Source organism: Aedes aegypti, chromosome 2, assembly GCF_002204515.2.
Source record: "Aedes aegypti strain LVP_AGWG chromosome 2, AaegL5.0 Primary Assembly, whole genome shotgun sequence".
In the NCBI taxonomy this organism is placed as follows: Eukaryota; Metazoa; Arthropoda; class Insecta; order Diptera; family Culicidae; genus Aedes; species Aedes aegypti.
The window spans coordinates 198,001,752-198,073,840 of record NC_035108.1 but is presented as its reverse complement, the minus strand read 5'-3'; the positions used below and the strand labels follow the sequence as shown (position 1 = coordinate 198,073,840).

The 72,089-nt window shown below is 36.8% G+C and overlaps 1 protein-coding gene across 1 annotated transcript; it reads right to left on the bottom strand.

Moving 5' to 3' along the window:
- Window positions 1-38,987: 38,987 nt before the first annotated feature.
- On the bottom strand, window positions 38,988-40,490 carry LOC5578872 (activating signal cointegrator 1 complex subunit 2 homolog). The gene is made up of 2 exons (XM_021843669.1): window positions 40,384-40,490; window positions 38,988-40,329 (listed from the first exon to the last, which is right to left on the bottom strand). Exons 1-2 carry the CDS (start codon window positions 40,388-40,390, stop codon window positions 39,311-39,313), a joined length of 1,026 nt encoding a protein of 341 aa, XP_021699361.1. The 5' UTR covers window positions 40,391-40,490; the 3' UTR covers window positions 38,988-39,310.
- Between the last annotated feature and the right edge of the window lie 31,599 nt (window positions 40,491-72,089).

Sequence of the window (72,089 nt, the reverse complement as noted above, 5' to 3'; positions counted from 1 at the left end):
AAGTGTTCCAAGGTAAACAAATTCTTCAACAACTTCAAACACATCCCCATCAAACACTACCTCAGCACTTACACCACCATGCCTGACTCTATCTCTACCTGCAATCATGTACTTCGTCTTGGTAGAATTGATGGTCAGGCCTATCCTCGCTGTCTCCCTCTTCAGAGGCACGAAGGCCTCTTCCACTGACCTGCGATCGATTCCAATCAGGTCTATATCGTCCGCAAAGCCAAGGAGCATGTGCGACCTTGTGATAATAGTGCCATTTCTTTGCACGCCAGATCTCCTAATAGCACCCTCAAGTGCAATGTTGAACAGTAAATTCGAAAGTGCGTCTCCCTGCTTCAATACGTCTAACGTCACGAACGAGGTTGACACCTCGTCTGCGATCCGAACACTTGTTTTCGAACCATCCAGCGTAGCTCGTATCAGCCTAATTAGTTTCGCCGGAAAACCATTTTCAGACATTATCTGCCAAAGCTCATTTCTTTTCACTGAGTCGTACGCTGCCTTGAAATCAATAAACAGATGGTGAGTCTGCAAGTTATACTCCCGGAATTTGTCCAGGATCATTCGCAAGCTACGGCCCTCACGAAAACTAGCTTGGTATTCGCCGACGAAGAACTCCTCGAGCGGTCTCAGTCTGTTGAACAGGATGCGCGACAGGATTTTGTACGCCAAATTCAGCAGGGTAATTCCTCTGTAATTGGCGCACTCCAGTCTGTGCCCTTTCTTGTAGATAGGGCGGATGAGGCCATCCAACCAGCCGAATGCAATACCGAATGATTGTTTACATTCTGATTTCGTTCGAGTGGCATTCGGGTTTGAGTGCTAATGATGAGCGTTCAGTGCGTTCCCTTTTTTCGATAAAAGACGGTGTTTTCGATGTATACTTCCAAAATTAAAATTTATATTAAACCGTTCAAAAGTTTTGCCACAAATATTTTCTTTTAAAAATGTGTTGTTCCTTTGAGTTACGCTGTGAGAAGATTTTTTTTTCTGCGTTAGGGCCTTAACCATTTTAAACGAAAAATAATCTGCTCTCGTATATACTGGGACAGAGCTTGATCTGCAGGCGAAATATTCTTTGAGTGTTTCCTGTATTAATAACTGCGAACTTTCTTTGCCAATTTACTGTTTTCAAATATGTATATCGCAACAAGCTCATTATACTCTATCTTCTGGGATGTGTCACGAGTTTTATTTAGTTATGCTTTCTAATGCCAGCTTGTTCAGAACCTACCAAAATGTGTTGCTGCTCGGTGGTGTTGATCTTGGTAAAAGCTTCGAAAATGCTGATATTCATTCTAAGTCAATGCCAAACGTCCATTATGCCAAATGACCATTATGCCAAACGACTTTATGCCAAACGGCTTTATGCCAAACGACCTTATGCCAAACGACTTTATTCCAAACAGGGTACAATCTAAATCAATAACTAATTACTGAGGCGTTCGATTGGAAAACGGTCTTCGGCAAAGTTGTAGCTGATGAATGTATCTCACAGTATCAATGTAGTTCTAATCCCCTTGAACACATGGGCAAACACTATGACCGATTGAATATATTGGTTGCTTTTCTCATAGTAATTCCCATATAAACTTTAAAGGGCTTGTGCAGTCTAAGTCTTGGAGGACACTCAGAATTTGATCTAGAATCGAATTAACGGTGTGGAGTAAAAATGATTTTTTGAACCACTCTAACCAACATAATGTCGAAAATAAAATACGAGGCTATTGAAAAACATTAAAATAGCTTCATATAAGCTTTTTGTTTATATTCCTAGCATTTTTAAGAATAAAAAAAATGTGTTGATAGAAACGGAATAATTTGTTGACGAAATCGGAACGTGACCAAATCTGAGCGTGACAAAATCGGAACGTGATAAAAACGGAACATACAGTCATCCCTCCATGAGTCGATGTTCCATTACTTGATATCGACTCATGGAACCATACTAAAAACATAAAATTATTGTTACTATGATGATCCCTTCAAACAGCTTTCCAAAGAATAGCTGTTCTATGACTCGATATTTCCATGAGTCGATGGTCCCTTCAATATTGACTCATGGAGGTTTGACTGTACCTGTAATGATATTCGATGTAAAGCAAGTAGTGCATTGCGATTTCAGTGAAACCAAGACAAGGCTTTCTGACTTGAAAATTCAACTAAACTGGCACAACGAAAGTTGCGGATGCATTCAAATGAACGTAACTAAAACAATATTTGAGAGACAGCATTTTGAAAGATGTTGCAGGTGCTGTTTGGGTTGTTATGGTTTGTAGCTGAGTTAGCCTTGAGTTTTAAATTTGATTTGTAATGTTTAAGGAAAAGATATGGAGATTTGGGGCTTTTTGAGAATGTTTTAAATTTTCCAAATAGGGTTTCTGGCTTTCAAAATTTCAGTTAAATAAAAATAATTATAATAGAATAAACTTTAGAAGTTCTTGACTAACTGATCTACAATTTTTTTCACACACCTATCAATTTTCCATGCGTGTTCAGAAAAAAAAAACACTACCATTAAAATATGTTCCAGGAACGCTAACCTTACCTTCTCAACGAACTGGATCCCCGGCATTGCATAATCTCTTCAAAATTCCCCCCGTAATGTATGCGTTGCTAATGGTTAAATCATTCCCAATCAACCATTCGACCGGCGCAGCGCATATAAACCATAATCGTGTGCACTCGTAGCGTCTATTCCCATTACTTAGCCCGGTAGGTTAATCATTTTCACTTTCGTTTGCAGCCAAATAACATCCAGCCTAGGGGTCTGAGTGCCTGCCTTAAGTTCGGCCTGCACTCGATGTCAATGAAAGAGTCACAAAATAAGCCGCGTGGTTTACCGATTCTTTCGTAACGAGAACCTCGTCGTACCGCATGAAATGTGCACGCTGGGCTCTCGCAGCCTCCAAGTGTCTTTGTGGGAGCTCCTCTAATGTATCCGTAGTCAGGTTGTAGTTCCATCCCGCTAGGTCTGCTGCACTTTTGGCGAATAGAGTACCGTAATACGGGGGCGAATATATCACTGGGGCGAATTTAACTAGTTCGGAAGAAAATTATGATGCCTTTCAAGGATACCAATAATCTGGAATGCCAGGCCTTACATATAATCACTATATAATTATACACATAGACAGAAATTAGCGAAGTACTGGTTTTGTCGAAATTAATTTGACCATATATGGAATCTGATCAGGTTTCCCCCAGTTCACGGTAACTACATCGAACGCTTATGCTGCAAGAAGGAATATTCGATGCTGCCCACAAGGAATGCAATGCACTGCGCGGGCTATTGAATGGTGGAAAATCGAAGCGAAAATCAATATCAACACGACACCGAAGTTCATTTGGGTTAAGTTTGTCACGATATGAACATAAGCCATAAGCATGCCGACTGACGATGATGGTATCCGAGGTGAAGGAATAAGGGGCTCTTCCTCCATGAGTTCTTCCTTACTGTTTAAAGACTGGTTGCATATAAGCAGGTCGGTGGCAGGCTCTCCTCCATAAACTGCAATATCAGTTCATTCATGAATTGAGGAACACCATCAACATATTGCTGTTGATTTTAAACATAGCTTAAATTTTGCGAAACACTTCAGTGTTTAGAATATGCTGTTCTCTCGACTCCAGTAAGAAAGATATAGGTTGAGTTGATTTTTCTTTTCAGGCCTAATGAACTCACATTTTCAAAGATATTGCTCATCCAGCTTCTGTTGAGAAATTATGCAATATAGGCTTCTCCAACTGCGATAGTTCGGCATAGCTGGATGGTGAGTCTATTATTGCAGTCGGTATCGTTAGAATGCAATGTTTAAATTTGTCGATGTTATTTTCTCGAAAGGTCTTTAATCGATACAGATGGAAGCACGTTTTGCGAGGGCTCGATGTTATGATTTCGTTTGACTGAAATTTGCGTTTCTTGCTCATGGTGGTGGCCTTTTGCTTTTCAATTGAGAAGCTGGTATGATTGAGACATACTGTTGGCCGTAGAAGTAAGTATGGTTAGTGTTTTTAGTCGTATATAATGCATTGGATTTCTTAGTGTATGGATTCTACCCCACAACCAGGGTACCAAGTCAATTTTTCAAAAATTTGGAAGATTTTGAAAATTTGTCTGAAAAAGGCTGAATCTTCAATGTCGTATATGGAGAACCTTAAAAATTATTTACAAAACCTTATAAATTCATTACAAATTTTATCTGGATCTTCCAGATTTTTGTAAACCGGGGCCTCAAAAATTTGGAATATTCCAGACAAATCTGAATGGTTGGCAACGCAGCCCATAACCCATAATGCTATTTTACTGAATTTTGTTAATTCAATCAAAGCAATAAAACAATACTTACCAGTGCTAAAAAACAGTACCGTAAAACGGGGTAACTTTGACAGTTTTTCGAAGAAAACTCGAATATATATGCATGCTGTTTCAAAGAATTACAATTTATATTTTTCAAACAAGTACAGTCACCCACAGTTATGGATCAACTAAGGGCCATTTTTCAGAATAAACTACGATTAAAAAACATGATGAAGCTGTACAGAACAAAATTACCTCCCTGGCACTGCGGAATATAGTTGTTTCTGAGAATACACCTCAAAATACCCGGCTATTTACGAAAAAGTGTCGATTTCAATAGAAATTGCAAACGATGTCCACCCCACAGATGTGGATCAGTGGGAGAAGAGGATCCGTATTATGGATCAAATCGACTCATATTATGGAACAAAATACTATAACAGCAATTTATCTGCGAGATAAACGAATGGTGTGCTAGTGAAAGCATACGTTTTGGCGTTTGTTTCGGAATCATCTTATCTTAGATTCATAACTGTGGTATGAGTTTCAATGCCCCACAGTTATGAATCAACGCATCTAGGAATACGCTTGACATTTTATTTCCTACGGACGGAAAAAATATGAATAAGCATATTACAATTGATTGTGATGCTGTACAGATTTATGGTTCACGTAGGTAAAATGTGTTCTGCGTAATTGCAACTCTATTTGATGAGATCTTCCCGTTTTAATCCAAATCTGATCCATATCTGTGTGCTATCCATAAATGTGGGGTGACTGTACTGGCATCCTAGCTATCGATTGCAGTTGAAAGATTGCCAAAATCTTTATTTTAAAAGGATATATAATTATTCATATAATCGAAAGTCGGTTTTCTGTTTTGATGTTACTTTGATAGTGGAGTATAAATCGAACAAAATTGAATGAATTACTTTACATTTATAAGGCATTGCATACCTCTAGGCGTTTAACGTCATTATGGAAATTTCTGACTGATGGTTCCAGACAAAAATGTCAATGATAAGTGACCAACTATTCAAAACTACCGTTTTGACTCATATTCCGAACACTTAAGGCCAACAGTGACTTCAAATGCATCTGATTGGCATAAATTGGATGATATTTGTGTAAATTTTAATTCCTTCGCAAAGTCTAACTGTTAGCTGTTGGGTGTACCGATAATAATGTTGATTTAATTAGTTTTAGTATTGTTTTAACGTGAAAGTATGGAACAACATTTTGATTCAAATGCCGAACACTTTGTTCATTCTGTCTCATATTCCGAACACCTTGATTCAAATTCCGAACAGCACGAATAAATCATATTCAAATGAATAATTTCGCAAATAAACTTATCTGAGCTTGTTCTACTGATCTCAAACTAAAGAATCATCACTACTTCAGCAGTATGAATTAATTTTGAGACGTTAAAATTGAATTGCAATTGACTGCCATTTCCTTGTTATTTTGTGACATATTTCAGCGAAACATTTCAACCAAATCACCATACAAAAACCAAGTTTTCGGAATATGAGTCTGTTCGGAATTTTAGACAAAACGGCACCGTAATTTCGGGTGAAATTGATCACTTTTCAAGGTTTTTCTTGTCTGTTTTCTATAATGTTGACAATGCCAAACAACTGAATGCAGGAAAACAAGTATGAAGGTGAGCCTCATTGACTCAAGTACCGACATTTTCTAACAAATGTAATTTTAGTGCTAAAAATATGTCTAAAATAAAAAAAAATCGGGAGATCTCATTTCGGGGTGAAATTCATCACTTATCAATGCCATTATTGTTAGTTTTCAAAACAACTTTACATAATAAATTTGAGCTCCCTGAATCCGAATACGCTTGCCAAATTCTTAACAATACAATATTTATAGAAATATGCATGTTTAAATTTCAAGAATAACGCAGAAAACGCCTAAATGTATGCAATTTCCTAAGGAATTTCTTGATATATTACAGAAATTCAATTATTTCAACCAAATCAACGAATTGGTACGAGTTTTGGTTATTAAATCTAGTTTGGGGTATATCTTTAGTATCCTCACAAACTTTCAGGATTATACCGTGTCCAAATCCTTGTCTAGAACTAGAAGTTTATTGATGTTTGTCAACACTGCAACGTACAAGATTTTGAAATTTTACATTATTTTCATATAAATAAACATTTTTGAACGCAAAAAACTTCACAACACACAATTTGGACATACTTACGACAAACAACGTTCAATCACTGCAGGTTACATTGATATTTGTGCTCCATTAGGAAGAAATAAAATCGTGTGACACAGTGATCAATTTCACCCTACTCATCCATTTCACCCGAATTTACGGTACATCAAATAGTGATCGTAGACCAGATTGTTCGTAAGCGTTTCGAAAATTCCAAAATCGTATCAATTTTTAATATTATACTAGTGGTCCCAGCAAACTTCGTCTTGCCATCAAGTAGGCTGTTGAATACGCTATGGATCGTTTCATACAAAACGACAGTTCCGTCCAATATCTTTTTTCTGGCTTTCCCAGTGAATATCCTGGGATTTTTATACACACAAACACGTCGGAACCCTTGACAAACAAAACGGAGATATAATCATTCAAATCCGTTAACCCGTTCGCAAGCCATTTCGTGACATACAAACACCATTCCATTTTTATTTATATAGATAAAGCCTCAAATGTTCTCGATTCAAATGAAAACAGCTCTGACATGAAGTGTCATACTAATATATATTTTGTTTTGCATTCGTTTTAACCGTTAACCGATAACCGATTGACAGAAATTATGCTATTTCGTTTAGTATGTATCAAAGTTACCCGCATTATCAAATATACCCCGTTTTACGGGTACTTATTAGAGATGGTCGGTTCTAGAGGTCGGGTTTGAAAATTTAAATTTTTCTGGTTCGGGTTTAAAGGCTACAGAGTTATCGAAACGGGTCGGGTTCGGCTTGAAAAAAGTCGGGTTTGGCGAGAGCTGTGAACAGAGTAACAACGTGAATTTATCAACGATTAATTTATGATTGATGAAATGTCGGCAACGCAGTCTTTTCTGTTAAAAACGAGTTTTATTATTTAACCCGACGTTTCGACGCTGGTATGGCGTCTTCTTCAGGTCCAACTAAGAATTCTACAGATATAGCGCGCAAATTGTTTCGAAAAATAGCTTGAAATGTCCTAAAGTTCATTTCAATTGAGTCATGTACCAAAAATTATTACACTTGACAGTTAAAGTTAGCCATAACCCTAGACACAAAACGAACGTATCTTTTTCCCCTGAAGAAGACGTCATACCAGCGTCGAAACGTCGGGTTAAATAATAAAACTCGTTTTTAACAGAAAAGACTGCGTTGCCGATATTTCATCAATCATTGAAAAATTTCGGGTTTCGGGTTTGAACAGCGAAAATTTTTTGGGTTTTGATCGAGTCTGGGTTTGTTTTTCAATCATTATCTCGGGTTCGGGTCGGGTCGTTGTTTGAAGAAATAAAATAAGTAGTTCGGGTTTGAAAAACGTGAAAACCGACCATCTCTAGTACTTATGTCTCTATTTTTCAATATATAACTAAATTTAATTCATATTTTTTGACAACATTTTCAAACAAAGTGTGGTAATTCTCTTATGCGTAGCAAAGTATGTACTACTTGAATGTTGCGCAGGGTGTCGACTCAATTTTGAAAATAAAATTCCTTGACTTTCCCTGACCTACCAGTCGTTTTCCAGAAAAATCAGTGGGGGTTGTGTACAAGACACGACCGCATGACGTTAACTACGCCAAGTGATTTTCTGCATTTGAATTTAAGTCGATTGACATAGTTGCAGCCTTCGCAGGGTGTCGCAACATAATAGATTTCCAATTGACACCCAGTATATTGCCGTAAGACGTAGTTAACGTCAAAATTTAAAATCTATCATTACGTGGGGAGAGAAGGGGAACCAAAGCTGGCAAATTTTGTGTTACGTAATATGTGAATCATTCCTCAACAATAGAAAATATATTGCATCCCAGCGTCCTCGGAAACATCTTCAAATTGCCGTATTGTCAATTATTCGTAATAAATCAATTGTTGTATGCTGCTATGAGATGAATTAAGAGATTATAGCAAGTATGTGATAAACACATTAGGGAATATTACACAAATAACTCTTTAAAACACATTTGTTGGCTCTGAAAAGTGCCGATTGAATTGTTGAATTTGCGTAACACGGACACATTTTGACGGCGCACTGGTTGCAATCCTCCTCGCCCGGTGAGATTTTCGGTGCTGATGACGATGTGCGCTTCAACAAGCGGCTTTGGTCGATTTTCTTCAGCCATCTCGTACAAACTTGCCGCCGCTTGGTGATCAACAGTTTGCCTCTGGCAGGCTTGGGAACTGTGACCACTATTCACCACAGTTCATCGATTCTGCCAGTCAACCAAAACACAAAGCAGCAGCAGCATCAATACCATCAGGCGTTGCGCTGCCAACAGTTCACACACTGCTTGACTGTTTTTGTCTCTCCACTATGATCGTTTTCGGGCAGCCATCTCGAGGTGAATGATTGAAAAAAATGTTAAATCATTCAATCGCTAATATTTCGCTTGTGTTTTCAACTAATTTAAATCTATTATCGCTAATAGCAAGAGCACAAGCATTTCGTTGCGATACATATAAAGAAGTTCAATTTCATGCTGCCTTTATCGAGCAACAATTCAAAACCCCGAAAACCGGAAAAATCGTGTCACCACTGTGCTCGAGTCATTTCGCACTCGGGTTTGAAAAAACGTTGAGAAGAAGAAGATTACAGTTTTGAGGAGCCGTGACATTTTTTTGTTTTGAACGGTCATGGTTTGCTATGGATTTTGATGGTCGTGTAGAAAAATGTGAATGTCGAGGTGGTAAATGTTTACTACAGTACATTTCCCATCCCTGGCCTCTGGTAGCGAGGAGCTGAGCAGGTTTGGAGGAGCTCTTACCAGCTCGAAAGCGAAAACAGAATGAAACCGAATTCAACGAAGAAGGGATGCTTTATACCCTTAGAATAGCAGGTGATGCTCCTCCTTTCAAATTCTTCGTTTTCTTATCTGGGAAATAGGCTATATGAAACTGATGTCTAGGTAAGGGATGTACAAAATTAGCATTATGCTGTTATTGCATCCCGACGGCACTGCAGCAGCGTCCTCGGAAACATCCTCAAATTGCCGTATTGTCATTTATTCGTAATAAATCAATTATTGTATGCTGCTATGAGATGAATTAAGAAATTAATTAAGAAGTATGTGGTAAACACATTAGGGAATATTACACAATTAACTCTTTAAAACACATTTGTTGGCTCCGAAAAGGGCCGATTGAATTGTTGAATTTGCGTAACACGGACACATTTTGGCGGCTTTGGTCGATTTTCTTCAGCCATCTCGAACAAATTAAGGAATATTACACAATCAACTCTTTAAAACACATTTGTTGGCTCTGGAAAGGGCCGATTGAATTGTTGAATTTGCGTAACACAGACACATTTTGACGGCGCACTGGTAGAAATCCTCCTCGCCCGATGAGGTTTGCGGTGGCGATGACGATGGGCGCTTCAACAAGCGGCTTCAGTCGTGGCGGCGTGTTGTTGTTCCATTCGCGTTCCATTGAAAACTGAGCTGAGAATGCGAAAGGCACTCGAGACTTGCTCGCCGACCATGTTCACAGTCTGACGGCAAAATGAAGAATGAGCGAAGAAGCAGGAATCGGTCTGCTTTTATAGTGCGAAGCGGAACGCAAAAGAAGCGTGGAAAACTGCTTGCACGTGATTGGTTGCGTAAGAAAGGGGTCGACATTTTCCAAATTTTCAATAGTTTATTGTCGATATTCAATAGTTTTCTCCATTCGAGGAAATTGCTGTATACATTTCCGACCGACTGGTGGGAAAATTTTTAAAATTTATCGATAAATGACTGAGTTATTAGCGTTCAAAATCTTTCATAATTTCGTGACGGTCGCAAAATTTTAGATTTTCAATTGACACCCAGTATATTGCCGTAAGACGTAGTTAACGTCAAAAAAATCCAGACCGCTGAGATGGTTAATTTGAACCGAAATACGTACAATTTGTACAAGAAGATACATATTCGACGATTTGTATGATGTTTATGCTACAGGTCGTATGAATGAACTGAGCAAAAGCTTTAACTTTACTGAGATATATGTACCTGTCAGATAACATTCCCGAGCGTTTATTCAAGTTGTTATGATAAAACTGAGCAATTGAAATCCTATTTACTTTTCCAACTTGGAAATTAGTAAGAACAAAGATGTTCCAAGCTAACGAACTACCTCTGATCTTATTTCACAAATTTCAGACATAAACGACAATTTTTGACTTCTTCATGATTATAACTTTTGTATACAAGATCCAACACTATTACGATCATCCACCTTCCTATTCATGCCAAAAATAGGATATTTCTTTTCCAGTTTAAATTCTAGACATTGCCAAAGAACTTTCTTGGAGAATTGCTTCTAAGAATTCCTCACAAATTTCTCAGAAATTCCTTTTGAAATTCTTAAGATATTTTTCCAGATATTTCTTCAATACTTCTCGATGAATTATTCTTCCCCTACTCGTTTGATGTTGTAATATTGGTATTTTTTTCCCTGACCTCAAGTGAAATTCCCTGATTTTCCCTGACTTTCCAGGTCAAAAATTGAATTCCCTGGCATTCCCTGACTTTCCAGGTTTTTACAGGTAGTCGACACCCTGTGCGATGGAAAAAGGTGTTGGTTCGAAAATGCGACTGTTATGTCTCTATGGGCAGCATGCTAGAAACAAAAAAATAAAAACAGACTACATAGTGATCAGCAGAAGTTATTTTGTCAATTTTAATGAGTGAATAATTAATGAATCAATCAGCCATCACCACCGAATATGACAATGTACACAAAATGTGTATGGCAAATCAATGCAAATGCAATTCTAAAGATATTTGATTTTGATTATTGGGGATTTGTATATTCAAATTAGTTTTTTTTTACTGTGTACTAGATCTTAACCTTCGGGCTGTGGCCTTGTTGTACTTTGTACAACAGTTGTGATATATATGCTATCATTTTGCAACAAAGATATCTATCGACACCAAACCAAAATGTATTCCTCAAGAATCTTCTTAAGAACCATACTGCCGTTATACGCATAATTGTCCCATGTTACTTTTCGTCGTTTTTAACATTTTGTAGTCAAATAGTCTATTTTAACCATTATTATTAGAAAACAATTTAAACAAATATACTTTGTTCGAAGATTCTATGAAAAGCATACCAAGTCAATTTGTCCCACTGTTGGATTTCTACGCATAACTGTCCCACTACTGAATTTCTACGCATATTTGTCCCACTATGTATTTCTCTGCACAAATTTCGAATTTGTTATCGTGTGTATGTGTGTGTGTATGTGTGTGTGTGTGTGTGTTACAAAAAATGTCACTCAATTATCTCAGCCGTTTGTCAACCGATTTAAACACTTTTAGCTCTAAAAGAAAGCTACAACATTCCCATAGAACGCTATTGAATTTCATACCGATCGGACATTTCGTTACAGAGTTATGATTCAAACAGTATCGTGAAGTACAAGAAAAAGCATATTCTAATATTTTCAACTGTCTGCATTTTGATCGATATCTCAGCCATTTTTGAACCGATTTAAGTTCTTTTATCGGCTAATGAAAGCTCTGACATTCAATCATAAGCCTTCAAATTTTCATTGAAATCGGATTACTAGTTTAAGAGATATCATTGGAAGAATTTTCTAAAGTACCGTAAAACGGGGTATCTTTGATAATGCGGGTAACTTTGATAGTGCGTAACCCACCACATACTAAACGAAATATCATAATTTCTGTTAATCAGTTAAGCGAAACGAATGCAAAACTAAAGAACATTGGTATGACACTTCATGTAAGAGCGGTTTTCATTTGAATCGAGAACATTTGAGGCTTTTTATACGAATATTAAAAATTTACACAATTTTCGCATTTTCGAAACGCTTACAAACAATCTGTTCTACGATCACTATTTGATGTAGTTTTGAATAGTTGGCCACTTATTTTTGATAGCCTAGTTATCATAGAGCTTGAATACGGTCTCAAATCTCTTAGCGAAAATCATTTTCACAAACTGGGACCATTTTTGTAATCTAAGTCAGAAATTTCCATATAACGTTAAACGCCTAGAGGTATGCAATGCCCTACAAATGCACATTATTCATTCAATTTTGTTCGATTCATACTCCATTATCAAAGTTACCCCAGAACAGAAAACCTACTTTCGATCATATGAAAAATTATATATCCATTCAGAAAAAATCTTTTGGCAATCTATCGACTGCAATCGATAGCTAGGATGCCAGTACTTGTTTTAAAAATATAAATTATAATTCTTTGAAACAGCATGCATAAATATTCAAGTTTTCTTCGAAAAAACTATCAAAGTTACCCCGTTTTACGGTACTGGAAAAAAAATTTCTCTGAAATATTCATTTTTTTACATTTTGATCAATTTCTCAGCTATTTTTAATCCAATATAAGCTCTTTTTTCATCGATTGAAAGCTCGGATATCATTCACAACCATATTGCAATCGAATTATAAATTACAGAGATAAAAATCATTATTTTCAAAAATCTCTAAAATTCCCCTTTTTTTTAATTTAAATTTGCACGTAAATCTTAAAAAAAAAGCGCTGGCAAAATCATTTTAGGACATCAATTTTTCATTTTTCGATATTATTTTACAGGATGGCAACATGGGTTTATAGACCCTCTTAAACTATGATAATAAGCGTATGAAAACTAATAAAGTTCGATATCCGCCTTTTGACGTGCAGCTTCCTGGAATTTTTCGCAAACCATTAAACTATTAGGGCAGATAGAACATAGTCACAACATCCTAAAGTTTAGTTATACACCGGGGATTCGCTGGTTGGAACACGACTGCCTTCCATCAAGCGAATCCGACCCGTTAGTAGGAAAGACTGACAGCTGGTGAAAATGCTCCACACGAACGCATCTGGACAGCAAATCGCCACAAAACGCACATATACATACGCATTTGTTCTATATATGGAGACTTCAAAGCGACGATACTCAGACGTCAAAGTCAGTTTGACATTTTCTGTTGACATTTGAGTGCTTTTACCATGACCCCACAGTTATGGATCAAATAGTGTGGAGTCCAACATATAAAATTCAATAAAACGACATGGAAAACGTAAAATTGTAATTTAAAAGCACGAATCGAATCGTTTTAAATTGGAACTTCGGTTAGTAAACTGTTTTGAGTGTAATATTTACATAGTATTGCATAAAAATTAAAAATTGTTCCGGTTTCTGAAAACCATATTATGGATCAATTTTCATATTATGGATCAAATTGTGACATATTACGGATCAGTGCGCAAAATCAAAAGATTTTCAACTCATTACATCTGTATTGCATGGTATGGCGAAAGTTAACAATGTGACATATATTACTGCAAAAAATAGCAGTGTTAGAGCTGGAAACAAGGGTAAAATGCCCTTTTTATTGTGATACTGCATTGTAGTAATTGAGACATGCACTGTTTCCGCTCCACACCAAGTTTTCCATCCATTTTTGTCTGCTAAAATATGAAATGTACAAACTTTGAAGTTTTATTAGTTTTATCCTTAGTGCTATTGTCTGAAAATGTCGAATCCAATGCATAATATAGCAGTAATCTAAATTCTTTGGAAGTGATCCATAACCGTGGTAAACAATCATTTCCTGGTCCATATTATGGATCACTAGTTAGAAAAGCTAATATTCGGTGTTTTGAATAAAAATTCATGTAAAATGTTTTCCAAATATGAATTCATACTACATCGAAGCGAACGAGCATAAAACATCCTATAACATTTGAATTTTACCACCTGTGGGAGCTTATGAATGCTGACGGCACTTCTTACAGAAAACAACCATATAATGATAGCTGTGTGGTACCAACTAAACATTTGTCAAAAACACCGTTATTTAGCGGTTGAATGTTGTGCTTAACATTACAAATGGTAGAAGACAAATAGTATAACATGGGAAAAATATGTTTTACGTCAACGTTTATGTTTTGAGTGAGTTATCCGATGTTGAACGCCAAAGTGATCCGTCACTGTGGGTGATCCGTAACTGTGTGGGCATGGTAGTTGGAATATTTTCCAACCAGCGAACATCCAACCATCGAGTCATTCCATGTAGCGGAACCCCAACGAGCGAATCCCCACTGTACTGTTACAAGGTTCCAAATGAATGATGAATAATAATTATCTCATACCTGTATGGAAATGTAAGAAGGGTTCAGTCTCACCATCGGTGGATTAAGTCAGGTTTTTTATTTTATAATTTGTAAGATCAAGTTAAAATACATAAAAAATCAATAAAAGGTCAATCCGACATTATTTTCGTTGGAATTTCTTCGAAAAACGGTCTTTTAATTTCAGGAACTACTTCACGAAGCGTTGCAAGAAGCTTGTTTTTTCGCTCGGGGTCAATTCCAGATTAGTACTGTTGAATTAATGACATTTATTGTACGTTTACTTTCTCAGCCTACTGTGACATTATTCCTCATCTCAGCCTACTACATCTCTCCCCTTCTTCAAATAGTAATATGATTTGAAATAACATTTTTTCCATAACAACAGAAACGAACCTAAATTAAAACTTTCATAGAATCTTCCTTCGTAGCTAATATATCATATTTTTAGTGGAATCATGACAAGAATCTCTAAAATTTCATCTTAGGCCAAATTTCAAGTCCCATCGAATATTCTGATTTCCTTCTTGTTGTTTTGCTTCAATGATGTGATCGGCAACACTATGATTGGTGACGGTATTTCCAGTATTGGTTTTGATCCATTGGTCCTTCTGTTGCAATCCCCTCTTCATAGCTCGGTAATCCCCTTTTCATAGCTCGGAAATCTAAATGTGGTTGGAAATACATACGCAGTAAATTGATCATCATTTGTGGAATTCAAATATATTATACTTAGACATTCTCAATACTTATTCTGCCAGGAGAGCCTTCGCTCGAAATCAAAATCAATACTGGCAATCAACTTTTGCTGATTTTTTGATAACAGAAAGCAATATACCAATTCAGTTGCATCCACAGTATCTGAATATCCAACTTCATATCTTCCCTATTTTTCGAATATTTTCAATATACGGTCGAGGATGCTTCTGGTTTAACGTATACACGGAAAAAAATCCGTTGCCGGAATCATGAACAAAAAGTCATGGAATCATAAAATTTTATGTTTCATGATATCATGACTACAAGTCATGAAACCATGGCTATTAATCAAGAATTTGTGTGCTCAGGGCGTTACATAAATCCAACTGTCACTTTTTTCATTTAAGCCAACACGTATTTTGCGATCGGTAGTGTTTTTTTAAGTGAAATTATGAATAAGTTTTGTTTACGGAAGAAGTTAATTTGAATACCATGCTCGTCGGAGCTTTGCCATCTTATCGATGACAATACCGATAACCCAATTAAACTGCCGGTGCTATTAGATGTGCGAACATGTACTTGTCAGCGGATTATTCCATACCGGGCAATGATTGACGAAGGTTTTTCTTGACAAATTCGTCGGCGATTTTCAATGTTCGGATGTGATGCATTCTCCACATCTTACAATAGAGTAGCTCACACATAACTTCGGCAGCCGGTTGATCTTTACCACTCTACACGCCTGCAGAGTCGTTTAGGATTTTTCCATCGCCAATACAATCCAGCAGCATTTTGCAACCCAGGGACGATGTGTCAATTCATTGATGTTTGAACTGACATTTTGCGTGCAAACATAACCACCGGATGTTCGCGTTCCTGCCCAAGATGTGGCACTTGTTGACTCTTCTCACAGTTTATTCCGAAACTACTGGCACAAAATACATCTTCATGTTATTTGTTTACCTATGACAAATATACTGGGATCATAATTGACATTTGTATGTTTTCATGAAATTAGTTCATGATTTCATGATCCTGCTTCATGATTTCATGACTCAAATTTCCACTTTTCATCGCCAAAACTGGAATCATAAATGACAGGTATCTAAATCCATGAATAGTGTTCATGTTTTCATGAATTTTATTCATGGTTCCAGCATACATAGTTTATGATTTGATGATTTGAATTTACACTTTGGAAACGTAACGTACAGCTGGCGTTACGGTAAAAAGATTCATGATTTCATGACTTTTGGTCATGGTGTATTTTCATAACAAGAAAATACACCTTCCTCCCAAAATCATGACCTTTTCTGCTTGTTTTGAGTGCCACATTTTTACCCGTGTACTGTTTTACAGTTAATTCTGTCTGAAAAAAGTCACTGGTCTCCATATCCATTATTTTAGCATTCTTCGTGGCCTTGGCTACTGCAGTCTTGAAGTCTTCGAATGTTATTATGCGTTCTTGTCGCATGGACGCCTCAACTGCTGCGTGAAAACTGTCGGCTGACATGAACGTAAAACCTGGTTCAAAAAACTTCAACTCGACTTCTTCAAGCGCAATGTCTAGGTTGTTCAAAAGCAGCACGACATGCTGGAACAAATTCCAGTGCTTATTTTGTGCGGAACAATTATCGAGCCACAAAATTAGCTTTTTAAGATGCCCGTAGTAAACGAACACGCGGTGAAAGCAGCTTAGGATATCGTTACTACTGCGGCCACTGATATATTCCGGCCACAGGCAAGCAATAACCGAAAAATTACGGGTATATGCTCCAACCGGAGCAAACGTCTCGTTGTACGCCAACACTCTCTGGGAAAAAACAACCGTTTTTAATCCATCGAGACGTGGTAATTGTATGACCTGCAAATGATGAAATATATTGAAAATTTTTAAATTAAGTACCGTAAATTCGGGTGAAATTGATCAGTAGGGTGAAATTGATCACCACGTCATGCGATTTTAAATCTTACTAATAGTGCACAAAAATCGATGCAATCTATCGGAAATGAACGTTGTTTGTCTTAGATATTGTCAAAATGTGTGTAGTGAAGGGTTTTGCGTCAAATAATGCTTATTTCTATGAAAATAATGTAAAATTCCAGAATCATGTTTTGTGTGATATTGATAGACAACCATAAACTTCTAGTTCTAGACGAAGATTTGAACATGGTGTCAGCCTGAAAGTTTGTGAGGATGCTTAACATATATCCCCAAACCCAATTTTACCATCAAAATTCGTACCAATTTGCTAATTTTGTTAAAATAATTGAATTTCGGCTGCATGTTAGAAAATTCCTTTGGAAATTGCCTACATTTAGGCGTTTTTCGTGATATTATTGAAATTTAATTGACGATTATTTTCATGAATATTGTCTTGTTAAGAATTTGGCAGGCATATTCGTATTCAGGAGGCTCAAATTAAGTATGTAGAGTTTACTTCAAAACTAACAATAATCGCATTGACAAGTGATCAATTTCACCCCGAAATAGAAACTACCGATTCATTATATTAGTGATTATTTTAAGCACTAAAATCACGTTTGTTAGAAAATTTCGGTACATGAGCCAATGAGGTTCATCGTTGTACTTGTTTTCCTGCATTTAGTTGTATGGCATTGATAACATTTCAGAAATCAGACCAGAAAAACCGTGAAAAATGATCAATTTCACCCGAAATTACGGTATAAAAATATATTACCTTTTGCAGGTCAACAGATAAAACCAGTTGATCATCGATAACTTTCTCCCCATCCGCCTCGTATTCTATTCGTGCCTGTTTGGTGTGCTCCTGTGCTCTGTGAGCTTTTATAGCTTCACGGGAATCTGTATTTCTCAAATACTTTCCACGCTTAGTGCTATAGGTTCCAAGCTCCTCACATCCGATAATGCATCGATAGATATTGTTTCTGAAAATAACAAATATTATTGGAAAAAGATCCTTCAAATCTGCTGGAAATTGTTATGTACAGATTACCCACAATGTTTGCTGAAGTCAATCGTGTTCAGGAAAAAGGTTCGGCATACCGTAATTTCGGGTGAAATTGATCACTTTTCACCGTTTTTCATGTCTGTTTTTTTATGATGTTGCCAATTCCATACAACTTAATGCAGGAAAACAAGTACGACGGTGAGCCTCCTTGGCTTATATACTCAAATTTTCATACAGTTGTGATTTTAGTGCTAAAAATCGTGTCTAAAATAAAAAATCAAGAAACTCCGTTTCGGGGTGAAATTGATCACCTGTCAAAACAATTATTGTTAGTTTTGAAAACAACTTCACTTATTGAATTTGGGCCTCCTGAATCCAAATATGGTTACCAAATGCTTAACAATGCAACATATATGGAAATAATAAACAATCAATTTTCAACAATACCGTAGAAAACGCCTAAATGTAGGCAATTTCCAAAGGAATCTTCTGATATCTATGAAAAAATCAATTATTACAACAAAATTAACAAATTGGTACGAATTTTGATGATAGAATTCGTTTTGGGGATATATTTCAAGCATCCTTACATATTTTCAGTTTGACACCATGTCCAAATCCTTGTTTGAAACTTTAAGTTTATTGGTGTTTGCCAATACCACACAGAACAAGATTATGCAATTTTCTATTATTTTCATAGAAATAAACATTCCTTAATACAAAAAACTTCACAACATGCAATTTGACAATAGTTAAGACAAACAACGTTCATTTAAGTAGGTTGAATTGATTTTTGTGCTCTATGAGAGGGAAATAAAATCGTGTGACACAGTGATCAATTTCACCCTACTGATCAATTTCACCCGAATTTACGGTACTATAAACGGAACATCGTTAGCATCAGGGAGCGTGCAAATATATGGTCGATTCTTCGTCAAGTCATTTGAAGTATTACGAGTTTTGCGTCGGTGTTTCACAGTGGTCAAGTTAACATATTGTTGAATAAAATTGCGTTGTTCATTTGCATCCATGCAGTCTTTGCGACAACCACAATTTTTCATAATTGCGGCATGCGCCAACCGTCGCTTTTTCACCGAATCTTCATTCCTGATTTGTTTCATCGTTTTCCTTTTGAGTTTTTCCGTGTCAGTGGGCTCAAAGAAGCTTCCGTCGAAATCATCAATTATTGGAGTGGATTCCAGTGAAATGGACAGATCGGAAGGTAATTTGGACGAGTAGAAAACACTTTTTTCACCAAAGATGCTGTTTTCCACCGGAATGTTGAAATCATCAATTTCTCTAGACGATTCTGGAATATCATCGTTGAAACCTTCGTTTTGTACCGCATGGTTTGACGCGCGAAAACCAATTTCATCTTCCGAACCGCTAAAGTCACCGTCACTTTCATAAGCTTTTATCAAATCTAAGGAATTCATTACGGTGCACGATTTCGCGGGTAACAATGAAAATGTAAAATAACGTAAAAGCAAGATCAAACAGATTTTTGGTATGAAATGAAACGAAATGAAAAACAACCAATAGAATAATTTGTAATAGCCTACTTTTGCACTATTTTAACCATGACAACGAGCGAATTATTATTTGTCACTAGTGGAAAATCCGCAACCAGACTCATGAAAAGGTTACCGTAAAACGGGGTAACTTTGATAATGCGGGTAACTTTGATATTTCGAGATCCACAACATACTGAACGAAATAACAAAGTTTCAGTTAATCAGTTAAGCAAAACGAATGCAAAAGATAAGACTATTAATATGACACTTCATGTTAAAGCTATTTTCGTTGGAATCAAGTACATTTAGGGATTTATATGCAAATATTGAAAATTTATGAGATTTTAGCATGTTTGAAACGCTCACAAACAATCGGTTCTACGATCGCTATTTGATGTAGTTTTTAATAGTTGGTCATTTATCGTTGACAGCCTAGTTATCAAAGAACTTGAGTACGGTCTCAAATCTCTTAGCGAAAAGCATTTTCACAAACTGGGACCATTTTTGTAATCTAAGTCAAAAATTTCCATATAGCGTTATACGCCTAGAGGTATGCAACGCCCTATAAATGTTCCGTAATGCATTCAATTTTGTTCGATTTATACTCCATTATCAAAGTTACCCCAAAACAGAAAACCGACTTTCGATTATTTGAAAAATGATATATCCATTCAGAATAGATCTTTTGGCAATCTACCAACTGTAAACGATAGTTAGGATACCAGTACTTGATTTAAAAATATGAAATATAATTCTTTGAAACAGCATGCATAAATATTCAAGTTTTCTTCGAAAAAACTATCAAAGTTACCCCTTTTTACGGTACTCAGATATGTTAGGGTTACCACACCACCGACAACAGAAACCAGACCATGCAATATAAGTGCTGTACAAAATGCACAGACATTACCCTTGGCTTCAGACCCCTTTCTCTTCAGTGAATTTGGCAAACTTCAAATAAGTGAATTCGTTCTATCCTTATTCGCAACTTAACCCCTTGTCCCATACGATTCACCCACAATTTTGCATTCAAGCGCCTTTCTAACCACAATCATATACATACCCTGATACGGCTCCACTTTGGGGCGGTCCATTAATTACGTAAGACAATTTTCGGGGTTTTTCAAAACCACACCCCCCTCCCCCCATGGTATTTGTGTATGAAAAAAAAAAAAAAATTTATGGCGCGTAAGAAATCTCGTTAAAACCAATTCATGACTCGAAAGAACACACATTTACTCATATTATTGTGAAGAAATTTTTCAAATTTAAACTAACCTCTATCAGTCCGGAGCATAAATGTAGTATAATCTTTAATCGCGTTTTTCTCGGATTCATATTTTGAAACATGGGACAATTATGCGTATAACGGCAGATAGAGTATCTTCGTACCTGCCACACGAAATACGCATGCAAAAATGGTCATTGGCATAGTAAGCTCTCAGTTAATAACTGTGAAAGTGCTCATAAGAACACTAAGCTGAGAAGCAGGCTCTGTCCCAGTGGGGACGTAACGCCAGAAAGAAGAAGAAGAAGAAACTTTCTAACTTACACATCCACTTTTTCTATCACTAACTCTTACATTTTCTCATTATCACACATACAGAAAACTTTGCTTTCCATCCCATACTATAAAATCGTATTTCTTCACTTCCCCACAAGTGGCTCTGTTTGGTACATGTCACTTGAGCCTTCATTAGATGCCTTAACATAGTCCTGAGGTTATACTTCCTCTTCATTCGGTACAATATATACGTAAGAACGGTCATCTACAGCAGTATGCTTAGCACATAATTGGTCACTACTTTCAATGGGACTGTTATGCGTAGAAATTGACCAAAAGCCTCGTATTTCTAGGCATAACAGTTCCACTTTGAATTTCGTAGCTAAATTTACTTTATTTCCATAATCCAAACTCTTGACTCTAATGAACACACTATTCTTTATACTATTGTAATGATTTTAATTTAATTTACCACACACCTGGTCAATACGAGGCCTAAATATGTTAAAATCTTTAAACGCGTTTTTCTCGATTGCATATTTTGGAACATGGGACAATTATGCATATAACGGCAGCATACTCGACGTTTTTTATTTACAGTATGATCCTTTATAATGCGGTAAAATCAACAAATGTACATGAAAGTCGCATAATAATGAACGCACTATATTCGGTTCGAGTAAACCACAGTTTTAAATAGGTATATCTCAAAATCCAAATAATATAGAAACGTGGGGTCTTTAGTTGTTGTTCTGGAGGTAGAGCGCTATCTGATGGCACCGCATTTAATTCGGAATTTGTCCGCTAGGTGGCATGGAAGATTTACTTTTGTTTTGCAAATATTTCAGGATCCTGATCATTCAGAAGGATGGCGTCTTCGGCAAAGTTGTTTAGTAAGTTAAGGACTTTCATTGTTCGAGCTAGTTGATTCAAAATGTTACCACAAGACAGCGCTAGTGTGCATGAATTTTTGGTTGCAGATATCTCAGGAGCCTGACCACTTAAAAAGATAGTGTCTTCGGCAAAGTAGTTCAGTAGCTCAAGGACTATCATTATTTGAGGCAAGAAATAGGATCAATTTTTTGTTTTGCGGATACTGCAAGATCTTGACTTTTTAGGCAGGCACCTTCAGCAAAGTTGTTCAGAAGCTCAGGAACTATCATTATTTTACAAAATCTCGAATTTTGAGGATTAAACAAAGAAATAATTTGAAATACTGAACAACTCTGCCGAAGACACCATCTTTCTAAGTGATCAGGCTCCTGAGATATTTGCGAAACAAATGTTTTATACTCACTAGCGGTGGCAAAATTTTGTATCAACTAGCTCTAACAATGAAAGTCTGCGCCGCCTAGTGGCAAAATCCCGAATTTCTTGGCTTAAATAATGATAGCCCTTGAGCTACTGAACAACTTTGCCGAAGACGTCATCTTTCTAAGTAGTCAGACTCCTGGGGTATTCGCAAAACCAAGGATGTTGTACAAAGTACAACGCACGACTACTCGCGTTACAAAAATTCGCGCGACGGCCGAAAGGTTAATAAAAGTTTAATAAGCCATTTTACGAGACGTTCCGGAACAGCTGATCGTCGCAACGGCGTCAATTGACAGGAGATCTGGGATTTTGTTTTGATAAAATCCAGGTGATTTTTAACAAGGCATCATTTTACCATACGGCGACATGGAGAAAATGACAAAAAAGAGATCCAAACATGTTTGCTACTTGAACATTACACCTAGTTATAGTATCAGCTACCAGCTAATATGGGTACCGTAAAACGGGGTAACTTTGATAGTTTTTTCAAAGACAACTTGAATATTTTTGCATGCTGTTTCAAAGAATTATAATTTATATTTTTAAAACAAGTACTGGCATCCTAGCTATCGATTGCAGTTGATAGATTGCCAAAAGATTTATTTTGAATGGATGTATAATTTTTCATATAATCGAAAGTTGGTTTTCTGTTTTGGGGTAACTTTGAATCGAACAAAATTGAACGAATAACAAACATTTGTAGGGCATTGCATACCTCAAGGCGTTTAACGTTATATGGAAATTTCTGACTTAGATTACAAAAATGTTCCCAGTTTGTGAAAATGCTTTTCGCTAGGAGATTTGAGACCGTATTCAAGTTCTATGATAACTAGGCTATCAAAGATAAGTGGCCAACTATTCAAAACTACATCCAATAGTGATCGTAGACCAGATTGTTTGTAAGCGTTTCGAAAATGCTAAAATTGTATAAATTTTTAATATTCGTAAAAAAGCCTCAAATGTTCTTGATTCACATGAAAACCGCTCTTGCATGAAGTGTCATACTAATACTCATAGTATAGCATCATCGGGAGGTTTTAAGCGTGTTATATGCAATTATTATTGTTATGTGTATTTTTCTAACATGGCCCTTGTTAAAATAATATGAATGTGTACAAAAAATCTTGGATATCAGTAAGGAAATAGTAGAAAACAATATAAAACCGTAACTTTTTTGCTGCTTTGCACCAGTAATAGTGGGCCGTTCCTATAATAGTGAGTCTCAATGGGAAATCAATGTAAACCTCTATTGTATGAACACAAGTTAGCAAATAACACTATTACTGGAACATGTTCCAGTAATGGAGGAAATGATTTTTTAGAAGATTCAATGATTTTATCGTTCTAAGATTATTTTTTATGTAAAATAGAATAGAATAGCTATCAAATGGCGTATTCCGATATGAAAAACGACCTTCCGTTATGTTTTGATGATTTTTTTATTCCTCAGCCCGTTACTATTGCCTCTATCACTGGTACAGAAGCCCTATAGTCGTTCTTCTCGAAATGTTGCGATCGGGAAAGACGGCAAGCAGCAACGAACGTTCACCGTGAGTTTAGTCGAATACTCGCCGCAAGTGGAATCGGACCGGCTCGAAATGAGTGGTAAAGTTAATAAGCATGGGAGCTTGAAAAGAAAAATTGCTGAGGTCTTCAAAAAAGTAAGGGATAATAATGATATGGTATGATTCGGCTATGGATACGGAACGAAAGTGCATGTACGAACAGTCAGTTTTCAATCCGGGAAATTTCAAACGGCACATTAATGTCTGCCATCCGGAAGTGACCAAGCGTTTAGATAGTGTGATCAGTGAGAGTGATGAAAAAACGGCGAAACGTGCAAACATGTGCAAAGTGCAAGCGGAGACGACCAGAAGCGTCACATTATATCACCATATCAGAGCAACACGAACATTGAGTTTTCTTCGGAAGATTTCTCCTCTACCAGCACACCTCTATGTTGTCATATTTATTACCGGGATGTTAAGGATGATTATGGAAACGATAGCTATCGTTATAATCGAAAATCCAGAAAAATGTCCCAAGAAAATGTAACGATAACTTCCGGACTTCTGGAAGAATGATCCGGTGATGTGGTTCGCTTAGGCCGAAGCAAAATTTGCTCTGGTCAACGTGGTAAGCGACCATACGACATTTTTCCACATAATCGCGAAAATCGACCAATGACGGGGTTGGTGGTCTGATGGCTACCGCTTCTGCTTCATATGCAGAAGGTCATGGGTTCAATCCCAGGCCCGTCCCTTTCCTCGTACTTTGTAGTTGTATATCTCTCACTTGCTTCTATCTTCCATTCTAAATCTAATCTGCACACAGATATGGATCAGAGTTGGATTTAACGGAGAATATCTCATAAAATAAAGTTGCAATTACGCAGAACACATTTTACCGATGTGAACCATATATCTATACAGCATCGCAATCAATTATAATGGACGTTTACGCATTTTCCCTGTTCCTAGGAAATAAAATGTCTACCATATTCCTAGAAGCGTTGATTCATATCTGTGGGGTATTGAAAACCATACCACAGTTATGAATCAAAGATAAGGCGATTCCAAAAGAAACGCCAAAAAGTATACTTTCACTCCATTCATTTACCTCGCAGATAAGTTGCTGTTATAGTGTATTGATCCATGATATGAGTCGGTTTGATCCATAATAAGGAACCACCTCTCCCACTGATCCACATCTGTGGGATGGACAACGGTTGAAATTTCTATCGAAATCGACACTTTTTCGTAAATGAACGCAAATGTTGTGGTGTATTTCTTAAAACAACTATATTCCGCAGTGCCAGGGAGGTAATCCGGTTTTGTACAGCGTCAACATGATTTTTAATCACATTTTGTTGTGAAAAATGACCCTTAGTTGATCCATAACTGTGGGGTGATTGTATACAATGCTTGCTATGATGAGTTTTCACGTTTTGCTCAACAGTTTTCAAGATGACGTCCAAGAGCAGGATGTCAAAATTTGTCTCGCCCAGCAAGAGGATCTGACGTTCTTGAACGAAATTTATGTGAAGGATTCAAGCAGGCTTTCGGTACACGATTTTTATACTGCATCAGGAAAAGGGAAGGAGGTCGAAATTTAAAAAACCACCGAATCATCGAAATTCTCGAAGCAATACCTCGTCCGGCATGCAATATGCACGTGTTGTCGAAAAAGTGACATTTTCATCACTACGGGAACCATCAATCAAGAGATCTACGTCTAGGAGTGCCTCAAAAAGCGACTGCTACCAATCCTGAAGCAACATAATAGACTTGTGCTGTTCCGACCAGACTTGGCGAGCTGCCACCATGGAAAAAGGCATTCTAGTGGTACGATACGAAAAACGTGGTTTGGTATCATGCCAGCAGCAAGCCACCGGGGTACTTCATCCAAGCAGCGTACCAGTGGACGCAGCATTCTTCATGCTGCCAGCCACAAACACGCATATCAGCCATACTGGCAACACTTAACTCACCTGAATTTATCCCGCATACACTCATTCAGAAATCATACCTTAAACATACAAATTTTAGTATTGGAATGCTAAATTATTAATCAATCACTTACCTCTCGATCTTTCCAGATCGTCAACACATTGTTATTGTTTACCCTTTGCATTACATCTTTCTTTGACAGTTCCAGAAGATTCTGCAGTACCGTAAAACGGGGTAACTTTGATAATGCGGGTAACTTTGATAGTGCGAGACCCACAATATAATAAACGAAATAACAAAGTTTCTGTTAATCAGCTAAGCAAAACGAATGCAAAAGTAAAGAGTATTAGTATGACACTTTATGTCAAAGCTGTTTTCGTTGGAATCAAGTAAATTTGAGGATTTTTATGCAAATATTAAAAATTTGTGAGATTTTAGCATTTTATAAACACTCACAAACAATCTGTTCTACGATCACTATTTGATGAAGTCATAAAGAGTTCGTCACTTATGCTTGACAGCCTAGTAGTAGTAGAACATGAATTCGGTCTCAAATCTCTTAGCGAAAACTATTTTTACAAACTGGGGCTATTTTTGTAATCTAAGTAAGAAATTTCCATACATCGTTAAACGCCTAGAGGTATGCAACGCCCCACAAATGTTCCGTAATTCATTCAATTTTATTCAATTTGTACTCCATTATCAAAGTTACCCCAAAACAGAAAACCAACTTTCGGTTATATAAAAAAATATTAATCCATTCAGAATAAATCTTTTGGCAATCTATCAACTGCAATTGATAGCTAGGATGCCAGTACTTGTTTGAAAAATATAAACTATAATTCTTTGAAACATCATGCATAAATATTCAAGTTTTCTTCGAAAAAACTATCAAAGTTACCCCGTTTTACGGTAGCCTTTATTGTATAACAGTTAGGCCACAATACATTATTGTATGCAACAATAGGATACTAGAATGTTCCATACAAGCTCTATAGGGAAGAGCGGAGTGTAAATATGACACCATTACTTTGTATCAATCAGTTGGAAATAAACCGTGAATTCGAACACATCTCTTTGTAAAATTATTCCCTACCGGATCGTATCCGCGGGAACAGTACACAAAGACCACAACTCTCCCAACACATGGAAAACTCCCTTGGTCACATGGAAATTAAAAAAAAAAAAACAAATAAATCCATGGAAAACGAGCATCAGTTTAAATCAAACTAACGTTCGGCGGCGAATAAGGTCGATGAGACTACTGTGCAAAATTTTATGGAAGGGGTTACCCTGAAGGCACGATAGGGTGGATTTGGCAAACCAAAATAATAAACGAACATTTTTTGCTGTAAATATATGAATTAAGCTATCAAAAGAAAATAAGAAGGTTTTAGTATTATGAGTTTTGACTGAAAGATAACATTTTTTGTTCGACCAATTTTTGCTCGTTCTAGTCTTCACGTGACAGATGACTTGATGAAGATGCTGTTCTTGCAGCGGATGTTGCCGGACGTGAAGGCTGTTCTGTCAATCAGTGACGGAACTATCAACTATGACATCGTAGTACTTACTGAAACTTGAGTACGCCTAGATATTTCTAATTACGAATTCCTCCAGCTACACCGTATTTCGATGTAATCGCATCTCGGCTATTAGCAACCTTCAACGTGGTGGAGGAGTGTTAATTGCAGTTGATGCGGAATTGAATTGCAGATCGGTTGAACTAGAAAACTGCGAATCCCTCGAACAAGCTGTCGTTCAGATCAAGCTTCAAAAGATTTCAGTTTACGTTTGTGGGATATATCTACGACCAAACTCACAGCCCGAGTTTTATTACTCACATTCCATGGCAGTGCAACTATTATGTGAACGAACTGCGAGTGCCTACATGGTAATCGTCATGGGAGACTTCAATCTTCCCCTCAAGATTGATTATCACCATAAGCCGTTGCACATTGGGGAATTCCGAACCCAAAGGTGGAAAAAATTGATAAATTTTACAATAGAAAGATAAAAAATAAGTTTTATAGCTCATTTGAAAGGAAATTTTCTCAGGAATCGATTGGTGATGGTTTCATGAATGTGGGGCCATTCTGGGATAAGCTATGGTGCCCGTTTTGCCCCAATTCCTTGAAAATTTTAGATTTTCATATTGTTTTGAGTAAAACTATTTTATTGTGGAGATTATTTCCGATGAAATCCATCATTTCTAGTCCAATCAACAATGTTTCACAGAGAACGTTATAAAAAGATGGAAATTTAGGGGATTATGGGGCCAAATGTGCAATGAAATATTTTTGAAGAGGAATTTTTGTTTTAAATACTTTCAACGTGTTTTTTTATTGAAATAAATTCTAAAATAGTCAAATAATCATGAATATAGTTTGCAGAAATGAGTTGTAGTAAAATTTGTAGAATATGTATGATAATTATGTATGCTCTATGCAACATATTGTGAATAATTTCCCTTCTTATATCACAAATTCCAAACATTTCCAAACGATGTACGATAGTTTGGGTAAACGATATTGATCTAAATAATCGATTGCCGTTAGCCTCATTGATAGGAGATAGTGGGAGCATATAGTTTTTGGCTATTTTTGCCCCAATTCCCCTTAACACGATTTCTTTCGTAATAATTTCAACTCTTTTTCGTAAATCAAATTTATTGTGAATTGTTTATTCTGTATCTGATACAATATTTGAATCCTTAAACATAGGAGATTTTAGGGATCTTTTACACATAAACAAAAAAATAACCAAATAAAAAAATCAAAAATGAATCCATCAAGAAATCATCAGCCGTTTTTTTTATGATTACAACAAATTACTCAGGATCAGGTTAGTTATTCAATCATTACTGTAGCAATTTCGTGAGAGTCAAATTGCATTTTACAAGAAATTATTCGGGAAATAATTTTGTCTTTTTATGGATATTTGGTATTCAATATTCCAATTGCCATCATACACTACAGAAAAAGTTATCATAAAAGTAATAATGCAGTTGTTAATAATGATCAATTCTAGATTTTTCCAAAATCGATCATTCATTTCATTAGTATAATTTATAGTTACTATGTTTGTTATGTTGCCTCTACATTAGCTGTTAACAGATTGCTTGTTGGTTGACATAAATGTTCCTCATGGTGAATTTTACTTTGTTAATATTGTAAACAGTAATTATGGTTACATCTGTTTGACTGAATTTCAAGCATGTTCAAGAGCCTTCTAAAATGCATAACATGAAGAAATTGAAATTAATTTACTCATTACGCGTGGTAAAGATGGACAAATTATGGGTGAAAATATGAAAAAAATCCACAAGCTCGGCTGGGATTTGAACCCAGGACTCTTGTATGCTAGACGAGTGCTTTACGGGCTCGGTAGCGTAGTTGATAAAGCACTCGTCTAGTATACAAGAGTCCTGGGTTCAAATTCCAGCCGAGCACGTGGATTTTTTTTTCATAATTTCACCCATGATTTGTCCATCTCTACTACGCGTAATGAGTTTATTAATTTAATAACCATGCGGATTGGATTACCGAACAGCTCAGTATAAGCGTCAATTTATTTTGAATTAAGCATTATTAACTACTACATCTTCAATCAAAATGTGCCATATTGAAATATATGGAAGACTTTGTTTGCTTATGGTTACTTAATGAATCCCTTTTTGAGTGTTTTTATATGTTTTTTTTTATTTGTTTGTACATGATCCCCATAATCTCCTATGTTTTAGGATTTAAATACTGTATCAACTACTGAATAAACAATTTAGTACATAATAAATTTAATTCGGAGATATCTGTTCAATTAATTATGAAAGAAATAGTTTTTAGGGGAATTGGGGCAAAAATAGCCAAAAAACTATATGCTCCCACTATCTCCTATCAATGAGGCTAACGGCAATCGATTATTTAGATCAATATCGTTTACCCAAACTATCGTACATCGTTTGGAAATGTTTGGAATTTGTGATATAAGAAGGGAAATTATTCACAATATGTTGCATAGAGCATACATAATTATCATACATATTCTACAAATTTTACTACAACTCATTTCTGCAAACTATATTCATGATTATTTGACTATTTTAGAATTTATTTCAATAAAAAAACACGTTGAAAGTATTTAAAACAAAAATTCCTCTTCAAAAATATTTCATTGCACATTTGGCCCCATAATCCCCTAAATTTCCATCTTTTTATAACGTTCTCTGTGAAACATTGTTGATTGGACTAGAAATGATGGATTTCATCGGAAATAATCTCCACAATAAAATAGTTTTACTCAAAACAATATGAAAATCTAAAATTTTCAAGGAATTGGGGCAAAACGGGCACCATAGCTTATCCCAGAATGGCCCCACATTCATGAAACCATCACCAATCGATTCCTGAGAAAATTTCCTTTCAAATGAGCTATAAAACTTATTTTTTATCTTTCTATTGTAAAATTTATCAATTTTTTCCACCTTTGGGTTCGGAATTCCCCAATGTGGCGTTGGTTCTTCGTATCGACTTAAACGATGCACAGTGGGACGGATTGGGGTTTTAGGAGGAAAGATGGAACTCACGCCTTCAATTGTGATTTTACGTAAAAATGATGTTCTACAAAGTTGTTTCTATTATAAAAACAATTTTTTTGGTCGGAACGAAAATTAGGGTGGCCCTTTGTAAAAAAAGATAACCATCAAAACTTTTTTATTTTAAGGAATATTGAAATAGTTTGTTCTACAAAGTTGAAGATCGGAAAATTTTAAGCTGCTTTGACAAAAAAAGTTTTTCCCTAGCTCAAAAATTGACCGTTTTAGAGCATTTTTCGCTATTGATGTAGGGTGGCCCATCAAAAATTGATTGTTGTGTTTTATTTTTATTATTTCAAGTTTCTCAGCAAAACTGTCTTCCCATCACTTTTCGAGCTAATTGAAACGCAAACATAAAATATATAGCTAATAAAAACAAATAATTACAAGAGTGTTTTCGTAATGAAAACTTAATTTACTTCCTTGGACATAAAGTATCATCGATACTAATAGCTACGATACACAAATGAGCAATTCTCGCTGAAACCAGGCCGCCATCGGCACCCATCGTTAGAATTCCAATTTTATGTCTCTGATCGCTAGCTTTCGATAAAACTTAAGGGTGGTCCTTTTTGTTTTCTCAAATTGGTGGACCCCTCGTACGCCAGCTAGCTAAACAGTTTGCAAAAAAGCCCATTTTTTGATAAATCTTGGGTATTTCTTCACGTGATATGTCTCATATTTCCCTTGGAACACATACTAAACTTAATGGAATCGTATAGAGAAAGGATATAGCTTTCATTTGAAGTTAAAAAAAATCCGGCGGCCATTTTGAATTTAGCCGCCATCTTGAATTTTGTTAGAAAAATCGTTTTTTCACCATTAGCGCACCGCTCGTTTTGAATTCTGAGATCACCATCAGAAAGCTGAGGAAAAATTGCGTAAGATAGGCTACAGAAACTAGGTGTGCAATGGTATTTACCCTATGAAATGAACGATTTTCTAAAACATGTTCCACGATTTTGACGTATATGGCGAGTGCAATCAATGCAAACATCATTTTTGGTACATCAAAGATACAAATTTTCAATAGTTGGTGTATTTTTCGAGTCAGATGAAGAATAGGAGTATTATTTTGAGTGAAAAAATCTGGCGGCCATCTTGGATTTTGACGCCATCTTGGTTTTAAGTAGTAGAATGAGTTTTTACCTTGATAACACTCAACATGTTGAATTTTAATGCCACCGTTACACTTACTATTCTTCTTGTTCTTCTTTTTCCTGATGTTACGTCCCTACTGGAATATAGCCAGCCCCTAAGCTTCAAAAATAAATTAACAAGTAGAATTTTTTAACACTTATTTGCCACCTGAATGATTGTTCTGCATATCTGCGAGTTGAAAAATAGCATTAATTCTTTCATTTATTTGGTCTAAAACCATTGATAGAAATGAACAATCTGTTGAACAGCTAAAATAAGATAAGAAATAAAGAATCTGTTTGTTTTTTAACGGAGATCTTTAATTAATTAAACATGAAGAGCGCTGAGCTGGTAAAAATCATTCTACTGCTAAAAACTAAGATGGCGTCGAAATCCAAGATGGCCACCAGATTTTCCAAACTCAAAATGATTCACCTGAGTTTCGGCATTACGTCCACATTAGAACAAAGCCTGCTTCTCACCTTTCAATTTCGCTATTTTTCACATGCATGTTGGGTGTTAGTAAAAACAATACTTTATGATTCAGAAAATCAAGGATTTTTTTTGCTTAAAAATTTAAGATTTCCATTCTAAATTAATGCACTTTTGGAAATGTTTTACGTTAAAACTACAGATATTACCACAAAACTTACTAATATCCCAACGCACAATTTATAAACTTCATTCGATGACAAAAAAAGCATATGGTAAAAAAAAAATTTGTTTATTTCAATCAATGTTTTTGGACGGTTTTTATTCATTAAATTCATTTATTCATAATAACTGAATTCAAAGATATGTCGAAGAAATATTCTGTTATTAAAAATCGTATTATAAAAGAAAATTCCTATTTAATAACCTGTATTTATAACTAATAAAGCTGAGTATCAGGCTCGGTTCCACTAGGGACGTAACGTCAGGAAAATGAAGAATAATAATAAGAAGAGTATACGTAACCTTGTTTTTATTGGTAACCTCTAGATTCGACATGCTGAGTGCTATCAAGGTGAAAAATTCATTCTACTAGTCAAAATCAAGATGGCGTCAAAATCCAAGATGGCCGCCAGATTTTATCACTCTAAATAATACTCCTATTCTTCATCTGACTCGAAAAATACACCAACTATTGAAAACTTGTATCTTTGTTGTACAAAAAATGATGTTTGCATTGATTGCACTCGCCATATACGTCAAAATCGTGGAACATGTTTTAGAAAATCGTTCATTTCATAGGGTAAATACCATTGCACACCTAGTTTATGTAGCCTATCTTACGCAATTTTTCCTCAGCTTTCTGATGGTGATCTCAGAATTCAAAACGAGCGGTGCGCTAATGGTGAAAAAACGATTTTTCTAACAAAATTCAAGATGGCGGCCAAATTCAAAATGGCCGCCGGATTTTTTTTAACTTCAAATGAAAGCTATATCCTTTCTCTATACGATGCCATTAAGTTTGGTATGTGTTCCAAGGGAAATATGAGACATATCACGTGAAGAAATACCCAAGATTTATCAAAAAATGGGCTTTTTTGCAAACTGTTTAGCTAGCTGGCGTACGAGGGGTCCACCAATTTGAGAAAACAAAAAGGACCACCCTTAAGTTTTATCGAAAGCTAGCGATCAGTGACATAAAATTGGAATTCTAACGATGCGTGCCGATGGCGGCCTGGTTTCAGCGAGAATTGCTCAAATGCAAAATGACAAAAATGGCAAAGAAAGCTCTCAGTTAAAAACTGTGGAAGTGCTCTTAACAACAATAACCTGAGAAGTATGATCTGTTCCAGCGGGGACGCAATACCCAATACCAAAAAAAAAAAGAATATTGATACAATTTTTTTCTGATGAAAAGTTAAAGACTTCTTAATAACAAAAAAAAACATTTTCTATATGTTGGTTTAGCTGGGAAAACAAGAAAAAAAATGTGTCGACATGACGATATCTTGAAAATGTGAATAAAAATCGTATTATTCTTTGGTGGATCTGTTTGCTAACGATATGACTGGTTCATATGTTAATAACCGTTAATAACAGATTTCTAAAAGAACTCTCAAATTAACTATCTCTTAATTATAGCCTTAATTAGTCAAACATCTAAACATGATCAAATAATGCATTTAGTTATTCTCCTTAATCTAGGCTTGCAAGTCAGCGTCATAATCAGGAAGCATACTTTAGTAATATACCGTTTCAGATACGATATATCTCCTACGGTGGACAAATTACTTGTAAACGGATTTGCAGCAATTAAGCATTCGTAACTTCCTATCAGAATGTTTCCCAAAAAGCCTGACAAATCCCAAAACAGAAGTATTTGGATGTTTGGGAGCAGCCATGCCGGGAAATTCAACCGTGTGGTAAATTTAGAATTTATTTTCAAAAGACTTTTCTCCTTATTTTTATTGCTGAACTCTTTTGACGTTTGTTTTATATGAAAAATGTTTATAACTATCACCTACAAAATTGTACAGAAGGTGACGGACCTGGTGTAGTGGTTAGAACACTCGCCTCTCACGCCGAGGACCTGGGATCGAATCCCATCCCCGACATAGTCACTTATGACGTAAAAAGTTATAGTGACGACTTCCTTCGGATGGGAAGTAAAGCCGTTGGTCCCGAGATGAACTAGCCCAGGGCTAAAAATCTCGTTAATAAAGTCAAATCAATCAATCAATCAAAATTGTACAGACCTCAAAACATGCGTCTCAATCAGCTCTAAAGATGAAGGGAAGACAACTTTGCTGAGAAATCTAAAAAAACACACAAAAACCTATTTTTGAAGGGCCACCCTACATCAATAGCGAAAAATGCTCTAAAACGGTCAATTTTTGAGCTAGGAAAAAACTTTTTTTGTCAAATCAGCTTAAAATTTTCCGATCTTCAACTTTGTAGAACAAACTTTTTCAATATTCCTTAAAATAAAAAAGTTTTGATGGTTATCTTTTTTTACAAAGGGCCACCCTAATTTTCGTTCCGACCAAAAAAATTGTTTTTATAATAGAAACAACTTTGTAGAACATCATTTTTAAGTAAAATCACAATTGAAGGCGTGAGTTCCATCTTTCCTCCTAAAACCCCAATCCGTCCCACTGTGCGATGCTCGTATGCAGTTTGTCGAGAATTCAAGACAACAGCGTGACATCGATTTTCAACGCTGTGACTTTGCGGAGTTGAACGATGCTATTTAAGCCATTGGGAGGTGATGATTGATGGTAGGGACACCGACGAGACGGTTTGTACGGCATTCTGTACGGAATTTTGGACGAGCAGGTCCCTCGTAGACGGCGTATGCATTATTCTAACAAACTTCCTTGGTGGACATCCGAGCTGCAACATCTTCGCAATGTTGTTCGCAAATCTTAAATACGTTATTTACGAGCGCGAACTGAAATCGAAACAATTTACGCCTTATCGAAACCAGTTATAACGAGTGTCAAACTGCTGCATTTCGAAGCGACAGTCACCCTACAGTTATGGATAGCACACAGATATGGATCAGGGTTGGCTTAAAACGGGAATATCTCATCAAATAGAGCTGCAATCACGCAGAACACATTTCACCTACGTGAACCATAAATCTATACAGCATCACAATCAATTATAAAATGCTTAAGTATATTTTTTCCGTCCATTCCGGTAATAACCGGTAATTTTGAGGTGTATTCTCAAGAACAACTATATTCTGCAATGGTAGGTAATTTTGTTTTGTACAATGTCTCCATGTTTTATAATCATATTTTGTTCTGAAAAATTACCATTAGTTAATCCATAACTATGAGGTGACTGTAACATCGTTAACGAGGTTTTATCAAATTAAATGATGTAACACCTACTAAGTGAAATAAAATAATAAATGGAAATGATTGGACAATGTCAAGACTGATGCAAATTTTGAAGTTTTAACGATGTCAATTATGATTGAAATGATCCTGCCAAAATTTGAAGTGATTCGGAAGAAATTTGGTTGTGCGTACGCTATTTGAAGTTTATATGGAAATTACTATGGAAAATGCAAACCTTTTGTGTTCAGTCCCCTAACTGCTCGTCATAATAATCTATGGAAAAGTGAACACACTCATCTCATGTGGAAACTTCCCAGCTACAACTTTGCCGAAGACCACATTGTGATGGGACGTAAGGATAATTTGTTATTATTGATAACAAAGTATATATCATGCTGAGATGATCATTCAATTACTTTCAGAGCACCACTGCTTTTTTGCAGTAGAACATAGTAGCCTGGATTACTTTGATCTATTCAGCACCACTGTTGCCTGCCGAACAGTTGGTGAAGCATGCTACATGCAAACCAACTTTATGATGATGAATAACAATTTATCCTGACGTCCAATCAAAAAGTGGTCTTCGGCAAAGTTTGTTCACTTTTCCATAAAATATTATGACGAAAAGATAGAAGGCTGAACACAAAACATTGGAGTTTTCCATAGTAATCTCCATATAAACTTCAAATGGCGTGTGCACAATCAAATTTCTTCCGAATCACTTCAAACTTTGGGAGGATGCTTTTTATCATTATAATTAAAATCGTTTAAGCAGAGGGGAGGCAAAATTTCAAAATTTGCACCTCTCTATTGGACATATTATGATAGTGTCATATCCGCCCAAGTAAGCAACGTATAACGGAGCACGTACATCTACCTAACCTGCCACCTGAGCCTGAGAACCGAGTACTAAGGTACAATGAAATTATCAAAAAATCCACGGAGTAGTGTTTGATCCTTCGACCTTGACGCTTGCTCTTGCGGGGGCGGGTGATGGGCGCTGGATCAAACTTGTCGCGCGTCCTTCGCTCAGAGAAATGAAGAAGTGCAGTGGATCGTTAGTAGTGTTTGATCTATTGATCGCGTCGCTTGCTCTCGCGTGGGCGAGTGACGAACACTTGTTCGGCGTACAATGCGATTATCGAATTATTTCGCGAAACCGGTTAGGCGTGAATATAGCATGGATCGCATCACCAAACATTGGTGACTCCCAGATCTCTACCTTATCCAACTAACGCAATATCCTTTCCATGACAACCGTGGAGATGCTGAGGTGATCTCGGTCTCTAGTAACAACGGTAGTCACACTAACATTCCTTCCCTTCCCCGATGACCGTAAGGACGTGGCCGGCGCCGTTATTGACTTTTAAATTTGAGCTCTCGATTTGTGCACATTGAAGAATGGTAAGCTAATCCCAAGCCCCATTTATTAACTCCCTGTGAAACTTCGATTGTTTTGGTCAATCACGGAGCAGCAACTACGAATTGTACGCTCATCATGCTTATGCTATTATTATTTACAATGAAATTATGAAAAAACTCCACGTGCTCGGCTGGGATTCTTTTCATACTATCACCCATAATCTTACCACGCGTAATGAAGTTATTAATTTAATAACCATGCGGATTGGATTACCGAACAGCTCAATACAAGCGTCAATTTAGACTATGTTTACCGTTTTGCAGCACTGCTACTACAATCCCCACCTATTAGGATAAATGAATTTGAACAATTGTTAGCAACAGAACGCGTATCGCGACGAATCCTGACGGAATCTCAAACGACTAAACTTTCGTGAATTTCGATCGACCCTAAACAGAGACTCCGATTTGGTTCATGGAATGTTAATGGTTGTCGAAATGAAGTCAAACGAGAAGCTATTGACACTATCCTGTTTAGTCAACGAGTGTATGTTGTTCTTCTACAAGAGGTGATTTTGAACTGCCAGTCAACATCCACGTCAAGTTTCAAATGGTTTCTTGGAGGAAGTGCAATTTCTGGAAAACGACGTGGTTGAGCTGTTTTAGTTCGACGGTATAAGTTTTAAATAACTAAAGATGTATTCATTTTGTAGGTTGATTCTGAAACCAAAAACTTAACGTTATTTATCGTACATGGACCAAATAGAATAGCCAACAGATTCTTTGCTTAGGCTAGTGGCATAGCTTGATTATTGCTGATGATTTGAACAGTTATTTTAGCTGTAATTTCTTGTCAGCTGACAAAGCATAACTTATTGGTCAGTATGCTGGTTATAAGAAATTTAATGAAAATGGTTCATAAATGATACTGTTCTTGCAACTGTACTCTATGGCTGTACGTGGTACCCAGTTTAATTCTAACGACAGCTTCAGATGGAGTTGGACCAACGGAAGGTCTGAGTAGAACATTTTTTGACCCACATCCATTCCATTCCTCTATAGAATATATATATTCCATTCCTACGGAGAAATGGAATTCTCCATGCCCGACAATGTTTCAGACCATGAACTTATAGTAGATTAAAACCGAATTTAGTACTGAACCATTTAATTCCACTAGAGTTTGTATCCGGAAGACGGCCTAACAGTTGAGGTTGAAACTAGCGTTGGGCGAATTTGACCAGAACATCGATGTTACTAAATCGATTCAAATTCGATACGTCGAATCGATTCACCGATTTAATCGAATCATTCGAATCGATGTTTCTGAATCGATTCGATTTTCAAGCTCATATGAAAAATTCACAAAATTTGCTCTACAAATAAGACCAAATTAATTTGCTTACGATTTTAAAAATTCCTTAAAATGAATAACATTTGAAATTGAACATTATGTATCAAACACTTCAAGGTGGATGCAAAACTAGGCTTATGCATCATCAATTCGTTAAAAAAATCTTATCAATTTCTACCATACGAATCGAAACAAAAATCGAATGAAGAAAATCGATTCACTCGATTTTGAATGCTCCAAACATCGATTCAAAAAATCGATTAATCGGAACAAGAAAATCGATTTTCGGAACATCGATTCAAAATCGCCCATCGCTAGTTGAAACACGCGTATCTGTCAAAGGATACAAATTCTAGTGGAATGAAATGGTATAGTACTAAATTCGGTTTTTCATCTACTTATAGGTATTTCGCTAATATTGTATATATTGTAGAAAATAGATCTAATCCCAGACCATCCCCACTACAATGTGGTCGTGTTCGAATAAAAAGTAATAACAACCCTTCGCTTCTGAAACTTGATGGTGTCCAGAAGAGATATCATGAGCGATTACTAGGCTAGGAGGATTACATGGATTTTACACAACTCGTTGCGGAGACTCGAAATATAGAGAACTCGTCATAATTATCCAACTTGGCAAGATAAATATATAACTCGGGTTTTGAAAACAATCTGGCACCTTGTTGCGTAAACTTTCGTTAAAATACCATCACTTTCGAGATGCAACTGATTACAAGATAATTTGTGAAGTTATGCATAATGCTACTTCAAATCTTTTATTCCTCTGATGTGTTCGATTGACTGATCAATTTAACTACGACAGATTTTTTTGTGTAAAGTTGAATTCAATTGAATTGAAGACTGATATTTCGTAGATTTTTTTTATTATACCAAAACTGACGTCCATCATTTGGAAGCGGGAGAAGTGTTCTGTGAGAGTATTTGGTATTGGAAAAAAGCGTGACAAAGGTGGGAGGAGGGGTCTAGGAAATCTCGAAAAACGATGGACGTCAAATTTGAATCTTCCCTATTAAGTAATGCGATTTTTTACAGCATCGTACATTTTACCATCCATTATTAATGCTACACTTGGCCTTCGCAGGATAATCGCAACGGTTCACGCTAACTCCAAACTCCAGCCCTGCGGGACAGTTTTGTTCGTAGGCAAGTCCTTCGAAACATTTAATGAACTTGGAACAATTGCCGGGTACCGGCAAATGAACTGGCTTTTTAGCATTGTCGATTCTCGGACAGCGAACGTCAGTATGAAATTTGGGCTGGTCTGAGTAATCTTGGTCGCCGAAATCTTCCACATCTATCGGTTTAATGAATTGAGGATTTTGCGGTTTCGGTTTCTGCCGTTGTGGCTGTGGTTTGTTCTGGATTTGTTGTTGAACATTTTGGGGTGGTGCTTGCATTTCTGGTTCTCGTTCTCGCTGTGTTTGCTGTTGTTGGAGCCACTGTCCCCACTTTTGTTGAAATTCTGAATTTGAGTCGGGTAATTCACTTTCGTAGGGGCTCACATATTGAGGCTTCTGAGGTGGCGGTTGCTGTTGCGGCTTTTGCTTCGGAGGTTCTAGCTGTCCCCAAGTTTGTCGCTGGATATCATTAGAATGTCTTTCCGGAACGTGTTGAAATTCTGGATTAGATTCTGGTAATTCACTTTCGTATGGTCTCATATATTGAGGCTTCTGAGGTGGCGGTTGTTGCTGAGGTTTTTGCTTTGGAGGTTCTAACTGTCCCCAAGTTTGTCGTTGGACATCATTAGAGTAACTTTCCGGAACATTGTTCACATGAGGGATCATATTCTGGGGTTTTTGAGGTAGATGATTTTGCCATTGTGATACAGGTGCTCGTTGAAGTTGAGGTAAAACCTGTTCTTGCCATTGCGGCTGTTGTTGGAATTGAGAAGATGCTTCGAATCCATTCAGGTTGGATGGCGGAACCAAATGTTGATTCTGCTTGATTTGTTGTGGCACCAACTCCTGATGACGCCAGTCTTGCCATTGTTGTTGAATTTCACTATGGAACTGGGGCGCAGCTGTCGCTCCAAGCACAGAAATCGCCAAGATCACTATAAAAACTTTTTAACAAAAATTAATGAAAAAAATCGAGTATAATAATTTTAATGTTTTACCATTCATGATCACTGTTCAGACGTTTGAAGTCTGCATTCAAACTGATTTTATTGGCGAAAATAATCAATAATTTATACCACCAGCAACATCCGCAACGAGAACCAGTGAACAAGTATCTGCTATTATGGATGGAAATTTATCGGTTATCAGCATCTGAATATGTAGGCAGTCTAGTGCTGATAATGGTGCAGTCTGATGCAATAGAGCACCAACTAAAATTTCCAAATTAAAAAAGGAGAAAAGCCCTTGCATGTGAGTTTAGCTTTATTGTCACAAGTCTTAGTGTTTTCATATTAATTACAAATATAAGTATATGGTATTAGAGATGAGCAAGCCGCACAAATCAACAGGTGATACAGGGGGCCAGGCCCGGATTTGGAGGGGGTGCCAAGGGAGCAAATGCCCTCGCACCCCCCTCGAAAAATTAAAAAAATAACTAAATTGAAATGCGTAACGATTTCTTACAAAGATAATATGACATAAGATGACAGTTTTTATTTTTTACGTGATAGTAATAATTTCCTAGTTTCAATGATAAACCTTCTATTCTCTAAAGAAAACCATCAAGGTTGTGTGGAATTGAATTTAAAATGAATATTAGTTTAGGTTGTACAGAATAATTTCCTTATGTTGAATTAAATCTTTTTTTAAAGTATCTTTATTTAACAATAATGTTCGTATTTATTACAAAAGTACTAGACTATCAACTAAACCTAACATATTTTCAAATAGTTTTCGAAATGCATTTCAAAAAATTTCCTGTTCGCCCACCGAATGTCTCGAATTCCTCTTTGAAATCAAAATAAACTGCTTGTTTTAGACATCACCATCCAGCTCATGTAATGAACTGCCAGCCACAATGCAGTTTTTTGCTGGGCTTCATTCTCGTTAATGTCCCTGCTCAAAACTCATCTAGGGTAGAAGTACCAATTATGGCTATAGCACCAATTATGGCAATAGTGGGAACAAAAAGAGATTTTTCTTATTGTTTCACTAGAATATAACGGCTAATATTCACAGGAATGATAAACCTATTTGTTTTTGATGGTAACTAAACCTTGATAAGAACATTCGTGCAATAAGCTTCGAAAAATGAACATTTGAAAATTTTGCCTCACACATATTTTACCTTCTTAGCAGTTTGCTAAAGGACACCACTTACGAAATGTATGTTTTCATCCGGAAAAAACTGCTTCAACCGATTAATGTATGTTGCCTAATGAGAACAAATGAATAAATTTAGCTGGTGAGCTATCAAATCTACTGTTTTAAGCTGGAAATCGTGTTATTTCCACTATGTCGATAACTGGTACAAGGAGTGTATGAGAGCCCAATTATGGCAGTACTCTGGAGGCAGTTTGTTTACATTTTTTGATCAGTGAAATAAAAGAAGTAAAGCTGTTTTACTGGTCACTTCCACGATGGGAAGGTTCGGTAAGGCATTATCTTCATGTTTTGTACTCATTTGCTAAGATTTTTCAATCACACGTTCGAATACGTTCGCAAGCGGAAGATGCTAATTTCATGGTAGAGAGGGTTTTCGGTAGCACTCGATTTTTGAATTTTCCCTCTTTTTTCGTTAAAATTAGGCGCTGGAAAGGTAATGTGAGTTTATTAATGCTGTTTTGTATCATAATTTGCGTTTTCACTACATTTCGACTCCTTTTCGAAAATTAATTTGCTCTCATGAACCCATTGCAATAAATTGATATAACATGATTTGTGATTTAGCTGACATAAGAACGTTCATGATAACTCCAGAAATGGTTTCACAGGCTGCGAAAAAGATAAAGAAGTCGTTTGTTGCGGGTCCTGATGGTTTACCTGCAGTCGTTATTTGCCGCTGCATTGCAGCTTTAGCACAACCGTTAAGTGAAATCTTCAATCGTTCATTCCAACAAGCAAAATTTCCTCGGATCTGGAAACAATCGTATATGACGCCCGTTTTCAAGCGTGGTGACCGTCATAACGTTAGCAACTACCGTGGTATTACGAGCCTATCTGCTGTCTCGAAACTGTTCGAAACCATAGTATGTGGAGTTATGCTTGATGCAACCAAATGCTACATATCCAAGGATCAACACGGATTCATGCCCGGTCGTTCAGTTACAACAAATATGCTGAACTTCACGTCAAAGTGTATTATGAGTATGGAGAATAAAGCGCAAGTCGATGTAATTTACACCGATTTGAAGGCTGCGTTCGATAAAATTGACCACATGATACTCCTGCGCAAACTATCTCGGCTTGGAACTTCTAATCAGCTCGTCTCTTGGCTGGAGTCGTACCTCACGGAACGGGAATTGCGGGTGAAGATTGATAGCTGCGTATCATCACCGTTCACGAACAAATCTGGCGTTCCGCAAGGTAGCAACCTTGTGCCGTTGCTGTTCGTACTGTTTTTTAACGATGCTGCTTCAGCTCTGGGCGATGGATACAAGCTTGTTTACGCTGACGATATGAAATTGTATATGGTAGTACGAACAGAAGACGATTGTTTGTGCCTGCAGCATTCACTGAATATGTTTGCTGACTGGTGCCGTAGAAGTAAACTGGTACTAAGCATCGAGAAATGTCAGGTGATTACTTTTCACCGTATTGTGAATCCAATCTTATTCGACTACCGTATTGAGGGCAATACTCTTAATAGAGTTTCCAGCGTGAACGATCTGGAGATTCAGCTAGACTCAAGATTGACATTCGACTTGCACCGTTCATTGATCATAACGAAGGCAACACGTCAGTTAGGATTCATCTCCAAAGTGGCGAGAGATTTTTCGGATCCTCATTGCTGGAAATCGCTATACTGTGCTCTTGTTCGTCCAATTCTTGAAAATGTGTCCGTTGTATGGAATCCGTATCAAGTAACGTGGAGTTTGAGGATTGAAAGAATTCAAAAACGATTCGTCCGCTCTGCCTTGAGGAACCTGCCGTGGAGAGATCCTGCCAACTTACCACCATATCCAGATAGGTGTAGGCTGCTTGGACTTGATACCCTGGAACATCGACGGAAAATCCAGCAATCGCTGCTTGTGGCCAAAGTGTTGACCGGTGGAATTGATAGCCCAGAACTGTTGTCGCTGATCAACTTTCGAGTACCGAACCGATCCCTCCGAAACACGACGTTGCTGCAGCCAATATTTCATAGGACCGCGTTCGGGTATAATGAGCCTATAACTACTTGTATTCGTGAGTTTACGGCTGTTGAAGATCTGTTCAATTTTGACGAACCAACTGAACGATTTGCAAATCGAATTAGGTCTGTAGTTACTTAGTATAGTTTTTTATTCATTAAGACGAAATATTGTCAGATGAATTATTTTAAATACAAATACAAATACAAATTTAACACAAAACATTTGGAAAAATTTTTGAGCAATTACTTCATTACATATTAGCGTTGCATTATCTTTCGCTCTGGATGACTTTTGAGTTCATTTCATGCAAATATTCGATAGTCCATAATTGGAACACTTTTATGTCGAATGCTAGGAACGCTATTGCCATAATTGGTACAAAGACAACGCTTTTTAAAGCCATTTTTTAGAAGCTTAAAGTCAATTTAGTACTAAAACTGTTTAATTCAACTGCTTCGCAAGGCTTCAAACTAGTAATTAACACCAACAAGTCATGCTTACGTTTTAGGAACGCGGGTAAAACTTGATTTTTATCCATACTGTTGACATATTGCATCCATAATTGGTACAACTACCCTATTGTCGACAAGTTCACTTTCATCTTATTCCTCAACATTTTTTCTGTCCAGTCTCAGATTTCTTTGGTTCTGCTGCACTCCAAAATGCTGTGCTTGTTTGAATCAAGTTGATCACAACAATCACAATTGTTAACGGTAATTCTTCCAATATTGAAAGTTAATAACTTCTTATTGTTAGACACCACTTCATTTAGCAGTAAAAACATGTTCGATATATCCTCAGAACAGAGGAACTTGTAGCTGACATTTTTCCAAAGTATCGGCCAATTTTCATCCGGATAATCAAACTCCGCCTTGACTTGAATATCGTCACTCTTCAGGAATTTGAAGTATAGTTGCTTTGAAGATTCGGTTCCTGCATTACCTTCCTGGTTCATCAACCGTGCGGCTGCAATCCATTCTTTTGCATTTCTGGTGAGACGCCCATTATCCGGAAAACCCAATAAATATTCCTCAGCAGCATCATCTATATTGCAATCTGTTTCTCAACTGATGAAACTGACTGCCGAATGCTTCAGTAATTGCTGATAACGACAATAGTGTTGAATCAATTCTCCAATAACCTTTTCCTCTAGTGTTGAGTTCTTGTTGCTGAACGGACAATTTCAACAGAACCGCATGGTGATCTGAGCATGGTAAGCAACAGTTTTCACATCACGAATACGGGATATGAATGCATTTGGACCATAGAATCGATCTAAGCGAGAAACACAGTCACCGCGATAAAAAATGAACTTTTCTAGATGGAGTTGTTTTGCCACATCTTTGAAATGAAACATTTCGACTAGATTTCGGAGGCCATTCGAGAAATTTTTTACATAGCTGTTTGAATCAGTTGGATCTAATATACAATTGAAATCTCCTACTAGCACCGAATATTCGCAGTTCGTTTTACTGATATGAATAGCCATTCGGTTAGGAAACTGATCATCTCTATCTTTTTTCTTATTGTTTCATGAATGGGCATAAATATTAATATAATTGATCCCATTAACAATCACCGAAGAATCAAATATTTGAGAACTATAGTTTAAGTTTTTGCTCAACAAAATCCCTGTTCCCTTCCTATCCTCACTGATATTAACAAGTGCGTTATGTAAACCGATAAACGAGAAATTCTCGAAAGCAACCTCTTGCAAAAACATTATATTAATCTTGATTTCTGACTAAGTCTATTAAGATAGATTTGTTGATCTCCGTGTTTATGCTATTTAGGTTGAGCGTTGCTATACTTAACGTAAACTGCATTTCACAGTTTTACAATATTCACTTACTTTTCTTTCGTTGATTTCGTGATCTTGTGCGTAGAGTTTGCTTCTCGAGCAATCTTTGCTTCGGCGACTCTGGTTCCGATAAATCTGAACCGACGACCGCTGCCGAATCATCAATTCGTGATTTGCGCCCTCGCTTCTTCGTCGCAGTCCACTCAGCATCCCCAATTGACCGTTCCTCCTCATTTTCGATTTCGTCGTTTTTCCTCAGATGGGTGCGCGCCGCCGCCACTGGTAATTGCGGATTGACTTCTCGATGAGACATTACCTCTGTACCACTAGCTATATCAGCAACTATAGCTACAGGCGGTGTGGTTTCTTCGACAGTCGTCATCGCTGCTGTTACCTCCTCATGCGGTTTCACTTCTTCCTGCACTTGGTTAACCTGGCCTTCGGCCGGGAATTGTCCCGGACTAACAGAAGCTTCACTAAACACTTCAGCATAGGACGCTGGCGCTGAACCGTTCATTCTCAAACGATTGGAAATCGTTCTCTTCGGACAGTTTACCTTGACGTTACGCCTGGACTGCCACAAGCAAAACATTTGTTTTGCATAGCCTCGTAGAACACGCGAACTTGAAAATGCTGCACGTGTAGCTGAAATCTCCATATGTGCACGGCGTACACCGTTCAGAATTGGATACCCTGTATCCGGACCGTATACTATAGCTATAGGCTATAGCGTTCCCGAACCATGTGGTGTATCTTTTTTTTTTTTTTCCTTCTAAGCAATGGGGGGATAATCTGCTCAACAGACTCCGGATCGAGGTCCGGGAGTGTGGGGTTGGGGACCATTTACTACGTACAAGCAGTAAACAGGACTACACCCCCGACCCACTAAACCATTTCCATTGCCGCCAAACCCTTCGTCTCTCCGGGACCACCAAGAAGGCATTGCTTCGGAGAGGGGCTATTGCACATCGCATCCTCCAGGTTAGCAGCGTAGCCATGCAGCAACGAACATCGATGACACGCTTATGGGGGTCCACCAAGGTAGCATGCTGGCGCATTGCCAGCTTCCCGGGTGGTCCTCACCTCCCGTTGTCCGCTGAAGGCGGGCAGGGTCGACCACTAAGCCCGCGCCCAGCTGCACCGCAGGTATCAAGAACTGATACTGCGGGCTTCGCAATTTGACCTACTGAAGGCTCAGGCCCTATCAGCTAGCACCAGCTGGGATTGCTGACGAAGGGGCCTCCACCTGCCCCGAACAACCAGAGGCTCGTATCCACCCAGTAGGCCGGCGCCACGACAGCAGCGCTACCAGGATGTTCTCCCCGCGGCCACTTAATCGCTGTAAGGGTCGATTTCGACCGTAGGGCACCGGTATGACCTACGTAGCCGACTGCGAACCCTTGGACCACCTGTTGATTAGCGTCTGCACTAGTCACTCCTCGAGTCCACACGCCACCTCCTTTGGAGTTCCGAGACGATGTGGGTGATAGCCGATGAAACGGCATTCCAGCCAAACTCGTCTGCACACATCCTCTGGACCAAATTGTCCGGAGTCGTGTCCCGACCGCATGTGGCAAACATGCGGTCACGCATTGTGCGGAAACGCGGGCACACGAACAAAACGTGTTCCGCCGTTTCCTCTAAACCTGCACAAACTGGACATTCGGGAGAACCCGCATGACCGAAATGAGTATCTTGTGGTGTATCTTGCCGTACTTGGATAGTACAGTTGCCACGTGCTTCTCGTCGACCTCGATTGGCAGCCCGAAAATACGCACATACCGGAAGTCACCTCTGGCCGTTGCAAAAGAAACTTGCGCCGACTCGCCGTTGTCATAAGTGAACGTGTCACTCGGTGGACACTTCAGCAACACCGCTTTCATCAGCTGACTAAATCTTTCACCATTCGAAAATATAGGTTTTTAGCTTTCATTTCCCCAAAAGAATCCACCGAGGGATCCTGAACATTTATTTTTTTTATTTTAAATTTGTGTTCCTTGTAGTACATTTTTTTCAAATATAATCGTGGTAGCCCAAATTTCAAATGAAAGTTGATATAACAAAGATATATAAGATTGTGGTGGTCCAAAAATTTCCGATTTAAGCGTTACGTAATAAATGGACGCCGCCAAATGATTGATACGAAATAGAGCTCTTTGGAACCATTTCTACAAATCAATAACACTTGCTGCTGGGTTGATATTTTCATCTTTTCCACAATTAATGTGATATAAAATATAATGCCAAAATAGTGACTCTTTGAAATGGAAATTATCTTGCAGTTGTGCTAACTCAACTGTTACATCCTTGACAATATCGTGGTCAACATGCACCTTCTGGCTTCATAAATAAGCAAAAATGTGGCATTTTTGCTTTGAGGAAAAGAAAATCTATTCAAGATTCTAGAAACGCCATTCCACGGCAAAGTAGCTACTAACAGTTTGGACCAGCGTTCGCGCCAAAAGAATAATTGAACCATTTTTTTTTTTTCAAGCAGTTTGAAACAGTCGATGGAATTCGATATTTTTGGAAGTTTGTTCATAAAAGATGGCGCTCCCTGTATTCGCTGATATGCGCACGAATGGGAAGGTATCTTTTCGAAATATTAAAACCCTTAGAAGAAAGTCCTAAAAATCTACTGTAAATTGCAGTTACTCAACTCTAAGGGGCAAGTGAGCACATTAAATTTAACTTGTTAATCTACCTCATAATACTTACCGTTGCCAATAATCACATAATTAACCATATTTCATGTTGAAAACATGTATTATATAAATATGATATCTATTTAAGAGGAGTATTAAGGTGAAGATCAATCAAAGCCAAACCTCAAATTTTCAAGAGCACAAATCTGCCCATAACTGCATATTTGTAACATTCGACAAAAGTAGGCATTGAGTAAATGGGATACCAAGTTTGCATTTTATTGCAGTATGGGGGGGGAACTGATATTTCAAAAAATCACTCAGAATTCAAAAGTGCTTATTTGAGGCTGAAATTTTGTACAACTCATATCACTTATTGGGTGAATAGTCAGAAAAAAATTCTGATAGAAATTTCGTTGCCACTGCATTATGAGGCTCATCTATAATCTCAATGTGACTGTTATGCGGTTACAATTGCCAATGTGACAAAACAACTTGGTATTTTTTCGAATTTTCTAGAACAATCTCGCAGATTTTAGTAAGTGGATCGAAAGTATTTGTCATTTGATGACTCTCCCCGGTATTAACTCGAAATTGTCAAAAATGTCGAATGTGACTGTTATGCAGTTATGGGCAGAAATCTGGAGAACCAAACATCCATTTAAGCTGAAAACATAATCGATTGGGCACTAGCTGGTGGTGATCAATCGATTAAGTTTTTAGCTTAAATGGGTGTTCGGTTCTCCAGATTTGTGATCTTGAAAATTGGAAGTTTGGCTTCGATTCATCTTCACCTTAAATGGTAAAACTTTCTTGTTTGTAAGCTGCTTACGTGTTTTAATTACTGCAGTAATTGTGGAAATTGCATTATTGTCGTTCTGCTTGTCAGGAAACCACTTTCACGGTGGAATTATTTTTATGATTTGATTTATCAGAAAATATCTTGCAAGTATATAGTATTAAATTTAGAAATTCCATGCTAAAGACATCAAATACATTTCAATACTATTAAAAAAGTCTGTGGAGTGTCACGTTTTGCGCTGTGCCTCAATAATATGCTTAATGAGGATTTTCTTAAGCTTTTTGCTAAGGCAAGCATCTAAGAGAGACTCACGAAGAGGAAAAATATCAACGTCATATGCAGCCCAGATTCCGCAGTCACGAAACGTCAAATGCAGCCCGTCGATTTTTATGTAAAGTATTGTACCTATTCAAAATAAACTGTTAATAAAAAAACCTCAGTCAGCGGAGCAATTTTTCGAAAGATATGGATAAATCTAAACACAGGACTAGTTATTTTTATTGTCTGCTACGTTTGCTAGCATGAAATTTCACTCAAACGGCTATTTATGCTTCGGTGTGAGGGAAACACAATGATTTTTTGCTGGGATGTTCATGCGAAGGTTTGAACGGCTGGCGCATGATTGATGAAAACACAGAGTGGAATAAGAAAAAAACTCAGCAATCACAGAAAAAGAAGACTGTCTCCGCGAGTTTCATCTCAGCTAAGCATATTCCATTTACTTTCGTAGACTTTTGTAATGTTGATCCATTCTACTTTCAACCTTTTATCGGTTGATTGGAAAAGAAAATTCTGAATTAATAACTAAGTACTCAACGAACTCTAAGCTGGGAAGCAGGCTATGCTCCAGCAGAGGTGTAATGCCAGACAGAAGAATAAATTTAATGTATTCTTACCATGAAAGGAAACAGTGCTCGGTTAGATATACTTCCACAGTACCGTAATCCGGGGTATCATTGATCAGCGGGATAACATTGATCGGAATGACTCATCTCATCAAAAGTTCGTATTGTAATTTATTGATGAGACATTTCCAATCGTGAATGGTGCTTCTCTTTCTTTTATTCATTAGCTAATAAAAGTTAATATTTTTGCGAAAATTGCGTTTACCTTATGCGTAAATTTGGCAACTTTTCGAAATAATGATTTTAATTGTTAAGAATGACATTACCGAAGATTCATGTCTCACATAAGTTCAGCAAACGATATAAGCAAGGAAAATGTAATTCTTGCTAAAAATGACATCACCGAAAACGATTACGTTGTCAAAACCTTTATAAGTATGCTCAATTAGGCAAAATTGCCGAATTACTGTTAAGAATGTAAAATTCCCTTAGGAACTTGCCTACCTTTAGGCGTATTCCGTTGTTCGAGGTGTTTTTAATTTTAAAATAACTCAAAAAGCAAATTACTTGTAAGCGTTTGGCCTTCATATTCGGCATCAGGGAACATGATTTAAGTAAGTAACGACATTTTCAGTATTACCGAACGTTGTTTACATAGGTGATCAATGTTACCCAATATCAGCAAAATCAAAAAATCATCTAAAACATTTTTTTTAACATGCTTAAATCTTTCAATAAACGAAATACAGTATATAGTCTCGAGCTATAAGTGGCAGTACTGGTTTTAAAAATGTAAAAATTGCAACATTTGCATTTCCAAATGAAATATTCAAGAAACATTCAGAAAAATGATCAATGTTACCCCGGATTACGGTACGAATAAGTGAACAGTCGAACTTCCAACATATCTAATCGAATAAGTGTCCTATAGCTCAATAAATCCTCAAAATCATTTACGACTGTTTTGTTTTTTTTTTGCAAAATGAAACTCAATATATATTTATGTACATTTATTTTATGAACTTTTATATGGAAATGAAACTTTCATCGAGCTTAAGACCAACGAAACTGTCTTTTACAATGATTACATTTAAAAATAATGTACTCCAAAGAACAAAAATTTTAAATAAAAAAAAGTTCGGGATCCCTCGGTGGATTTTTTTTTTGGGAAACACGTCAAATGGAAGCTAAAAACCTATATTTTCGAATGGTGAAAGATTTAGCGATGCCTATTTTTTGTGATAATCCTTTCCCATATACACGCCATGCCCCCTGTATACCGACCACTCACTTTGAGTGTAAAACTGAATTCGAGTTCTTTTGTTCATTTGCTCCACTCCACATACCATTTGTAAAATGAGTTCTCTGTTCGATTCTGGCTCTGAGCGTAAACCGACAGCCAAGCGATCCTTTTGCAGAAGACCGTGATCTAGGCTCGGACATCGACCTGGGTTCAAGTATCGTTGATACCCTAAGTCTTTTATAAAACTTCGGGTGGGCAGTGAGTTGGATGATGTGGGCACTTAGGGGAATCGAATGCTTTCTCCCGACGGGTAGAGAAATTAATATGCCTGAAGGCGATTTTTGACCTTCGCGAAATTCTACTTCGTAGATTTCGCGTAATTTCCGGCGACGAAGATTTGCAAATCTCGCGCCCAATCTGAGGATCACTGAACTTGACTCTTTCACTACGTTCTGGTCTGTGGAAGAGGCGAGAGCGATCCGAGTAGTCTAAACGCGCCGTAGTGTGAAGTTCTAGGTGAACTAAAGTGAAACGTTGGTGGTTATTATGTCCTTTAGGTTACTAACTTAGATTTTTCCCATATTTCCCTCAAGTAGCTAGTTAGACAAAAGTTAAGTGCCGTGGTAGTGCTTTGTGCAAGTTGGTGGTTATTATGCGAGCGTTGAACCTTGAATGCGATAGGTAATTCCGTGGTGCTATAAGGTGTCCGTGGATATATTATAATTTAAGGCCATGTGTCAGCATGTTTCCGTTGATAGGATTTGTGGCAAGTTGCAAGGCCCGTCACACCACACAGAATCGTCAGCGACCGTTGTCGACCCCGCATTCCAGCTTCGGAGTTAGAACACATACTTCACAGGAGGACCTGGGATCGAATCCCATCCCCGAGATAGTCACTTATGACGTAAAGGTTATATAGTGACGATTTTCTTCGGGAAGTAAAGCCGTTTGCCCGAGATGAACTAGCCCAGTCCAAAAATCTTATGAATAGAGATAAAAAAGAAAAACAAATACAGGTGATACCGCACCATTGCAGGAGAGTCACTGGCTTCCGTCTCGTCCATTACCTAAGACCGCTTGATAGCTGAGAGCTACCCAAGCTTCATCTTTGCGACGGCTGGTAATAGGAAAGGATTTAATATGGATGACTACTTCAGAGAATTGTATAGACCTTTACATCCTTTCATGGAGATCACGGGGAATCGAAAAGTAGACGGTCAGTAGTTATTGACTGGGTTTTATTTTCGGAACGAAACTTGCGAAACAGTGAGCTAATTTTTGAGTGGTCTTGCTCCATAGCAGCTCGACGACTTGGTTAACCAAATACCTTTCAACGTTGAGTTAGACATTAAAAAAAGCATTTGAAGAATTACATGGTGAATATAATGCAACTTGAGTTGAGTAGGAAATAAATCGATACTAAATTGGTCAAAAATAAGAAAAGGATAGATTAATAGAAGGAAATAATTTATACTGAGATTGTTTCGAGGTATGATAGTTGAAGCTGGATCATGACCAGTGTAAGTCATGGGAACCGATAGTCAGTCGATAAGCGAGGACTTGAATACAAGTCTGCTGAAATTGCGACAATCAATCCTAGCTGCAAAGCAGGACTATGAGAAAGCCAAGGCACAACTTGGCACGGTCGCAGGCAAAAAGGGCACTAAGTCGTGCCAGACTGAAGTGTTTTCCTTCACAGGCAAGCGAATATATCAGATGATATTAATCGATACGCGATGCGAAAGACGCATGGTTGCAAAGGAAAAAGTGACCTAAGCGGTCGTCCTCTAGAGCGGAAAAGTTGGCGCGAGCCGAGCTCCGCGATCAGGAGGACTTGGCAACAGTGGAGAGGCCAACATCACCTCTAAAGTCATGAAAGCCAAGAAAAAGGAGCCAAGGGATAGGCTGAACCAGGCAGTGCTTTCATGGGAACCACGGGCGCAAAACAATAACAACCCGTGGTACGAGTCGGAAAGCAGAAAGAAAGGAGAAAACCGGAAACGGCGACCTAAACCGAAAACACTGAAACGTAGGAACGTAGGCTAGGCCCTAGTAATCAAAACGGAGGAGGCGAAATACGCCGAAGTTCTGAAGGCGATGCGAGGCATGGAGAAGCTATCGTCATTGGGCGCAGATGTGTGGAGCGTTTACATAAGGCGAACTAGGATTGGTGAAATGATCCTAGTCTTAAAGAAGGACGCCAAGCAAAAACGTGCAGCCTTTAAGCATCTAGCACGAGAAGTACTTGACTCCAAGGTCCAAGTAGGGTCCTTGATTCCAGAAGTGACTCTTCAGTGTAAAAATCTGGATGAGGTCACCGATGTAGCGGAGGTCTCGGCTGCCCTTAAAGAGCAGTGTCACATTGACGCACCCAGCTAGGCCATTCACCTTAGAAATGGCCCGCACGGCCCCCAGGTAGCGGTGATCAGGCTGCAGAGGCCATCAAAGCAAAGCACTTGGGCATACTCATAATAGGCTGGTCGCTATGCGGTTGAGCGTACAACAGCCTCCTTTGCCTCAAGTGCTTCGGGAAGCATCATAAGTCGTGGAAATGCATAGGGCAAGCGATTGTAAGCGAATCGCGAAGCGCCTAATATGTATCGACAGAGCAAACAACGAACACATAACGGGTGGACCCAAATGTCCGGACACAAGCGGAGTATCAAAGCAGCCAAAACGGAAGTGACAGAGTAAAATTAAAACCACAGTGATGCTTGGTAGTCAGTCTCTGAAACGAAGACCGATGTGGTGTTACTATCGGACCCATACCGCATACCAGCCAACAACGGGAACTGGGTAGCGGATAGCTAGCAGCTATAGGGACGACAGGACGATACCCAATCCAAGAAGTAGTCTCTATCTCAAATGACGGTTTTTCGATAGCAAAAATCAACGGCGTGTTGCAGTTGTTACGCGCCCCCCAAGGTGGTCGATTGAGGAATTTTCCCACATGATCGACAGGATGATAGCCGAACTAGCTAATCGGCAGCCAGTAGTGATAGCTGGTGACTTGATTGCATGGGCAGTGGAGTTGTTGGAATCCCTGGCCGCAAATGTGGGTACAGTGAGTACCTTCCGCAGAAATGGTGCAGAATCGGTTATCGACGTGACGTTTTGTAGTCCTAACCTTTTAAGTACTAGAGTTTCCAAATTGGCCTAAGGCGCCTAAGGCGCGCAAACCGCGATTTGACTGCAGAGGATTAGCCCTGCCGAAGCTGATCCTTTGTAACATTGTTTAAGTTGGCTTGGATAAGCAGTTTGTCTAGGCTACTTCTGCTACATGTGTTAGGTGCTATATGCACTGGCCCCTCCCCGAAGAAATACCGTTAGGTGGGTACGGGAAGATAAGGGTCGTAGGCCAAGGGTAATGTTGGTGCAATCTATACACCACTTGAGCTATTCAGCGAGAATTTCTCATGTACAGTGCATGGACTGGCTTTGGTGGGTCGTCCTCACACTCCCTGAGTTACCTCCTCAGGCGTCTTGTTAAAAAATATCAAACTCCTCACTCTACATTTTTTTTTATAAAAGCTGCATTATAATGAATACACAGAATATTCATGAAACAAAATCTTTCTGCATTGAAAGCCACTTAAGGAAGTAGTGCATTGATCTTACCGGTTTTAAAATTGGATGTAAAAGCACATGTTTATTTGTTTGCTTACACCGCCAATCAAGAGAACACTAGGCATACGTGTGCTTGAGAAAACTGCCACTGATAAAGTAAACTCTTATCATAAGTGGTGTTTGATATGAATCGTCTACCTCCCCCTCCCCCCTCCCTAACGTTTTTTTGTATTATAAATTTGAAATTTTTGTATAAGCTGTAACGCTTGAACCAACTCCCCCTTCGTTCTAGAGCATTACTAATTTGTGGACGGCGCCCATGAGAGATTAAGTCGAATTTTATACAGAGAATTTCTGGTTTCACAGGTGCAGTTCTAGCAACTCTTGAAACATTTAAGCTTATTTAAGGGGAATACTGTATATTTTATTGGTACATAACTCACTTCTTATGGTGTACTCTTTGATTATTTATGAAACGCATCATTTTTTTTATTGTCGCAAAAACTTTTCGCCAAGCATTTACTCACTGTCATACATGTTTTAGTTCCGCATGTGTTTCCGTTGAACTGCGTTTTTACGTAATTTTGTTTGTCGTTTTAATTTTATCAGATGCCGACAATCGAATGTCAAAAAATAGATTCCATTTGTTTTGCCACCAGAAAACACAGCGATTCTCCACTCGATATTAGCTACTATAAGTAGCATCATTGCAGCGAGGGTCGAAACATCGCAGAAGTACCGCGCCAGGATGGCAGATATGTTATCTGTATTTGGGCCATAATGGCTACAAATTTACCACTCTGAATCTCAGTAACAAGAAACACTTATGTGTAATGCATATTGTAGCCCAGTGTTCTAAAAAAAAGCCGGCAAAGTTTATCAAAGTTGCCAATATTTATTGAAATATAATTAAAATATAAATTTTTGTAATATAATTACAGTTAATTTAGTTTGCAATCAATTGCATTACATCGAAATGTTCACATCGTTCAAGAAGAACAAATGGTCCTGATATAAAAGCCTAGAGACTAAGCGTTTATTTAATTTTCTGATTTATGTTTATAATCATTTTTCTCTTAATGGAAACAACTTTGATGTAGTATTGATTATTTGAGATTTTCATATGTATATAAAATTATCCATTAACATCAGTGTTGTGAAAAACTCAATTTCTCACAACTCACGCTTGAGATTTTTCATGCGTGAGTTGTCAATCATGCAACTCAGCAGTCAAAAAATCATGGATGAGTTGGCTTACCTTTTTGACTCATTGTCTCGTATTTCCACAGTTTACTCACACACGGCAATAATTTCTTGTTAGTCTGATAAAATTATATTAATCCATTCTAACGTAAACAACAACATTCGGGTTTCTCGAGTTTTTGCCGGGTTTTGCAACTGAATCATTATTTACGGTTTGAGTTGATTGAAATGATTTTGCATCAAAATCTCAAGCGTGAGATTTGCGAAGCAGATCTCTAATGAGTTTGCTCTCACGGGAGAGCGTATTGATTGAGATTTTGAGTGTGAGTCTATCAACACTGATTAACATCAAAGTTTCTTTTAACAAAAATTGAGTTATTTATAATAAAATAATCGTTTTTGTCCCATAATTCCTTTGTCCATCTAAAAGAAGAAGATAACCAAACATTAAACTAAGTTTAGAGTCAACTTCAAGCTCCAGTAAAACTTCAAAAGCGTCTAAACACAACTTCAGCTGCAGATTTAAGCTCTTCCCACTTGTAAGAGGTTGGAGTAATTCAATTAGAAACATCATCCGTAGAATGACTGTGGTATCGTCTAGCATAACATCATTGATTGTATATTGAACTTTAATTGAAAGCGTGATTTGCCTAATTTCCCTTTATTGTCCAAAACGCCAGTGCTCATCGGTGACGAACGGTGCCGATGTGTTAAAAGATTGTGTTAGTCATAAAGCAAAACGAGATATTCGATCCGGTGTTCAACTTGTAAACGTTTTTTATCATGGCATCTATTTTTTTATTGGAATGTGGAGGCGTTCGATCATAACACCTCTTAAACGGATTTACATCAATTTTGTGATACAATTTATATTCCGTGAGGAGGATGACACCAAAAACCTTTTCGGCATTGCATAGTTCAGTCAAAGAAGGAATAGTATAAAGGAATCACGCCGAAAATGTTGTAAACACTGATGAACATCGATTGTGTACAAGACGACGCTTGGTCTAATCTGATTCGCGACTTCGTAGACTTGCGTTGCTTGATGCGTTGATTTCGCAATTTGTCGGGATATCGTTTTCAAAGAGTATCTTCTTCAATATCGAACAGAAATGTCTTCTAGCGCCAAGTTAACAAGTTAACATCCCGGCATCTCATTAGCAATATACCGTTACGATAACCAAGCATCCATGTGTAAGACCAAGTCAATAATTGATAAGACGATCCGAAGGCCATGTTTTCGATGACGCGCTGAAGATGATCGGGAAAAGGTGTTGAAAAAATAATCAAAAACGCAATTCAGATAAGAAAAATACTAAAATTTATATTTATTGCCCAAAGAATTTTGTGTTTTTGTTAGTCATCATTTCCTCTTCGCGATGTATGCTTTCAATGAGTTTCCACCAGTGATGAACGTAGCAGACAAAACTTAACAGCGAAAACCAATCTTACACTGAAGTGGTTAAAGCAATGGATTGGGAGTACGTAAATTGACATTTTTGTGAATCATTATAATTATGGTGACAGAGTAAGTTTTACGTTAAAGAGTTCCGTACAAAAAAAAATCTAAAAAAAATACAGTCGACTCTCAACATCTCGATGTTCTACATCTCGATATCTCTCCCTATGTCGATGATTTGTTCGGTCCCTTCATCCTGCATACATTTTCACTCTCCATATCTCGATATCCTCCTTATCTCAATATCTCCTTATCTCGATGTGATTTTCGTTCCCAATTTTCTCTCCATATGTCGATAAGCCCATTATCAAAGGTAACTAGACTAGATTTTAGAGATTCAAAACAATTTGCGACGACGAAATGGCATCTGTTTGTTTTTAATTTTCTTGGTAACGGATTGATTTTCAATCTAGTATTCGTTAAAAACTTGTTCTATGTCTCGATCTCTCCCTATCTCGATGGTCCCTTCAATATCGAGATGTGGAGAGGCGACTGTATTAAAATACCCTATCTGTCTTTTTGCGATAAATGAACGATTTTTTTTCTTTAATGTGTCATTTAACCACTTTTGCCTTTAAAAAACGTGTGATAAGCACGAAGATACTTTATGTCCTAATCAAGAAAATTTATGAACCTCGAACAACGGGATTCGAACTCACGACCATCAGCCATAGTCTTGCTGATTAGCTGTGCGTTAACCGGTACGACTACTTGGGCCTTTCTCGTGTCTTTACCCTGTATACCCTCTATCCGGAATCCGTTTTTTGTGTGGCCATTGAAAATTGAAAAAAATTCACTGAAATTCAATCCGGGAAATTCACTTTACTGGACCGTCTGTACAACCTTTGGTTGAATACGAACTTGTGTTTCTATATAAAATCTTCTGTTACGGACTCCTCCATCACAATCTTGTGATGTAACATAGAGAAATAATCCGTCTACAAGCCTGTAGACAGTTTTTTCGACAACCGTCTCTATATCTTCGTGCGTTTTTATGACTACCAACTATTATTTAGTGGGTACCATTTTGCGCAAACAGCCAATGCGTTTTACGACCATTAACGTGGATGATGAACACAAAAACAGGTGGCCGTAAATAAATGTCAAATAATGACATGCGCACGCAACCCAGTCGAGGACTAGATGAAATCATCCACACACTATCAAATTCCATTTAAAGCAATCTTAAAGTTGAGAAAGTTCGCTTCACCCTTGACCAATGCTAATAAAAGAGAATTTGTACCAGGTCAGAAGAGTAAACTTGCTTTAATTTCACCATGAGCAATCAACATCAGAACACAATCACAGCCATCGATAAAAAATCGACAGTCCCATTTCTTTCAAAAGCGAGACTTGATGTCTGATATGCTCAAACTCGGTGGGTGGCATCAAGTATTCCATCATTTCTCGCATAACTTCTGATCTCGCCCTAAAAGCCATTGGTAACCATGTGTGTAGCTCGTTGTTTCTGAGCATTTGAATGGATTTTCATGTTATGCAACAACGCTATGGGAAAGGAAGGATCATTATCTACCTGTCCGAGATGTTGGTTTTGATGCTTATTCTTTCTTTTGCTCAGAAACAACGATCTACACACGTTGCTACCAATGGCTTTTAGGGCGTTATCTCAGAGTATGCGAGATTTCTACCTTTGCCACCACGGTTCAAGGTTTGCCAGTCATCATGTGGAATGATGAGCTGATGGGTACGCAAAGCAAAATGTGACGACTCCCACTGTGGCACAATTTGGTTCCTGACTGTCTCCCATCATTTCAAATGAATGAAACAAGAAAAATGAACCTTCCTTCAATCACATTCTCATTCGGCACCCGGGCTTATATATGATCGATCGGATTGATGGTTCCGTACTGGATGATACATAATTTGTCAACCGCACGCAATCGCAACCGTTCAAGGAACACACCTGTGATGCCTTCTTGAGGCTCATTGCAGTATACACCGTTTTTCTTCTTTCTGGCATTACGTCCCTTCTAAGGCAGATCCTGCTTATTATGTACTCTATGAGCACTTCCACAGTTATTTATTAGAGATGGTCGGGTTTCACTTTTATCAAACCCGAACCCGACTCATACCCGACTTATTTTATTCCTTCAAACTCGGTCCCGACCCGAACCCGAGACAAAAATTGAAAAGAAAACCCGGACCCGACCCGAACCCGAAAAATTCTCACTGTTCAAACCCGAACCCGACCCGACCCGAAAAAGTTTTCAAAAAAAAACCCGAATAGAACCCGAGTTTCAAAAGATGATAAATTCATCGTTTCTGATGCATAGGTAAGCTTTCAGGTTGTTACCTTGTGAACAATTTTCAACAAACCCGACCCAAACCCGACTTTTGTCAAGCCTGAACTCAACGCGTACCCGGTAATTGTTTAGCCTTCTAAACCAACCCGAACCCGAACCCGAAAAAAATAACAATTTTCAAACCCAAACCCGACCCGAACCCGTCGGAATCGGGTTCGGGTTTGAAAACCCGAGACCCGACCATCTCTTTTATTTATCTTTGCCGATTGACCATTTTCGCATGTGTATATCAGGTGGCAAGCACGAATAAACTTTATGCCCTGGGATGTCGCGAAAATGTCCTTTCCGAAAAATCCTATACCGATGGGATTCGAACCCACGACCTTCAGCTTTGACTTGCTGAATAGCTGCCCATTGAAACATAACTGTCCTATATGGAATTTCAAACAAACACCTTTTTTCATCGCAACATTCATGTTTTAATATATACTTTAGAGCGCATGTAAAATTGAACACACCAAGCGATTTTCATTAATTCGCAATCGTTAGATGAATTTGCCACAATCATCGATGCCCAGTACAAATTTCAATGACGGTCTACTTCGTCTTAAAACTTTGCAAGTAGACAGATAAAAATATGTGTTTCTTACTTGGCCTATTGGTCTTATCCTAAAAATAATTACTCTTTTCAATAATGCTTTACTATTTTATCAAATAAAAAAAGTGTTTCATTGAAATTTAGTGGTTTTCATCAAATTCAACGTACATTTCGGGAATCCCGGGATTCTCGGGATATCAGAACCAATATCCCGGGAAACGGGAAATGCAGAAATATGCACGCTCAAAAAAGAATTCTGAAAAACGTGAACTGTCAAAAATACACCATGAACTACCACAAATGGTCACATAAACATGATCTAGTTCACGGTGTATTTTTGTTGTTGACGAGTTCACGTCTGCTGTTCACGGATACGAGAATGGATTTTTTTCTGTGTGTCAAATCCAGGGATTTTTTGTCTCGGGATGGACACTCTAGTTAGGCCAATTGTTTGGCGTTTATGGTGGTCCACATTTTCATAGAAATGGTATGACTAACTTTCTTATCTGTAGAAATAATATATACACTACCCACCATAAGAATGGAATCGCATCACCTAGTATTGCAACACCCCAGTTAAATATTGCAGCACCCCGAAAAGTTTAGCATCACCTAAAAATTTAAATATTTATGATGCAGTATCTCGAAATCCTTACTTCCTGCAAAGTTGCGGTCTTCAGCAAAGTTGTAGAGTAGCCTTATGGCGTTCATTAGGTGGGGTTTTGGATGCGCAATTTGAGCGCTACGTGGCACTAGTGTGCATATTATATGGTCATATTCCAGTGGACTCTAGCTCATGATCCTGACCACCTAGATACATAGTTCGTGTCTTCGGCAAAGTTGTTCAGAAGCTTGAAAACAATTTGAGAGAGCACTGTTTAGTTATCAATTCTGCCTCTACGTGGTGCAAGTATGCATGTGACTTTGGTCATATTCCATATTCATGATCCCAACCTAGAAAGTTGTTCAATAACAATTTGAAGAAACACTATATTCTTTTAGGCAAATTTGATATTTGCATATTTTGGAAACAAACAAATACATCATTTCATATTGTATTATATAATATTCCACCATGTTTCGATTTTTTCCTAAGTGTACTTTTAGAGCTGTGGTGAATGCGTTATTCGGTAAGTGTATAAACTCGCTATCTTTTTTCGTTTGAAACAAAAACACGTCTATTTTGATTGTTAATACTTCTGATTCAGGCAAAAAATAAAAATATCGGCGTACAAAATTGAATTGAAAATTGAACATTGAACAAAATGATGCCAAAACATCAAGAAACAAAAAAGTTTTCACGATTTGAATATTTTTTTTTATTTAAACTATAAAGCTGCTGCTATAGAGGGTAAACAACTTTTTTCTAGCAATGAGTTTTTAACTTTTAGAAGAATGCATAGATTAATCTCTGAAAAAAATATTTGGAGAGCACCACCAAAGGAATATTTTGGTGTACTCCTTAAACAATTGTGAGATAATTTTTTTTCTGGTTAGATTCTTTGCAGATATCTGTGGATACTAATGATGGATTTTGGGTTGAATATTTGTCAGATTAGTGGTAGATTATCGGTGAATCTGCTGCGATCTTTGTAAAAGCCTATATGTATTTGGTAAACATAAAAAACAACTCCATAAAGAATTTTTAATAATCTTACTACAGTCATCTCTCCCTAACTCGATATTGAAGGGACCATCGAGTTAGGGAGGTATCGAGTTACAGAACACAAAACCAGTGCAACTGCGATCCAAGGGACCATCGAGTTAGCCATGAAAACCAACTTTTACTATGGTTCTCTTACTCGATATCGAGATACAGAATATCGAGTGAGGGAGAGTTAACTGTATTTTATTAGGATGAATGCAACCTTAAATCAAAAATGTATTAAATTTCGTAGCACAATTTTTTTTTTCGGTTTCCTTTCACATCGTATAACCAGGTCCGTCCGACTCGGGCTCAGATTGGGTACCACTTCTAGTACTGCATTTGGTCCCTCGGTAGTGCAAAAGGTACCCAAGTTTGACACATCGCAGTACAATTTTCACGACATTCTCGATTGCCTTATGAGCCATAATTTTTTGGGCAACTGCAAGGGACATGGAGGTCTTTAATGTGTCTTTGGTATAACCTTTATGTTTAATGCCAACATGGCTTTATTATTTATTTATTAATTTATTAAACAAAAAAATTAGAAAGAGGGAGAAACCCCTTTGAGTGATTTTCTTTAAAATCGTTCTCAAAAGGGCACAAAACCTCGTTATCTTTTCTTAAAATGTTATAAAAATAACTTAAAACTAAAAGCTCAACCGAAAACAATCCATATCAGAGCCTTAATCTTGAGAAGGAGTTTAAGTAACCAAAAATCGGAGATGATGGAGGAGTTCAAGGGAGGCCGTAGTTCTTGATTTCTGAAACGAAATAAAATAAAATGCAAAACAGTATCATATAACATAACGAAAATCATTGAAAAAATCGTATAAAATTTTAATCATAGGAAGTGATCTAATACCAAGAATATCACGAACAGATACAGGTACAGCAGTATCTAAATTCTTGAAGTTATTTATAAGTTTTTTCCTAGGCAAAATATAATTTTTGCAATAAAAAACTATGTGATCAATGTCTTGACAAGTTTCACCACAATCACATAAATTTGAATCTTCAATGTTAATACGATATAAATGACTATTACAAGTATAATGATTAGAAATAAGTCTTGGAAACGTACAAATCAAATTTCTACCAGCAGATAAATTTTTAAACCGAGGAATTTTTATCCACAATTGGTAAAATGGAATGACACCATCGACCTTTGTCACTAGAATCCCAATCAACTTGCCAAGAATTCAAAGCATATTTTTTTTTAAATTTAGCATAACATTTCGAATGAGCAACATCTCGTTAATAAATAATTCCACAAGTAGCTCCTAATTTTGCTAAACAATCAGCTTGTTCATTACCAAATATATGACTATGGGATGGAACCCAAACAAATCTAATAATAAATCCTCGAGAATGCAAATCATATAATAATTTTCTTAACAATAAAATTAAATAATGGACTTTAAAATTGAAATTACAAGATTCGATAGAATTGATACAGCTCTAACTATCTGTACAAATGATGAATATGTTTGGAGAATAATCCTTTATTATATGGTCGGCGTTAAGTCAGAGTGGACCAAGTGACATTTTTCATATTTGAGAAAAACGGGCTCAAAGTCTAACGCTTTGTATTTTTTTATCTCAGTAAAACTTTGGTTCAATATTTCTACCCATCCTTCTGTTACTTTCAAACAATATAATGTGAAGTGATAAACATGAAAAATCACAATCCGAAACTCTGATAGAACGATTTTTTGATGGACAATGTGCACTTGGTCCACTCTGACTGAACAATTTCAAGAAAAAGAACAATCATTTAATGCTTGCGTGGTCAAACTGGGTGCATATCTTTAAGATGAACACATTATTAAGACCCTTCGACATCAGTATCGTAAATTATTCAATAATCCATATCTTCAATCTCAAAATCAGTGGCATTACGATACCTTGGGAATTAAGGTTTTGAAGGGTCAGGGCGTTGAAGACCAGAAATATTCAAATATGCGTTCAGTCAGAGTGGACCAAATGAAAATCTTGAGTACCGACCAAAATATACTAATCCAATATGCGGGTTCTAGGACAGTCCATACATACACCATAGAACTACCATAAACTTCTATCAAACTTTGAAATCGACTCAAAAAATGCAATGATCAATCAGTTTGTTGCTTTTTGACACTTGGTGCACTCTGTCTGCACAGAAATTGTTGCAATTCCTGATCACCTACTCAAATACGGTAAATGGCCAGATATCAAAATAAGATCCATCGGATTATGACATGTTTATGAGTTTCTATTGATGGATGGGAAGAAGAATCATTCCATGTCGAAACATCTGGAAAATAACTTGAAATGTCTTGCATTTTCTAGACTTTCTCAGCGCATCGATCGTTTTCGTTGTTATGGTAAAAATTACTTGGTCCACTCTGACTGCATACTTTTATTGATTTTTATTGATCATCCAGAGTAAATTTGTTACATATCTCTCCCAGTTTTCAACATTCATCAAGTCCGGTCAAAGTGAAATGGAGATAATGTTATTTTGCATCTAATGGCAGAATAATCCAATTTTCCCAAGTTTTGTACTTGGTCCACTCTGACTTAACGCCGACCATATTACTTATATGTAAAATACAATGCAGTCAATTCAGTTACAAAAACTGAACATGGAGATTGTAATTTGAAAAAAATATGCCACATTAATATTATAAACTCCAAATCCTGCATTACTATTAATCAATGATCCGTCAGTGCAATAAACAAATTTTTGATCAAATCCATAAAATTTACGTTCAAAAAACAATTTAGCATATTGAATACACATATTTTTTGGTATTTGATTCAATTTCCAATGTAAAGATTTATCAATATAGGGCTGAAAAGAATGTACATTTATATCACAATTGTTAAACGTATTTGATAGAACAGGTAATATATGTTCTGTAGAACAACATTTTACTAGAAGGATTTAATTTATGTAAATTTTTTAAAATATTTATTAGCGGATGCTTATTTGTGAAGCATTTTACGAGGAATTTACAATTTAGTTCATGAAAACGAATTTTAAGAGGAAAAACCCCATATAAAACTTCAACAGCTTTAGTATGAGTATAATTGAAACAAATTCTTAAACAACGAAATTGAATCTTTTCAAGTTTTGAAAAATGAGTTTGAGTGGCATAACCAAGAGTAAAACAACCGTATTCCAAAATTGAGCGTATTGTTGTTTTATAAAAAACTATCATATCAGAAGGATGAGCACCCCACCAAGTACCAGTTATAGTTCGGAGAAAATTAATGGAAATCCCAATTTAATTTTGAATCATACTTAATACCAAAATATTTATATTCATATACTTGTTCGATTACATATCCATTAAGAAATAGATTTATATTTACTGTAGAATGTTTACGTGAAAATATAATATATTTAGTTTTTTGAACATAAAACGTAAAACCATTCTCAAAAGCCCACTTATCAATATTATCTAAACAAATTTGCATATAATGACGTATTATTTCTCTATTACATTCACTAATTGAAATTACTTTATCATCAGCGAATTGAACTAAAAAACAACCATTTGGAGTAATAGATGATATATCACATGTAAATAAATTGTACAAAAAGGGGCTCAAACAAGATCCTTGAGGAAGTCCAAAATAACTATTACGGGTAAATTTAGACGTCCCATTATGATAAAAATGCATGATTTTGAATGAAAACAAGTTATTTAAAAAATTGGATAAAATTGAAGAAATTTTATAAATATTTAATTTTTGAAAGAGTAAATCAATAAGTACTGAATCATACGCTCCAGACACGTCTAAGAAAGTGTACTGTTTTTTGTGGAATGAAAGCTGAATTTGGGAAGCCAAAAGGCACAATCACGGGTACCACGACCTTTTCTGAACCCAAATTGACTAGGAGATAAAATATTATTTGTTCATCCCATACCTCAAGACGATTTAAAACCATTCTTTCCATAAGTTTACGAAGACATGATAGTAAACTTATTGATCTACGACTAGGAAGAGTGTACCAGTTATGGCCATAGTGCTTCCCTATTTGGCCATACGTGAACTTCCGATGACTTTCACATTTTTAATCTTTTTGATTGTTTTAACACCAAGATATATTCTATATCTTATTGCTAAAACACACAACACTTTTCGAAACGTGGAGACAAGGTAGCACGTATGGCGAAATAGGGAACCACTATGGCCATAACTGGTACACCTACCCTATCAGCCAATGAAGCATCTTTTCCTGGTTTAAGTATACTTACTACTTTAATTGAACGCCATTCTAATGGAATAACATTTTGTAAAAGAAATGTGTTGTAAATTGAAAGTAAATGAGCTTTCCCTTCGTGCGGTAAATTTTTAAGAACGATAAATTTAATATTGTCAATACCTGGCGCAGTATTATTGGTAATAGATAATGCTAAATTAAACTCATGTATTGAAAATGGAGAACATAATTCTGGAAAATAATTGATTGATTGTTTGGTTTCAAAATTAAAAGATTGAGTAACAAAATGTGGGCAAATTTTTGATGCAAATTGATCCATCCAATTATCGGAGTACTCCAATAAAGCAGGAGAAGAATTATCATAATTTCTTAAACTTCTTGCTACAGACCACAATGTAGACAATGAAGTGTCACTATCAAGGTTCTCAATAAAATGTTTCCAATAATTTCGTTTCTTGAATTTAGTAGTACGAGTAAACCAAGCTTCTGCTTTACAATATAGTAAATAATTTTCTTCAGTACCCAAACGACGAAATTTTTCAAAAACTTCCGATTTATTTTTAAAAGCAATTGAACAACCATTATCCCACCAAAACATAGGACGAATATTTTTCTAATATTTCAAAGAGTTTTCTTTTTCTGTGATATAGGTAAACTCTCCATCATAATTTTAATAAATTTAATATAATTTTCAATTGGGGAATTTGAATTTTGCAAATTAATTTGTGACACAAAAATTTAATCCGAAAACTTACTCCAATCAACGTTTTTGGTATAATTTGGAAGAGAAGAACTTACATTATTACTATTTTGCGTTAAATGATTCAAGTGAATCAAAATTGGAAGATGACCACTATTATTTGGATCATTTAATATGTTCCAAGTAGATTTGAACGATAAATCAGTTGAACACAAAGTTAAGTCAATACATAAATTTTTCAATGGAGGAACAGCAATTCTGGTAAATGATCCATCATTTAGAATGTTTAAATTATATTCATCAATTAAATCCACTAATAATGAACCACGACCATCAGTTCTATCACTACCCCAAGAATAATTATGAGCATTAAAGTCACCCAAAATGTAAAATGGATGAGGAACACTATCTAAAATCATTTTCAATTCAGATATTAAGAAGTTTCCATTGGGAGGGGTATATAATCAAATAATATGAAAATTGTGATCTATATGTTTTACAGAAATAATAACATATTCCAAATGTATATTCAATGATAAATTTACATATTTGAATTCAATGCCATTACGAATACCAATTAAAACTCCGCCAAAAGAAATATTTCTTTCTTTACGAATTATATTAAATGATGAAACGCGTAGTACTTTTGACTCCGTTGACCCGTATAGGCCTGAGTGAAAGCACCTGACCTGACCAAGTGATCCACCGGAATAACTCCGACCATAGGAATATTTCCGCATTCCTCTGTCCACTTCTAGAAACTAGATATGTGTGCCAGTATACTGACAAAAAATCATTTGAATCCATTAAGAATTCGCTGAGCGGTGAGGGTTTCAGTATTTTTGCTTTTACTCAGGCCTATACGGGTTAACCAAGTTTCATTCAAACCGAAGATATCAATTTTGTGATGTTCAAGCATAACTCTCAATCTATCTATTTTAGGAAGTATACTTCTACAATTCCATTGATTTTGAAGCCATAACGATGAAAATAATGAAGCAATGAAGGGTCCAAAAGTATTTAATTTATCAAGGATGGAGGCAAGAATGATTAAATCATTCTAATTATCTTTTTCCAAAAATCATCAAATCCCAACATTTTTACTAATTCCTAAAATTGGGGAATTTTCATTAACATTTTTGTTATTATTAGACGAATTGGCATTTGTATTCATATTACAATTTGATGGATCAGATTCTACTCGTTGAAAACCTGGAATTATAAGGGAAGAGGAAGAATTTAACCGCGGAAAATTGTCATTGAATGACTTTGTATTAGAATCAAATTGAACCTGAGCTTCAGGAGAAGATTTTTGAATTATTTTTCTTTTAGAAGGGGGTTTATAAATATAGTTAACTACATTCGAAGTGTCATCAAACTCATCATCAGTTAGAGATACATAAATATTAAGAGCAGTTATATCCTTAGAATTTTTCAAAATTTCAGAATAAGATGTCTGATTTCTGTTTTTCAGTTTTTGATTGTATTTGGACTGATTACTAATGTAAACAGGGCAATCTTTCAAAAGGTTATGTTTTTGAATACAATATATACAAAGCTCAGAATTTTTAGTGCAATCTGATGATAAATGTGGCTGACCACATTTTGTACATTTAGGTTTATTGGAGCAAAACAAATTCGTGTGTCCAAAAAGAAGGCATCTTTCACAATGCATTATTTTTGGAAAATAAAGCCTAATGCGAAAAATAACGTTATTAACTTTTACAAAATCAGGGAGAACTAATCCAGCAAAAGTAATTTTCATACAATTAGAATGAATATGTTCAGAGCCTTTATCGTTCAATTTTAATTTTGATAAACGTTGACAATCTAAAACATCAACAGGTGAAATGGCTTGATTTTTAAAAATTCCATTACCGAAATTAATCACTTCATCACATTGAAGAAATTCATTATATAAAACACCATTAATTTCACAGAAATTACATGGTGCATATACACAATATGAATCTGAGAAATGTTATGAGTCTAAAAGTGAATTTGCATCATCACGATAACCGAAAACAACACGTAATTTATCAAGTGAAATCTTTTTGATTTTCTTGACGGAAGAATATTTTTCATATATTTTGGCCGAAATCAACAAAACATTTATAAGTATTTGTTTTTTTAGAAAATATACTTCAAATGGACCGTCAAATATTTTGATACGAAAAGGTTTTGCAGTAGAAGATGATGGTCCCGGAGGAAGATCACCATCTTTTAGAACTGAACCATTTACATCAATATCCATGATTGGGGTGCAAAAATAAATAATGTAAGAGAAAAAAAAATCAACACGAATATGAAAATAAATATATAATAAAATAAAAATGATAAGATACTTAGAAACTTCAAACTCCACGTAAAATGTCTGGAAGATGAGACTGCAAGCTTCAAACGTACAACGTCCTCTTGAAAAAATCCTACTCTGCGCTAACGATACTTCTTGACGTCTTCCACAGCACACAGGCCCAATCAAATAGTCCTCTCAAAATTCTAGCTTGAAAAATAAATCTCGAGGAGATTTCACGCTCCACAAGTATAACGGCGACTCGAAAACTTTCCACCGCACCACACAGGAAACACCAAGACACCGCGCCACACAGGAAAAAGTCCACTGCTGCACCACACAGGAGGAATGAAAATCAGCTACTCGAATCACAAATGACCCGAGTTCAATCTTCAAATCACTTGAAAATTTCTCTCCTCTGAAAATAGAGAAACATGTCAGTAGTTTGAAAAAACAACTTCTTGCCAGTTCAACGCCTACTACAGCAATGCCGACATGACTTTCATGAAAAAACATTAGCACTCTGTAACGTCGACCACATGGCAATTAACCGAACCGATTCGTTACTGTTGCCGAAAAAATCTTCTGGTAGTGAATTTTGGCCGCCACATTGAATAGTTTACTGGAGCCCATGTCAATTTGTTTAAGAATTCTGTTTTGTTGCATCAGTTACGTATACTTGATTCCACTGCACCAAAACTGGAAGTCGAATGAAGCAATGCGTTATTTCGTTTTTCCGGCTGAGCTTTTAGAGCAAAAGCACTAAAATATGGATAGGCAAACACATAAAAAGACAAAAGTGTACTCGGAAAAGGCTTTTGTTTCGCACATCGTCAAACTGGTATAATATGTTTATAACGCTTTTTAATGTATTCCACCCTTCTGAGCAAAATCTCAATAGAGAATCTTAATGAGTACCATAAAGAGAAAAAATGTTAAAGAGAGAAATTCAATCCGACGAATGGGAGAAGAAATATTCATGAATTTGTTTACTATAACTTAGTTTCATATGGCAATGTAGCCCTGCAAACTTCTGCAAAAATCCCAAACAAAATTAGCTTAAAAAGGATTTATTTCTTCAGCAACATCCTTTATTAAGGTTTGAAGAATGAGTTTTAACTATGAGATGATAAGTTTCTACTTACATTACAGGAACAGTTTTCAAAATTTCTCCATAGTAATTTCAAAATAAACCTACATTGTCTTTAGGCCACCTTTATATCATCATTTTATGGTAAGGAAGATATGGGAGATTGAATTTTCTAACATTTTTAATTTTGTAACATTTTTAATTTTGTAACATTTTTTTAATTTTTACCCTATGATACCCTATGATATGAAAGATTTTCTAAACCATGTTAACGATTTTGACATACATGGCGAGTGCAATCAATACAAACATCATTTTTTGTACAACAAACAAAGAACATTCAAAATGGCCGCCAAAATGTTTTCAAGTTTCAATGAAAGCTATATCCTTTCTCTGTACGATGCCACTAAGTTTGCTATGTGTTCCAAGCGAAATATGAGACATATCATGTGAAGAAATACCCAAGATTTATCAAAAAAGGGCTTTTTCGCAAACTGTTTAGCTAGCTGTCGTACGAGGGGTCCACAAATTTGAGAAAACTGAAGGGACCACCCTAAAGTTTTATCGAAAACTAGCGATCAGTGATATAAAATTGGAATTCTAACGATTGGTGCCGATGGTGGCCTGGTTTCACCGAGAATTGCTCAATATAAACATCTTCAAAAAATTTATGATTTGATTAATTTTTATCTAAAATGTGTGAGACTAACTTTCTAAGTTCTACTGAGTAAAACAAAGTGAGACATAAATTCGACCCTATTGTAATAATCACGATTTCCAGAAATACTTTAAACTGGCTACAAATTTGCGGAACAAAATTGCGTCAACATATTTAGAGGAAGATGGAGTAAGACCGCCCACCTAAGCTAATTAAGGAACATTTAGGAAATGAGTCAGCAAATATCTATATATATAAAAATGGAATAGTGTTAGTTTGTCGTGAAATGGCTCAAGAACGGGTCAACGGAATAGTACAATTTTTTTACTTTTGTATTCCTCAGGGGTTTCGACGTGATCGTGTGAAGGAAAAGTTTTGAAAAGTCTCCAGAATAGCCGGAAAACGGGATAGAAATAATCTGTCATTTTGTATGGGTGACTGCATGCCATTTTTTAACAGCCTACTTGATGGCATGACAAAGTTTGAATATTTTTACGGAGATATAACTCGATATATAACAGTCTTATCTTATATCAGTCTTATTAGGATGTTCTGTCAACAACTAGTTTTCCTCCATTCTCTCATATCATCCACCGTAGAATGATTGAATATGAGTAGGTACCTTCAAATGGGGTTATTTTTGATTTCTGGGTCTACTTTGGACACTCATATTTTGGATTTATTTGAAGCATAAACATTAATCTGCGAAATTTTATGTTTTTCACGATTTTCATTTTAATGTAAAGTGTAAATGTAAATTTTGTTTATCTTTTATCTTATTTATCCATAAGATTTCATTCAAGCCCTATCTGTTTTCCATACACGCATAAGAATTTCTGTATGTTAAGATTACAATCCTGTCAATTTCTTTAACTTACGCACAAACAGTTGTTTCGAAATAAAATTAACTTACGCCAACACTAAATTAACGTCAAATCAAATACGCACACTTCTTTGATTGAGCTATCCACTTGTACTTATAACAATTATAATTTTGATAATTATCACTATTCGGAAACATTCACCTCCCTAGACTTCAAGTCATGCTCACAAATCTTCTTACTTCTAACTTGCAAGGAATAGTGTAGGTGCTAAGATGACCACCTCTCACGCAGGAGACCACATATCAAGTTTGTCGACTCGCCCTTTGTTTTCATTTTTGCAATGTTTTTTTAGATCGATAAAGCAGCACCGAATCTTTTCAGATATGTTGATAAAGCAGAAAAAAATGCTGAGTAAACATTGCAAAATATTGTTAACTCAATAAAATTCACTTTGAGTCAACTAAAATATAGTTAAATTTTGACGTTTGACGTTTGTAAATTCAATCAAAAATATAGTTGTCAACAACTATATGGTATACAGTGATACCTCCATGAGTCGATGTTCTATGACTCGATATCGACTCATGGAACCATACTAGAAACAAAATTTCATGGTTACTATGATGGTCCCTTGAAACAGCTTTCCAAAGGATTGCTGTTCCATGACTCGATATTTCTATGAGTCGATGGTCCCTTCAATATCGACTCATGGAGG